This window comes from Arvicanthis niloticus, chromosome 22, assembly GCF_011762505.2.
Source record: "Arvicanthis niloticus isolate mArvNil1 chromosome 22, mArvNil1.pat.X, whole genome shotgun sequence".
NCBI classification, from domain to species: Eukaryota; Metazoa; Chordata; class Mammalia; order Rodentia; family Muridae; genus Arvicanthis; species Arvicanthis niloticus.
In genome coordinates this window covers 34,811,559-34,883,647 of record NC_133429.1, presented here as the reverse complement: position 1 = coordinate 34,883,647, position 72,089 = coordinate 34,811,559, and the positions used below count along the sequence as shown (strand labels likewise).

At 35.9% G+C, this 72,089-nt stretch overlaps 1 protein-coding gene and 1 long non-coding RNA gene across 2 annotated transcripts; one reads left to right on the top strand and one right to left on the bottom strand.

Moving 5' to 3' along the window:
* Positions 1-21,560: 21,560 nt before the first annotated feature.
* Positions 21,561-25,134, top strand: Atxn7l3b (ataxin 7 like 3B). The gene has a single exon (XM_076920239.1). The coding sequence runs from the start codon at positions 21,860-21,862 to the stop codon at positions 22,151-22,153; it is 294 nt and encodes a 97-aa protein (XP_076776354.1). The 5' UTR covers positions 21,561-21,859; the 3' UTR covers positions 22,154-25,134.
* A 17,323-nt stretch (positions 25,135-42,457) lies between these two features.
* LOC143436185 (uncharacterized) lies at positions 42,458-65,580 on the bottom strand. The gene is made up of 5 exons (XR_013106367.1): positions 65,150-65,580; positions 61,725-61,907; positions 60,800-60,969; positions 47,489-47,672; positions 42,458-44,009 (listed from the first exon to the last, which is right to left on the bottom strand). It is a non-coding gene; the product is annotated as an uncharacterized LOC143436185 (long non-coding RNA).
* Between the last annotated feature and the right edge of the window lie 6,509 nt (positions 65,581-72,089).

The window sequence follows — 72,089 nt, the reverse complement described above, 5'->3', positions numbered from 1 at the left end:
ATGTGAAAGTACAGTACTATTTTGATTAATATTCAATAGAATAGGATAAAATAGGATAAGAGAGATTTGTAAAATAAACCATATATGTATATCTTTAAAGATATAAAGATATATATCTTTTATAACTGTAATTTAGACAGTTGCCTTATAAATAGATAGGGATGCGTTTAACCCCCACATTTATTAAAGCTGTAGCTGACATTGAGTAAACTTCAATAATATAGGAAAATTTTAATTAATTTCTTAGATACTGTTTACCCTTCTCTTAGTTCTTTCTTATCAATTCAGATATTTCTTACTTATACTTCTTTGTCTTCCCCCCACTTGGGCCTTTCTTCCTGCTTCCAATATATTGTATAATTGCTCTCATAGCACAGATTTAGTGTGGAGTCACAGGCTAAAAGTACAAAGAGTATTTCTTCCAATTTCCACCAAGAGCTGTTGATCCATCAGTAGCTGGCAGCTTTTGCTGTTGGTAAATTCTCTTGATCCTCGTTCTGTTGTTGCAGTCACAAATGTTTTAGTGTGATGAAATATACCAGCGCCCAGAGAGTTTATTTCTGGGAGGTTTTGTCACCACTACAACCCACTTGGACATCATGCCTCTGCCAATGAAGTGACACTAGATCCTAAGGGAAATAACCTGGTTGATCTAGCAAAAACTGACCACAAACTTTAGGCAGGAAATAGTGAGCCAGGGAGGGGATGGGGAAGGTAGGGAGACTCAGAATAAAATACACTACTGATCAAATTTTAAAATACCAACAAACATCAATATAAAATAATCTGTGTCTGGAACACAGAGCAGAAAATGAGTGGCAGGCACAGTTTGCAGGAGAGGTTGATGGGAGACGGAGACTTCCTTGTTTCCAGGAAGGTGGGCTTCACCATGAGAACAGTGATGGGACCGGCAGGTCTCACTAACTGTGTTCATTTTTCTCTGCATTAACGGGACTTCTCATGGGAAAGGTCAGATTAGGAAAAATAATCAAATAATTAGAAGGTCAGGGAATATGAACAGATCCAATGAGCCCAGAGGGAAAATCTGTAATTTAGCTAACCAACAGGAACCTGTCATTTCCTGATAGAGAATTAAACTGCACCAAAGGAACCACCAATTTATGGAATTCCAATTTATGGAATGAAATTGTCATTCATAAAATGAGTATAGTAATGGACATTCAAGGAAATCATAAGGAAGTTGAGAATAAAACCATGTCTGATTCTGCACATAAACATGCACAAATGCAAGCTCTTGGCATCATTCTGAAGACCAATAGTAACTGAAAATAAATTGTAAAGTGACTTTTAAATTTCAAGAAACAAGATGGGTCTGTGTGACAATTCTTTGTGGACAAACTACAGAAGCCAAACAGTACAGCTAAAAGGTGAAACTGAAGTAAAACATGGGACACCTAACAACAGACATTCTGTCCAGCATCAAGCCTACATGCAACAGAGGCAAATATTTGAAATGAAAATACGGGTGAAATGTTACGTTTTCTAACATGTCAAAAGATATTTCAAACCAATGAGAAAAATGGAATGACTATGAGAAAAGTATACTAATAGAAAGTGCAGAGCGAAGTAAATGTATCTTAAATATATGGAGATAGTTTTGTATTTCTTTATAATAAAGCAGATGCAAACCGAGGGTGCATCAGTGAAACGATAATTAAAGTGCCAGAATTTAAAAGCTGAAATGTGTCTGTGAAATCCATAGTCAATGATTGGGGAAGCATGTATCTCTGTGGTTTATGTCTAGAGGCTGTCGCCTCCACTCTGCCATTGGCATTACACTAAAGGAAATACAGGTAGTAAACATTGCCCAATTTATATCAATTTATTGATTATCACTATCAAATACTGAATATTGTATTAATTTAAGTCAATATTCTAATTCATTCAAAACTTAATGTTAATATAATATATTGATACTAATATCCATTATAGTAGTTAATTTAAGTAGTTTATTGCCATGTCTTCTTTCTTCTCTCTATCTTGTAACTCTGCATAAAATTTTGTCTTGCAAATGTGCATGAAATGTAAAGATTCTAGTAAATTTACAAAGTTGTGTAACAATCAGAACAATCATTTTACAATACTATCTTAGTATTGCCTTTGCTTCTAGAAGTTAGCTTGAATTTATTTAAAGTCGTTCTTCATTACCTGCCCAACTTCCTGGAAATTGTGGTCTATTTGCTGTCCTTACCCTTGAATCTTCTTTAAATTATGTAGAAATGGAGTCATATACAGTGTTTTACATGGGATTGATTTTATAAACATGACACTTTTGACATTCCTCCAGGATACAATTCAAATAGTTTTGTTCCCTTTATTACATAATGATATGTCATTGTATGGCTATACACTATTTGTTACTAATTCTCTCATTGACACACATTAGTTTGTTTATAAATACTATCAGCATAGGAAATTATCTTTGAATATTCACTCCACTTCATGTTTGCTTGGAATAGATTCCTAGGTATAGAGTGAATGAATAGCATGAAAAACTTATTTCAAGTATTTTAAATCAAAACATATAACTTCTTTGTTCACTTGTTTGTTTGTATTACAACAAGGGTTTTTTGATGCAACCTAGCCTGGCTTTAGATTCTGATACACACCTGAAGGTGAGCCTCTTGATCCTCCTGCCTCCATGGCCCCAGTATTTGGATTCCATGTGTATGACAGCATGCCTGGGTGGTAAAGTACTTTAGAAAATAGAGCTACTACTAGACATAATGCCAACATTATATGAGTATTCTCATTTCTTTTGTTAGAAAACTGGGGGCAAGGGGGCACAGATATCCAATGTGCCATGATAAATGTGATGTAAATATTAAAAGAGAAAGAAAGCACATAGTTCATACAATTGTGTGAGAATAACGTATGAGAATTCCCAAATTCTCAAATTACTCAGAAAATGCAACAGATACAATATATTCTGTGATAAATTTAATCATGAATCATTTAAAACCAAAGACAGAGAAGAACATGAAGCCATCAAGAAAAAGAATGACTTATCAGAAGTAATGAAGGCCATATGGCATGGGATAATAAAGTCAGAAACTCTAGAGCAGAAAAAGATTGTGAACTGAAAGTTCTATATGCAAGAAAATACACAGTGCCCTAAGAATAAATGCTGGATTTTAATCATTACTGTATAAAGCATCTTCAGATAAATATTATATAATCATTTCCTTCATTGATTCTAACATGTTATTTTAATGGTCTTAACAAGTTGCAAATATTTGTGTGTGTCTGTGTGTGTGAATATGTGTTTATTTTATTATCACATACTTTTTGATATTTTATAGATTTCATAACATTTTTGCAAAAATATATAACATACTTTGTACTAGTCCTTCACACACACATACACTTTTTATAAAATATATAATATTCAATTATAAAAATAATATATATGAAGTCTGTAAAATCTTAACATCAATGGCAGTCACTGCATAATGGTGAGAAATTACTTTTATCATATGACCATGAACAAAAACCTTGTGGTTTCAAATTGCAGTAAAATCTGAAATGAACAAGCTTTGGGGCTGTAAATGTGATTCATAAGAATAGGATTCAATTCCTATCACCAAGAAGCTCCAGATGAATGACCCTTTAAACCAGCCCTCAGCTGGAATCCTTCTGATGAAATCATCCTGAGTAATTCCATTACCATACCGAAAGCTGTATGATTGTATGAGTATACTTGTTTCAACTATTATAAACTTACTAAAGTACAGTAAGTTATATTCTAAAACACATACAATACTGTACACTTATTCTTCATAAACCACAAGCCAACTATTATGGTAATAGTAAAAATTACTTGGTCATTCATGATGCCTATTGAATGAATTGAGGGAAAAATCAGTAATCAACATTTTTGTGAATATCTTATACTCTAAACGTGTATTTCAAGCTTGGGTAGACATGATGAATTTTTTAAAAGAACACACAAAAATAAATGGGTTACATGTTTTCAGAACAAAAAAAAAAAAAAAATGAGGCTGGATATGGTTGTCCATGCCTTTAATTCCAGCATTCAGAACACAGAGGCAGGTAGATCTCTGTGAATTCTAGGCCAGACTAGTCCATATAAAAATAAAAGATATCTCTTCAGTTTATACTTCAGTTCAAAAAAGTTAAACAATCATATAAAAATAAAATAATATTGTCAAAATGCCAGAAGAGAATGATGGTAGGCCAAACGCCATACAGCGGTCATTTATTTGTCAATCTAAAGTTTAAAGACTGATCAGAGCCATAATAAACTAAATAAAGCTAGACACAAATATGAAGAAAGAAAATATTTGCAACATATGTAGCCATATCAAAGAAAAGAACTGGAAATCTTTACATGCATTGTTTTCACATGCTGGCCATTGATTTAATTTAGAATTAAAATAAAACAGGAAAATAGGAATGAAGTTGTTTAAGATGAAATCAGCTTTCTGACACGCAACAAAATATAATTGGTTGCTAATATTTTAATAATGGTGACTAAAATTTGTTAGTGGAAAGGTCAATTAGTACAATCCTCTAAGCAGATATTTTCATAACAACTCAACATTCACAAAATTTTTCTATGATATTCCAAAAGTGAAGTGATGTCAGTATAACAGTAATGTAAGTTATAACATTCATGAACAGATTTATTAAAGGATGATGTAGTACCTTTTGATAGTGCCTATTCACTGTTTTGTTGGAAAGAAAAATCAGTAAGGTAAGTTTTTAGTAAATGATTCAATGAAATGTTTGCTTTTTTAAAAAAAAAATAATCACATACAGTTATAACGAAGTAGCTGAGACTATTCCCCCTGACTTCTGAGAACAAAGATGTAAACTTAAAATGTCCATCGTCTGTGATCTTCAAGGTGCTTGTTTGTGCACGCACACAAACATCAACTTACTATTTTGTATAAAACAGTAAGCTATGTATATAGCTTCATATTGAGCCATCTGTACCAAGATTCTGACTTGTTGGCTATTTACTAATCTTCAGTAGGCAGCTTGCATGCCAGCAGGGTTTTTGTTTCACTGAAGGGTGGAAATAAGCTTTCAGAAAACACCACCTCTGACCCTGTGTCTTGGTGATAATGAAAGCGTCTTTCTAATTTGGAAGTAAATTTCTGCAGGCTGGCCTTTTCCAGTTGCCTTTTTATAGCACGTATGTCTATTCTTCCTTTATGACAGTTGGATGAGAAATGCAGTCCCCTTGGAATTTTCAATGAGTCAAGTTTCAAACACTACTTTAGCTAGTTAGTAACTCCTGACTTTTGAAAAGTTTGTGTAAAGACATCATCACCTTTATAGGACATGTATCCTGAATCATGTGTCTATAAAGTAAACGTCTCTCACGTAAGATTCATGTACGAATTTTCCATCCTTCTTTTTGGTCCCAGGGTTCAAAGTATAGATCTTCCATAGACAAACAAAAAAAAAAAAAAAAAAAAAAAGAACTTCTATAGAAAGACATGCAAATCATACACAATGCATTTATTCATAAGAGAAGTTTGTCGGACTGATGCACAATTTATGAAATGCAGTCCTTTCATTTCTGTCTACAAGACCAGACTCAAAAAGGTGGAATCAAATGGCGAGCTAATAAAGATGATGGTCGCGTTAACTTGTTAGCCCCTAAACTAGGCAAAACTCCTTTCTCTTGCCTTCCTCTATGTAGGTAGAAAAAGGACTGAGAGTGGGGTCCCTGATGGAGGAGTTGGAGAAGGGACTGAAGGAGCTAAGGGAGTCTGCTGCCCCATGGGGGGGAGCAACAGCGTCAACCGGCCAAAACCCCCGGAGCTTCCAGGGACTGGACCACCAACTAAAGAGTACACATGGAGGTACCCATGGCTCCGGCTACATATGTGGCAGAGGATGGCCTTGTTGAACATAAGTGGGAGGAGTGGCCCTTGGGCCTGAGGAGGTTCGATGCCCCGGTGTAGGAGAAAGCCAGGGCAGGGAGGCAGGTGTGGATGGATGGATGGATGGATAAATGGATGGATGGATGGATGGATGGGGGAGCACCCTCATAGAAGCAGGGGGTGTGGATGGGAGTTTCCAGAGGGGAAACCAGAAAAGGGGATAACATTTGAAATGTAAATAACTAAAATATCCAATTAAAAATAAAGAAAAAGTAAGCAAAGAGACACTTCTAGTGGCAATCCATGTAAATGTAATACCTGTGTAATAGATGTCCGTAGTCCTGTAACTATCATGATATGAAGGTCAATGTCCACCTCACAGTTACACAGAAGACTTCATTGTTCTTTTGATTGTGTTCAAGTAATCCTCTCCTCACATTCTTATCAGACTCCAAGAAGTCATATTTTTATAAATTCACTTATTTCTGTAATTAGACTCTTCTGTTTTATATGAAATATTAATAGTCTTATTAATATAAGGTCATATAATAAGAAAATGGGTCATTTTACATTAAATTTAGAAAATCAGCACTGACACTATGTAATATCATAAATAGAAATCAATAGTTGATGTATCATGAATGGTTCTGTGAAACAACCTAGCAATATAAACAAAACAAAATAAGAGCCCAGTTCTTTTTAAAATCCTGATTAGCTTTTTTTCTTTAAGTTTCCCAATCTCTAGTCATGTAAATTTAAGAGAGAGATTGTCAATATTTTGTTCATCAGCCTGGCAACATTTCTACTGCTACAAAATTTTTTAGAACACTTAAAAGTAACAATAGCATTATTCTATGATCTACGATAAATTAGGTCAACTTACAGTGGTTACTGCTCGGAATTTTATCTCCTTTCTTTGTACTATATAATAATTTCTTTCTTAAAATTGACATTGGAATATTGTACATAGAAAAGGTTGTCTGCAGAAGACTTGTTTTTCTTTAAATGCGTGCATCAGGAAAGAAATCTATTCCTAAATCTAACATTTTAAAAATATTCACACAATAAAATTGAAACTGTGAAAGGCGGTGCCATGCCATGTGACTAGAGAACTCTATTGCACAGTGAAATCAGCAGGGCCTTTATGATTAGCAAATGCTTTCATTTCACCTCTTAATAACATAATGCTGTAAAAACTTTACTTTTTAAGATGTCTATTGTCCTTGCTACATTAACTAAATTATGGTTTTCCTTCTTCTACTACTAACAGGTTCTTAAGCACTATTTGCAGATACTAACATAGAAATGGACTTTGCAAGACACATTCATTTTTTCTCTCCGAGTCACACACTTTCATCTTTAAAGCAAATAATATACCAATTACTGTGTTTTCGCATGGTATACTAGGACTCACGGAGAATTTCCATGGCTCTAGAAGTGTATTTTATATTCATGAAAGCAGTGAATAATGCCCTGCCCCCCATAGACTATGGAGCCTAAGGAAGTGGTTGATTTAGTAGATATAATTTAATTTCATGAATATTGATTTATTTTTCTATATTTCTCCATAAAACCTTTGATAAGTGTTCCACCCTGCATTTAAAATACTGTCTTGGAATATGTGTACCAGTCCAAGAATGGTTAACAAATCCTAATTTATTCTATATAAATTCAAAATGATCTAAAAAGTTCAACCAAAAGTTTGCAGAATTTCACAAAATAATTACAACTATTTTCTCTTTGATATCAAGTATTACAAATTACAATAGTTGTTTGGGATTTTGAGCATAAATCATACACTATGAAGGAGAGTTTTAAAACATTTTATGATAGCTCAATAATGTTGCCAGAAGGGGTCATAAATGTGCCAAGATATATTGCTGGATATTAAAGTTTTAGGGAAAAAATAAGTAGCATCTAGGCTTTATTTTTAAGTGTTCAAACACATCTAGCATTAAAATAATGATAATTATCTCTTTATATGGCAATTCATTCTCCACCTATCAACAACTTGGACTTACCTCCTCTTTCCACTAGACATGAACATGAGTGTCATCAAAATATACGAGATTTTTTTTAATACCAGAACAAGAGTCATAATACAGTTTCAGTACTTGATAGGAAGCCCAGTGTCCTAAGTACTTCCCCTATCTTCCTTAGAGAAATAGACCAGAGGCAGTGCTGACATGATTAAGCAAAGCTAGGGCCTGTCTTATGGAAGTGGATTAAATAGTCCTGGATAAACTAATAGAAGAACCCCATCAAGTCTACCAGGGGTCACCTGGGCTTTACATAGAACAATAATATTAAAAAGGCAACTCCATTTTTCAAACTCAGTGCAAGTTCTATTTATAAGTAATCTTGCTTCCTTTTTACTGAAAGAAGTGCAGAGATGGATTAAAAAATCATTTAAATTTTTGTTATTCTGTAATTTATCTACATGGTATGGAACATAAAAGGTACTGACTAAAATAGCCTTGGCAATAACTTAATTTAGGTCTAATACAAAAGACAATATACATAAGGATTACTCTGGCTGGTGAGGTTCTTTCTAATGCTACTGGTGAAAAATTCTGAAAAGTTAATTTAAATTTATGTTTATTGTAAATTATAACTATTATTGAATATATTATTATAAATATAATATATGTCAAATATATTATATTTTATATTAATACATTATATAATAAATATATTATAATATAATAAATATTATTCAATAATTGAAATTATTATTCAATAATTCAAATTATTGAATAAATATACTTGAGAAAACAATGCATGGGTATTTTGCAAGCATATACTATATTACATGTAAATATATGATTATTATATCATATATAACATTTATTATACTATAGTTACATATTAATTATTTTATATAAAATATATTGTTAATTATATAATATGAAACAATATATAAAATATTTTGTTTTAATATGACTAATATACATTCTATAGTATACTATCTATAGTATATAATATGCATAATCATATAATTATATTTTGTTATAATAATAAAATTATAATACATAATATAATAAATAATTTAGTATAATATAATAAATAATTTAGTATAAGTAAAATTTGGTATAATGTTTTATATAAGAAACTAGACCACAGTACACGAGCACAATTGGATGGAAAGTGTTATTTCTAGGATTCGCCGGCAGTGTAGGATGACTTCAGTCTACTACATGCTTTATATATCTCAAAAAAGTGGAAGAGTTTGGAATTGCAAATAATAAATGTCTAAAGATACAGAAATACTGATTAATCTGATTTGACCATTGTATAAATCTACTGAGTTATCAGAACTGCCTAAGAAATGTGTGTGTTTTATATACCAGGAGATTCAGCATAGGATTAGCACTAAATATAGTAGCACTGTGTTACTAACTCAAGAAAGCAGAATTAAACAGCCATGGCAATATAAATTTGGATAAGAACCAGTTGATGTGCAGTGTCAGGAACAGAAAAAAAAATCTATAATCTTTACTTGAAAATTTTTTAAGGTTAAAAAGCAAATTAGTGGTTATAAACTCCAGAATAGCATTTTATAGTGTGTGTGAATGTGCTTGCGTTTAATAAATAACAGAAATTATTCCAAGTGAGCATCTCTGGGATTCATATTAGTTATTCTGGTAATGACTAATGAGCACTACTACCACAGTATTTATATTCCTTTTAAGACTTTTTCTTCCTTCTAAATGGCTTCGAATGTATCACATATTTCAAATGATAATTCCACAAAATTGTTTTATGAATGTAAGTTCATTTCTGCATTAAGGATCAATAGAAATGTGATTCTGGAGTATATCACTTTCATAACAGATTAATGTGAAAATGAATCAACAAAGGCTTGAAAGGTGACTCAGTACATAAAATAATTGCTGTGCCACCGTAAAGACCAGAGTTCTGGTCCTCAGAACCCATGCAAAATCTAAAAACTTGGTGGAACATATCTTTAACCCTAGCACTAGAGAGGCAGAGACAGGAGTAACCAGCAATTTGCTAGCCACATAGCCACATAGTCTAGCAGAAATGGAAAGCTGCAGGTTTAGTGAGACACCCTGCCTTGAAATAAGGAGAAGAAGTGATTCAGTAATACACCTAGTTTGTCGATCTCAGGCCTACACATAGGTATGCATGAACATATTACCTGTGCACATGTACACACTTGGACACACACACACACACGATATCCCAGAAACCTCTATATAAGGGAAAACTAATTTTTTTCTTATAAACACTTTACTTCCTCTCCTTACAATGTAAGGTGCTAATGCTTGACCTTAAATTAAGAGAAGACTTTAGATCTGTTGGTGTGTTGGAAAGGACATGACTCCATTCAAGCCAACAAGAGGTAATGTTTGCAATAGAAATAGATCAGATTCCAAGAGGTGAATACAGTGCCCCAGGATCACCAGAGAATAACGTTGTACACAGATGTTGCCAGCCATCTGAACAAAGCATTTGTCAGATTTTCTAATTTAACTTTAACATACAAATAGGATATAGCTGTCTGTATACCACAATGAATTAAGACTTTTCTCTTTAAAACCAATTTATAGGGTATGCATATAAGGAGATGGTTTATTGGGTAAGAATTCCCAAATAATCAATTTTTATTTAGAAAGCTGCTTTTATTTGTGTCACATTTTAAGGGCTGAGAAATAAAGGCATAAAAATACCAATGACAGATAAAACTGAGAAAATTACTTTGAACAAGCTCTTCTAGAACAGAGCTGTGCATATAAATTAGATAAACACTAAAACTAGATCAAAAAGAAGTTCTTTAACTTTCATTTAAATGCATGAACAGCTGTGGCAGATCTAATGTCACTGGATATACTACCCGACAATGTGGAATATGCAGGAAAGATTTGGGGTATTTTTAAGCTCATGCCAGGCACGGCTATGTCCCTTCAAAAAAAAAAAAAAAAAAAAAAAGAATGAAAATCCTGTTATCTACATGGTAGGTCAATGTCAAGGTTTATAGGACTTTGGGTACAGAAGTCTTTACTGTCTCTGTGAACAGAATAATTATAATGTAGAAATTAATTTGTCCCTTACAATCACTACACCAATGAAGACAAGTCAAGCTGCAGTTTTTAAAAATGCATACTGTGCATAATTCATTTGAATTGTCTTGAACTTTAATATCTTTAAATTTTAATGTCCCTAGCTTTGTTGGATGAGGTAACATGAGGTAACCTATATTTAACTAAATAGCTAAATCCTTTATGGAAAATCTTTTGTGTCTTTAAAGGCACTAATTATGCACACATAACATTCATAACAACTCATATAGGCCTTTATTGTTTCTTACCAAATACTTTATTTAAGTTCATTTTGCTGAAATGTTCTTTCATTGCTTTTAATGAAATTTCATCCATTTGACGTTACCCACCAAGATATTTCCCTCTCTCTCATGGTCAGTGATTTGTCCATGAGTTGATGGTCATCACCTAGACTCTAATTATGACTTTCCAGGATTCCCTTTCACCTTAAGCATCAACTCCCCATGATCCTCTCATATAAAATCTCTATGAGTGTGTCACCTTATGTCTTTCATTCTCACCTTCAGTGACTCTCAGCTTCTGGGGGCTTTTCATTCACCCCAGTGCTTTACGAACTTACTTCAGTGATAAAAGCGTTGGCATATTATTTTATATCTCTATTTTTTTAATACTGTTCTTCTTTCCACCAAAATGTCCCTCACTCTACTCATATTTGCTAAGCCGCAATACTCCTCTTTCAAATCTTAAAGTGTCCTGTTCTCAAGAAATATTTCCTCTTCTGATAAGATGGAACATATCATGTCGAACCTAGATAATGAATTCTTGAGATGCTTCTATAATACGTAATTACCTGAGTTTATCCTTTAACTCCATTGAAAAGCTACTTGGTTGAGACCTTTTAGCAGTAAATTCACAATCTGAGGCACAGAGATACAGAACTCTGATTGTAGAGTTAACGTTTGAAAAGGTGGATGAGAGAACTGTTTGCATTTGAGGATTAATTTTTTTCCCAGGGGAATTTTTAAAAATTTTTATTGATCTAGTATTTGAAAATTTCACAGAAGTATACTTTGGTCACATCTCTTCTCATTCCCACTGGGTCCAATTAGAGCTAACATTATGCACCCATGTGGGGAGGCAGTTACTGGAGTGCAGTAACCTACAAGAGACCACGCCCCTAAAGAAAACAGACTCTCTCCTGCCAGCAGCTTTCAGCTAATAATAGCTCTCAGCTAGGGTGGGGCCTCATGACTTCTTCCCCATTCACTTTACCATGTTGACCAGAATGCTTATTGAATAACGATGTCTAGACAAGTTATATCATAGTTTACATCAGGAGAGCTTTTATAAGGAACATATCATTTTAATATAATTTCCCAGATGTCATAGCTGTTTGAGCTATTAATAAAGTTTCTGGTGCCTTAAAAATGTTATGTATCAAAGATCTATCACAGGTCTATGAATATAAAGTCCACAGTATGCTTCTATAACAAAAGTAATGAAATGCAGAAAGTGAAGGGTGAATGAAATTACATGTCAGATGTAAGAATTTATTCTTTTGAGTTTCTAATGCAGGATACTATCTATCTGCATGGAATTGATTAAAGGGCACAGTGTGTGTGTGTGTGTGTGTGTGTGTGTGTGTGTGTGTGTGTGTGTGTGTGTTTAAGAGAGGTGATAATAAAGCCAATTTATGCGTGTATGCTTAAAATTTGGTGGCTTAAAATTTTCATGATCAACACCTATGGAATAAAAATAGAGATTCAAAACAAAAATACAGAAATATAGTAATTCTAAGAACTATGAAATGTAAGTATGAATTCTACCTTGCCTGTGTACACATCTTCTATACATTCTTTCCTTTCATTAACATTTAGTACTTAAATGTATCAAGAAAATCATGACTATCATTTGCCCTCTGAGTTTATACTTATAAAACAAATAGAATTTATATTTAATAATTTTTATTGACTGATTTACAGAGGTAGGAATAAATATGAGAAAGCAACCCCACCTTAGAAACTTGAAAGAAAGCATGAGTTTAATCATTAAAATCTTCTTATAACAAGTCAATTTGAAAAAAAAAACTGTAAATTAAATATATATTGTCACATTTCCCTTTACTAAAGTAATGCATTAGAGATCCTGTGCCATACAACATTACCTCATAAATTCTTATTAGTCAATCAATAAAATTGTGATGGCCCCACCCCATTGTCCTTAGAAAAATATTGTTTATTTATAGTTTGTGGAAATGTATGTGGGTATCTTCCTCGGGAAATTCATTGATGAGATTTTTATTTATATAATTCAATTTACCACTATCATTCAATTTATCTTACCTTAATCTTTTGGTCTTTTGATTCACCGATGATTCTAAAACTATTTATTTATATAATTCAATTTACCACTATCATTCAATTTATCTTACCTTAATCTTTTGGTCTTTTGATTCACATTTTTTCGTATGCCATAATTGAAATTTTTTTAAAAAATGTAAAATGTCAATTATATTAATTGGAAGTTAAAAGCAAACTATGCAAATGGTGTCTCTAAGCTTCTTTCACTTATTTTGTTTTTCAAAGATGGTACAATAACAAATCTTTCTAGATAACAGAACAGGCAAACTGTGGTAGTTTGAATATGCTTGGCCAGGGAGTGACTATTGTGTGACCTTGTTGGAGTAGGTATGGCCTTGTTATAGAAATTGTGTAATTATGTAGGTGGAATTTGAAGCTCCACCCAGTGCAGAAGAGTCAGTCTTCTCTGTCTGCCTTCAAAACATGATGTAGAGCTCTCAGCTCCTCTGGTACCATGTGTCTGGATGCTGTCATGTTTCCACCTTGATGATAATAAATTGAACCTCAGAACCTTTAAGCCAGCCTCAATGAAATGTTGTCCTTTTTAGGAGTTGCCTTGGTCATGGTGTTTCTTCACAGCAATGGAAACCCTAACTAAAACAGACTACTTCCATGTAGCTTCCAGTCAGCTAGAAGAGTCTCAAACCCTACCCTCTAAGTAACATACTTTCTACAAAACCACACCTACTCCAACTCCACCTTCTGGGGTGGTTTGAATATGCTTGTCCTGAAACTTGCTCTGTAGACTGACCTTGAACTCAGGATACCTGCTTGTCTCTATCTCCTGGGATTAAAGGCTTGCACTAACATGCCTTGACCTAAACTTAGGTGGGTGGGATCTGGCCCCAGTCACTACTTTCTTACTCTAGTTATCTCCTTGAATACCGGATTTAGCCCTTTTACACTCCTTGGTGCCCTTTTGCTCTTTGAAACATTTATTTTGTATTTTTTTCTTTTTTAGCTTGCTACTTTTCATTAAAATGTTCTTCATAAGAGTGAAGTGGAGAAGAGCTTCAGTATGTGGCCTAGCCTGGAGACTGTTTTTGTGTTTTGTTTTGGTTAGGTTTGGTTTGGTTTGGTTTGGTTTGGCTTGGTTTGGTTTGGTTTTTTGGTGAAGAGTGTTGCTGCTTTTTGCTATTGTCTGAAGAGTCTGCCCAAGGCTAAAGTGAAGAGATTTAGATTAATTTCATTGGCAAAAGAAGTTTCAGAACAGCCTAGTAAAAATTCTCTTGTTTGCTTTACAAACAAGATGTCGAACTCTCAGCTCCCTCAGAGCCATGCCTGACTGAACATTGCCATGCTTTCTGCCATGATGATAATGAACTCAACATTTGAACCTATAAGCAAGCCCTAATTAAATGTTGTCCTTTATAAGGGTTGCCTTGGTGTCTCTTCTTATCAATGGGAATCCTAAATAAGACACAAGCTCAGGTTAATAATTCTTTCACAGCTATTTTATCATTCCATTTATGGCATAAACAAATGTTTTCTTACAGAGGCAGGTAATAATTTATTTTTATGGAATGGAAATTTTCATTAACAGCTAATATACTTTGTTACTGAAGCAAAACATGTGTGAACAGTACAATTAAAAGTCCCTTAGTTTTCTAACAAATTTTTACATTAAATATTTTAATTATGAATTTGTATTAAATACATTGTTTAAATATCTCACAACACTCATACATGTGTTTGTAATTCTGGTTTTTTTTTCTGACAAATTTTATTTGTGTTTGGTAAATAATTCTTTTCCAAATGATTTCTCTTTGTTCTTTGGAACAATCTTCAGGGGGAACAAAGCTGTCAGAAGCATCAATTTTATGAAGTTGGGCTACTAAAAGATAAAGTACAAATCTAAAACTTGCTGAAATAGAACTCTTTTATACTATGGAGTATGAAGAATCTTCTGTGCACATACCATTGTGCTTAATACAAATGAAAATGTATACATTTAATGTGTATATACCAATAAAATAAATGCCTCAAAGTTCTGAAAATAAGAACCATATGAATCAAAAAATTATATATACATATATAGAGATAGATAGATTATATATAGATAATATATATATTTTTTGATTTATATATAATTTGTGTATAATTATATGTATAATATATAATATATAAATTATATATAATATTATATATTATATATATAAATTATATATAATATAATTATATATAATATATAAATTATATATATAATAGCTATGATATGTTTATTCACAGTTTACTAAAATAAAATTATAGTAACAATATGGAATGGCTAATAAATTAGTAGAAATGATAGATGACTACAAATATCAAGGGTCAATAAAATAGGGATAAAATAAATAAAAAGGGTAATTAAAGAAATAGAGAGAAAGTGATTAGAAAGAAATTAATGATCCCTATGAACATCATAGCAAAATTGTGGAACTTCTGTTAGAATTGAAAAGCAAAGACCAGATTCACCACAAGTGGAGGGAAAGCATAAACAATGCTGTAACATTTAATCTGAGAAATTAGAATAAATCACTTAGAAAATATTAGTAATTAACTCACAACCAGTTCTGAGCCACTCTCATGTTAGAACCCTAATTTCCTCTTAATCTTCCATTTACTATTTTTTTTTTCAAAAAAATCAATCTCTTATTGCCACTTGGTGGCATATGCCAGATGACTATCTGTGGAATATAAGAAATAAAAGCATACCACCCACCAGCTTAACAGCTTGACTTAAGAAAATAGTTCTTCATGGGTGAAATGAAACAAAAACAAACTCAATGAGCATTAGTCAAATTACAACACAACGTACGCTCAATTAATTACATCAAACTGTCTTCCTAACAGAGAAGCAACGCACTGTGGAAAAGGCCATAGAAATGTTTGATTTTATTTCAAACAATTAAATGGTTGAAAAGTTGTAAAAATGATGCCACATTTCAGGTGAGTATGGCTGGTGGTACACCACTGTAATCCTAATATTTAAGAGTATAAAGAAGAAGGATCTGAAGATTGAAGACAGCCTATATTACAGAGCAAGAATGTGTCAAAAAAAATGAAAGAAAGAAGAAAGAAAGAAAGAAAGAAAGAAAGAAAGAAAGAAAGAAAGGAAAGAAAGAAAGAAAGAAAGAAAGAAAGAAAGGAAGAAAGAAAGAAAGAAAGGAAGGAAGAAAAATTTAAATAGGTATGTGATGTATTTCTAAATAGGTGCATGATTCTCTTTTGGATTGAATCATTTGCTAGTTTGAATATTTTAATTTCTAATTTGAAATATTATAATCTTTTTCAGAGTAACAAAATTAATCTAACATTATACCAAGTTCATAAAACTACATAGTTTTCATTAATCAGTGCATTCTATATTGATAGTATGATTCATATATTATAAATTATTCTAGTTTTTAAAAATAATATTTAGCCATCACTAAACTTTCTGCTGCTAAGAAAACAGACATTAAGGAAAGAATTCTGTACCAGGAAAGGAATTAGATTTAGCAGTTGGTACTAATTTTGCCACACACAGATTGAACAATTCTCTTGACATCTCTAACTTTATTTTTCTTATTCAAAATGAAAGCATCATTTTTTTCTGTATTTTCTATTAAGTTAGATATGTGTAAATCTTATACCCTCAATCTTTTCCAGAGAGATTTCTGCTCAAATATCCCATTCCATTTTGTTTACTCTGAGAAGTACTATCAATTTGTAGACACGTTTTAATAATCTAGAATGGCCTGAAAAATGGTTTTGCTGTCATAATAATACTCTTCCCAAATCTCTAGGGTTATGTTTCCAAACTACCAGTGTGTTTAGAAAAAGTACAGTTAGCAAGATCAAGATCTATTAAAGGACATGGCTTATCAGAGAAGAAAAGGGAATCAATAAACTGTCAGTTAGACATTGATTTAATAGAGATTACAGAGAGTTTTTAGTATGTAAAGGGAACCCCGATTGTTACTAGCCTTGTAAAGCTTTTGAATTCACATTTTATCTTCGGAATTTCTGTGTTATCCAATTGTTCCAAAAATTGAAATAGCCATGATATAAGAGCACAGGATCCTGGGCCAACTACAAAAGTAACTACATAAAAGTCGTAGGACAACTGGCAACAGTCATATGTTATACAGCGATATCCCACTCCATCTGAATTTCTTAAAGTGATAGTGTGAAAGAATGTGTCTCAGTCAGGGTTTCTATTCCTACACAAACATCATGAACAAGAAGCAAGTTGAGGAGGAAAGGGTTTATTCAGTTTACACTTCCACATGGCTCTTCATCACCAAAGGAAGTCAGGACTGGAACTCAAGCAGGTCAGGAAGCAGGAGCTGATGCAGAGGCTATGGAGAGATGTTACTTACTGGCTTGCTTCCCTTGGTTTGCTCAGCCTGCTTTCTTATAGAACCCAGGACTACCAACCCTGGGATGGCACCACCCACAATACCACCTCTCATTCTTGATCACTAATTGAGAAAATGCCTTATAGTTGGATTTCAAAGAGGCATTTTCTCAAGGGAAGTTCCTTTCTCTGTGAAAACTCCAGGTTCTGTCAAGTTGCCACACAAAACCAGCCAGTACAGAGTGCGTTGCTCTTAAAGTACCTGAGCAATGAAAGACTTGGGAATGATAAGACCTGTTTGCAACTTACTGCCAGATTGTGCAGAACACAATAATTCAGGCTTGCTTCTGGAAAAGAAACCTTAAGGAAAAACAGATCAAAAATGCTATCATTGTCAACATATCGATTTGAGTAAAAGGTTAATGTGCAGAAACTATTTTTACTATTTCAATGCATGTATGCATTTGAAACTCTTAAGATACACTTTGTTAAGGTTTCTATTAACAGTTACCACATTCTGATTGCTAAAGCCTAAGTAATTTCTAGAATTTTCCAGAAAATTTCTAAGTTTCTATATTGTGTTTTTGGTGCTGATCCTTAAATCCAAAGAGAAATATAAACCTTCTGTGCTTCCTTGTATACTCCCCATGTTAAAGCCCGACACTTATTACTGATGTCATGTTGTGCTTGCAGACAGGAGCCTAGAATGGCTGTCCTCTGAGAGACTCTACCAGCAGCTGAGTGAGACAAAGGCAGATACTTACAGTCAAAGACAGATTAGGGACCCCTGATGAAGAGTTAGGGGGAGAACTGAAGGAGCTGAAGGGGATGGCAACCCCATAGGAAGACCAACAGTATCAACTAACCCTGTCCCCTGGGATATCCCAGGAACTAAGCCACTAACCAAAGAACATACATGGGCTGGCCCATGGCCACTTGGACCACATATGTAGCAAAGGACTACCTTGTCTGGTCTCAGTGAGAGGGTGAAGGGATTGGTGGGGTGAGTGGAGGAGTACCCTCTCAGAGGCAAAGTAGAGGGGGTATGGGGTGAAGAACTATTGAAGGGGGACTGATAAGGGGGCAATATTTATAATTTAAATAAATAAAACAATTAAAAATGGTATCAGTGGTTATTTGATTTTTATTTAATATAAAATCATGAATAAATACACAATCTTATTTAAAATAGTTTTAAATCATAAACCTGCACATACAAACATGTTCCCTGAAAAATAACTCTAGAACATGACTGACAACTGGGTTAGTTGACTTCCACGTCCATCTGGATGCATTTTGCTAACTCATTTGTCTCTATTTCCTGTGAACACAAAAATGACATACCTAAAATATATGTATTCTCTTATTTATTTTACAGAGGAGCACAGTTCCTACCTCCACTGATTATGAAGTTGGTTTCTCCCATTTGGGGAAGCCAAAGGTGCTAATTCATCCCAAGTACAATAATTAGCTCCCACCATAAAAATGTCTTCTTGATCATGTTATCTCCCCTGCCAGGTAAGTATCAAAGATATGGCCATGCCTATTAAAATACGTTCACATAAGATTTCAAATGTTTTCCATTTTGAAAGAGTGGTTCTTCCCATTGCACACATTGTTTGATGGGGGAAAATCAAAAATGATTGAAAAGTTAGTGTATTCCTTTGGTGCACTACATATTTAATGCATATGCTTTAAGGCCATTTGCTAAGAAGCACTCTATATTATTTGCATTACACTTAGAAAACAAACTAAATATTGATACAGTACATTCAATACTCCATTAAGATGACCAATAAAATCTCATTTATATTTTCTGATAGTGTTGATTTGAAATAAAATATCTAGTATATTTCAACTGGAATTAAGACAACCTAGCTTGTGATACAGATAGAAGGTAAGACAAAATTGGATTGAGACTACAAATTTTTAAAACAATAGTGTTTAGTCAGAGTAAATGGAATCAAATGCTGACAGAATATTTAAAATGATTCTAATCTCATTATTTGAATTTCAATTAACATAAAAGCACATATACTTTGAAATAATTTTCATTGAAGTGTACTAAATTTATTAGCTAAATAAAAGGACAGTTTCTAACTCCCACTGTATAAGGTTCAGAAAAACAATCTCATTTTGTTTTGTTTAATTAAGGGAACAAGACTCAATGATCACCTGGCATGAACAAATTATACATCAATGATGACAAAGGATGGTTGTCTGTTAATAAGAACTTTTGTTTGGCAATCAATGTGTTAGCACCATCATATGTCAAAGCATGCTAGAAATGAAGCTAGGTCCCAACCCAAGACCTTCAGAAAAAAAGTCTAAACTTCACAAATGTCTCCAAATGTGTACATGTACCTGGAAAGTAGTGTTCTACACTTAGTTTGAAGAGGAAAGAATAAAGCAAAGATGCTTAAAGCCGTAACTATATTTCTCACCTAACTAGGCTTGTAACAGTTGGTACCGCTACACATCATGGCAGGCATGTGTCTCACTACAAAGCTATGTGATGACATCTATTACTGAAACTTCAAGTAAACAGATCCAAATACAAGATTTACATAGGCATTTACTATTAGAGGCAGTCTGGTTCTGCAACATGTACTCTTAAACATCACATGGTTTATTGTATGGCTATTATGAAATCCCACATTGCATAAATATGTCAGTTTTTTGAATCTAGAACATATAGATTATGCAAAAGTCCAAATTTTAAAAGAAAAAGTTTTGTTTTAAATTTTAAAAAGGGAAAACTCTGGGCAGAAAAAAATAAAGTAGTATAAGCTAAACTGATCTGTATCTGCCAATCTGTGTTACCTAAAGTGATTAAATAGACAATTAGAAAATACAACTGTTTACAAATAATTTGCACTGTAATTCAATCATTGTAAGGTAATTCTGTACTGAGAAACATAGATATTAATGTTGAAATTAGAATGTTCTGATGAGTGTACACTTTTCTCTAATCTGGAAACCTTGAATAAGAAATCTAGAAATGAGCATTTGAATTTTTCTTTAGCCACAGTTCCTTTTTGATAAATTACAAAAGTAAAGTAGTTGCAGAGGAGGATCAAATAATGAACAAAAAGGAAAAAAAGAAAAAAAGAGAGACAAAATAGTACAGCGACTTCCTTATGTTTGCATTCACAACTAATCTGTTTAGGAATAGCCGGCATTTTCTGATCCATTGTGGTTTGTAATGTGTTTTATCAATGATCTTAGCCACAGAATGAGGACTTGCTTGAATCAAATGAGAAAAGTTGCTAGGAGCTGGGTGCAGGGAATTTGGTGGGCTGGTTCCAGTTCTCACAATGAAAGCAGTGCAACTTTAGGAAAATCCTCCTCTCCTCCCTGCCTCCCCGAAACTATGCACACATCATTTTTATCTTGTAGCCCATTTGGAGACGTATATAACCATTTCTTTGCAATCATGCTGACTTAATGGTTTTATAAGTGAGATAAATGCCTTAGGTTTATTTGATCAATATATTTGAATTATGCCTTTAGTGTCAAGATTCTACTTGTTTTCATTCAAAGAAAGACTCAAAGATAAACTATAGGGCAATTTGTTTCCTTGCACCATCTAGTGGATTTAAATGACAACTGCGGCAGTACTGTAAATAATTGCAAGTCAAGCCTGTATGTCAAATTTGCAGTCGTGTGTGGATAAATATGCCTAAAATCATTATTTGATTGATTACACAACAGGACAAGTAATTATCATTCCTCCTTTTACGTAGAAAAAATCATTTAAACGCAGGCGAACTCATTAGCGAGCGTTTGAATCCTTAAACACAATAACATAGGATCGTCGATAGCATTTTATAAACCGAGCGAGCGACGAGCTAGACAGTTGTCCCCACCGGCTCTCACAGACCAACAGAGCTCCAAGACAACGGTCTGCGCCTGAGCCGAAGCCCGGCCTCCTCGCGGAGCCAGTGCGCAGGCGCAGCATCCGGGCGGAAGTGGGGGGGCGGGCCCAGACCGTCAGCGAGAGGAAGAGGCCAGAACGGCAACGGCGAGGCGCTGAGACGGTTTAGCGGCGAGTCAGGCTCTCGGGTGCAGCTCAGAATCCCGAACGCGGGTGTCGTCGGAGCCGAGCGAGCGTTGGGACTGCGGAGCAGCGGTTGCTGTCGCCGCGGACGCCGCCGTTGCCGACCCGGAGGACGCGGCCCGGAGAGGCCTTGCAGGCCTAGCGCGGCCCGCGGAGCCCGACCAGTGTGCCGTGAGTAAACCCAGCGCCCTCTGCACAGTCGCTTACCAGTTAAGATGGAGGAGATTTCGTTGGCCAACCTGGATACTAACAAGCTGGAGGCCATCGCCCAGGAGATCTATGTAGACCTGATAGAGGATTCCTGCCTGGGATTCTGCTTTGAGGTGCACCGGGCAGTCAAGTGTGGCTACTTCTACCTGGAGTTTGCAGACACTGGTAGCGTGAAGGATTTTGGCATTCAGCCAGTGGAAGACAAAGGAGCATGCCGCCTCCCTCTCTGCTCCCTTCCTGGAGAACCCGAGAGTGGGCCCCAGACGGAGCTGCAGCGTTCACCTCCAGAATTCCAGTAGTCACGACATGAGGGAGGGCGACAGTGACCAGGACAATAATATAGACTGGTCCCGTGGCTTGGAGGAATAAGCTAAGTTGGAGAGAAAATAAATAATAAAAGAAAAAGCAAACAAAAGTCCCATTTCCCCTTAAAGATCTTAGCATTCAAATACAAAAACAAGAAGACAGAAACAACAACAACAAACCCCCCCAAAAAAGGAGAATTTAGGAATCCGGGTCCATTTGAAAGGGTATCCAGTGCCAGCCCTGAAATCCTGCACAGGAGAAGGTCCAGAGGTGGCATGCTGTATTTTGAGCTCTATAAATACACGTGGATGTACAAGATCCCTGAACTGCCCTTAGTACACAGGTGAGCAGCTGTGTACCCAGCCTATAAAATTCTTTTGTTTCTCAGAATTTGCATCTGCTTGATGTCAAGGGCCTCCTGGGAAGTTTGGATGCTGTTGATGGTCAGGCCTTGATAAGTCGTGATAAGTCGGCTTCAGTGGACTGCTCTGATTTCTAAGCCTCCAATTGGGCCTCTTTGATACAAATAGAAGTCAGGTATGAGACTTTAATACTAAAAATATTAATTCCCTTTTGAATTTGGTGGGAATCCCTTGTGCCCTTGTCTACAAGAAGTTCAGAATCACCTGTTATCCAAAGGTCCAGCATTTTGTGGGGACAAGGCCTCGCCTTTGACTCATCAAAAGACTTGTCTTTCCATTCCACTGAGTGGCAAAGATTTGGCAAAGGACAAGGTGGTTTACAAACAGCTGAAGATTTTGTTTTGATGCTATGAGGATGAAGTATACCTCCATGATTGCATATCATCTCCACCTGGAAGACTCCTGTCTTGAATTATATACTGTGGACATAAGTTTGGTGGGACAGTCTTTTCCTACTTTTGAGTTACTGGTGATGTAACCAGCCCATGGGTCTGACTTGATCATTATGACAGGTCACTGTTCTCCAGTGGTACCACTGAACTACAGAAGGACATCATGGCCAAGCAGGAAGCTGTTTGAAAATTGAGCCAGGAGGGAACTTTTTCCATCTTCCTTCAATAATGTGAATGAGTTTAGTGCTAAGATCCCTGAAACAGGCCTGTTTTACCTGGTATGGTTGCAGATTCCCTTCTTCAATTGGGCAGTCAGACCTCTGCTATGATGAATAAGACTGTCTCCACCTTCTCTGCCCTCACAAATGGCAGTTCTGTCACTTGGTCCTCAGGACCTCCTTACAGCAGGGGCTGTGTTTTTGTTGTTGTTGTTGTTGGAAGTTGAAAGGTTGGGAATTTCCTGACTTTGGAGGCAGGGTTAGACATAAACAGGAAGTGAGTGGCATATCAAAACTGTTCTGTATTAGTCCCTAAATGGGGGTTTATGGAGGGTGGGAGTCCTGAGGTGAGCAGAAAAGAAAGGTGCTGCTTTATTTGAAATGTTTTCTTACCTCATTCTGTGCCCCAGTAAAGGGTCCAACCTCATCTGTTTGGCTTGGCCCTGTTCCTGTCACTGCTCCACTGCCTATCTGGTGCAGCTCATGATCCCAGGTGCTGCTTGCCACTCTAGGTTTTATCTTGACCAGTTTCAGCTCATCTTCCAGTGCACCTGCTCTGAAGCCTACACAAGTTTTCTTTTTCCTTTTGTTTTGTTGTCATTTTCTAACTTTTTACGTTCTTATGTTAGTTTTGTTTTACCTGTTTTTAGGGAAGCCTTTGAGGAGAATCTCATGGCTCCCTCTGTTTGGATTGGAATAACGAAAAAAAAAATTCTTTTTTAAATTTACAAGGCAGTGTCATGTCTAAGTGTTTCTCTTATATAAGCCTGCCTTGCTGGTATATCTCCCTGCCTTGTCAAAAGTTTTCTTCCCATTGCTACTTGGATACTGCAGAACCATGAATGCTAGCATACACAGGAAGGAGATGGTTCTGCTCCACTTTTCTATCCTTATTGTGTATGTATCTTCCTTCTCCCAAGAGCTATTTGAACTGTGTGGACTAATTTGGATTACTTTACTCAAGAGTTAAGGAAACTATAGTTCTTGGGCCTTGAGACTATCTGTTATTGCCTTCTCAGAGTTTTACAGCTCAGGGTTGAGGCCTAGTTACAGTTTAGATCTTTAGTCCAAGAATTGTGAGAACTTGAATAACACCTTGGCAGAAGCTAAAAACACTTTTAGAAGATACCTTGCTACATGAGTTCTTTTAAAACCTTCAATGAATTCTGGGGGAAAAAAAAAAAAAAAGCAGTCTGAGATTCCTGCTTATGTAAAGTACTTGGGAAACATGAAAGGGAGAAAGGCCATGGCCCACTCACTCTTGCCTTCAAATAAGGAGCTCAAATGTGACTTCAGTTTTCTTGCCTTTTCTGGTTAGAACATAAAGATGTGGGTGGTAGTTTGGGATAATGGTTTGTTCATATTACTTCCCTTTTTTGTTGTTTTTGATTTCTGTCTCCAACATTTCCATTAGGGCCATAGCTCCCCACTCTGTGTACATTAAAAGGTGGGTTCAGTCCAGCAATTATTGCCCTGAGAGAACAAACTACTTTTTTGGGAGCAATTGTTCTCCACCATATAGTTGACAGTGGTTAGGAACTCTCCCCTTCCCCTACCTTTCCTGTATCAGCAGAATTCTATCCTTCCTCTTCTATTAATTGTATTGACCACCCTGTAATCCTAATATGTATCTGAGTGTATGTATATGGGGGAAGGGGGTTCTTTAAATTTTCTGTGGTTCGTGGTTTTTTCTTCGTAAATTAGTTCCCACCACCGCATGCCCAGGAGCCACTACCTGGCATTATCGCATGCTGGGATCATTGGGGGAGGGTAGTGTGAAATTCACCACTGTCCTTTGTTTTGGAGATTCTTATTTTTTAATAAGTAATCCGTCCTATACAAATAGCTAATTAACTCTTGTGTTCCCCCTGCCCATATGGCTGCTGGTGTAAATAAATTGCATTTTCCCATTGCTAAACAATAATAAAATTTAAAAAAAATACTTTGACTTATCTTTTTAATGATATATTTGCCAGGGGTGGGCATAGTAAAATAAATGTTTTACTGCTCTTGAATCTTGGTACTTGAATGGGATGTACATCAGAGTCCATAGAGGAACTCTGTTCAGCTTTTCTTTCTTAATCCTTCAAATTTAGCTGTCTACACTAAAAAAATACATAAAATTCTCTTTTTCATATGAACTATGAAGACGGTTAAAAGACACAGTCCAGGCCTACTAATAATGGTGCGTTGTGGTAGTTTAACTTGTACAGAACTTGTTTTAGTATATATATCAGCAGCAAACTAATTTGACAAATGATACATAGCAGAAAATGCTTCTACCTCTATCGCTTTGTCCCACTCCTTCAGGTTTTTTATTTGCTTTTGAATAGTATATCTTAATTGTAATCTACAGTTTGAGCATTTTCTAGAAATTCTACATAAAATTTAGTTCTGATCAAAGTCACTATGTTCTACCCAGCTTTCTAATTCATTAGAGTTGAAGGTGGGAAATAGACAAGTCAAAAAGTCATGGGAATGGGACCAGAGTAGGAAATTTTTGAATACTTCAAATAGCCTTCAGACATGTAATATGGTATCCAACCTTCTTCTCCATGATCATGAGTTATAATTAAATGCAATTGACCACTTAAGACCTGCAGTCATATTTGTTGACATATTGTTTTAAAAAAAAAAAAATGGGGGGAAAAGCTCTGTAAAAGGTCATGTGAAGAGTTTACTATGTAAAATCCAAAAAAAAAAAAAAAAAAAAAACCCTCAATTTTCCTTAGATTTTATTTAGGAATTGGCTATTAAGTTTGTATTTAAATTATCTGATGCAAACATCCTATTTTGTAGAATTAATATAGTTAGTCCTTCATTTTCTAAAATGATACAAAGTCCAAGTATGTTCTATAGGTAATATGAAAAGATATCAAATAGTTCATATCTCTGTATGCTGGATTTAGTCATCTCAAGTTACTTGAAGTAGTAAGGATTCAGGAAAACTTGCTCTGCAGGCATTAATGATAACTGCCCTCTGAACCTTACTTGTCAATATCTGTTTTGTTCATTTATTTAACAAATGAAGAGCTAGTATCTACTTAAACACAATGAAAGTGTTTTTCACATTAATGCTGAAAAGTTACATTAACAAAGTGTCAGCTCTCTGCTTGAGATAATCTTTAAAAGTTTACTGTGCTGGAGAAGGTATGTCATATTTTAACAGATGTTCTTGATAGTACTTGGGAGGAGAATGGTAATAGGATGTAACCATCGAAAATATATTGCACAAAAAACTGAAAGGCCTTGGAATTTAGTTTCTTTTCCCAATTTTAAAACATTTCTAGTCCTATTTGAGCCTCATTGGAAATATGTGTGCTAAAAATAAGAGTTGTTAAAATTGACTTTAGAATTGAAAATGGCATGTATCTTGCTGGCACCTGAAAGTTATTACCAGGACTAAACCCTGTGACAGAAACAAACTTAAGATGCAGATAGTGGGACTCTTAAGCCAGGACTCACTTGCTGAAATAAATTAGTAAAAAAGAATTAAGTTTTTAAAACTGTGTAGTGAAAAAATAAAAGAAAGCATGATTTTTAATAACTTTATGATAGTAGATTTGAGAATGAAAATAAATGTTTAAAATACAACTTGTCAAAGGTGATTTAAACCAGGCATGGTAGTCTTGGCTGTAACTCAGCTCCCTAAGGAGAAGTGAAGTTTGATTATCAGGAGTTCAAAGGTAGCCTTAACTGCATAATGATTTCAGTCACTCTAGGTTAAGATTTATGTGACAAGTGCTGTGAAAGAATAGGTAACTATGTAACAGGTTTTAATTCACATTTAACAAATATTTTACATATTATGACTTTATTTCAGAATTACATATTGTCATTCTGATAAGCTGATATAATTAGGGAATAGTATTAACCATAAGCGATAACAATCTCATTTATCTGCAGGTTAATAACTTAGTGTAAAAAGCTAACATTTTTTTAAATACAGTACAGCTTTATAAACGTGTATAGGGAGAAATATTTAAAGGTAACAAAATAAATATTATATCTAATCAAAACTTGTTCATGAAATCAGAAATAAGCAAACAACCAGTTTTGCTGTCTTAAAAGATAGGTGTTATGAAGAAAATAATTATAAATATTTATTATAGTTATGAAATTTACAAATGTCTAGAGTAAAGAACAACTCATAAGAAAATATCTAAGTGAACAGAAGGCTATGAAAAGCTCCTGTTAAGTTCAGAGGTAGGTAAGCTAGAATCAAACGGCACAGCAGTTCGCTACATTCAGTGTGGTAGACTGAAATGACAGTGACCACACTCAGCACATTCCCACTGGATGCCACATCGACAGACATGCTCACACAGTGTTCATTGCTACTCTTTCACAATAGGGAGGAAATGAAATCATACTAGATGCCCATCAACAGATAAATGGAGAATGAAAATATGCCGCAGAATGAAATTTATTGAGCTATGTATCGAGATAAATTTGTTAAAAGAGCTTATTGAAGAAAATTACGGAATTGGCATAGAAATGGGTGGAACTGGAAAGCATTCAATGGGGTAACCTAGAAAGTGTCTCATTGATGATAAAGGTTTTAGAGAAGGGCGAGAAAAGAGTAGAGGTTGGGGGCAGGGACTCAGCAAAAATGGATAAAAGGATAGTCAATTCTCCCAGTCAAATGGAATAGATTTAAACCACAGCGAGTGTACAGCAAAGGCCTTCCTGTCTTCGCCACAAAAAAAGGCAAGCACCTACCATCACGCTCAGCTTGTAATACCAAGTCCAAGAGAAGTAAAAACAGGGGGAAAAAAAAGAAATTTATGAAAAATGTAGACACCATTTTGAAAGTGCAGTAATAGGCCCTGTTGAAATAGCTATATCCATGTGGAAAGGATGGGCAGGCATGATGCAATGAAGTACCTAAGTAGGTTGTACCTCCCCGTCTTCAGAGAGAAGAGATGAGAAACCGAGAGACAATGACAGCCCAAGGTGAAATAAATCTGTCAACATCATGTTGTTTCTTTGCGTTTCCTTGTACTGAAAGTTAAGTATGGATTAACAGTTGTCCTTTGTGATACCTGACTCTGTCCTTCAATAGTTTAACAAAACTTGAACTCAGCAATAAACATTTCATTAGGAATTTCATCTGTACCCTCATATTTATACCTAATTATTTACTAGGATTGTTTTCTGTAGTTAACTTTTTTGCCTAATGATACTGAATTGGGACCACTTTCTTGTGAATATTATTGGGTACAGAATAAAACTTCTATAAATGAAACCTTTAAAAAATAACTGAATTTTAACACAAAGGACAAGAAAACACCAGGGAGATCATGCCCATTACTTCAGTTCTTTCTGGCCAGTGTGTGTACCTAAGCTCAGATCTCCAGTGACGACATAGAAAGTGAGGTACAGTGACACCTGTAATCTCAGACAATAAAGTGCAGAACAGTCAAGGAAAGACACCCAACATCAACCTCTACCTAGCATATCCCAGCATGCACAGGGCACATCCCTACACTAGCAGGAACATACACTGCACACAACACAAAACTGAATAAAAACTGAAAAGAGTGTACGAACATAGTATTGAATACCAAAGGAATAGCCCTTCTAGACATGAAATATAAACAAAAATAATGGGAAAATGGGAAAAGCAGTTAAATCAAACTGATAAGGGACAAATTAGAAAGAGACAGCTGTCACAGAACAGTAACTGGTCTTGCTGTCTTGTCTCCCAGTGATAATCCAACATACTATAGTAGCAGATAAGGAAGTGTGTAGAGGAAGGGAGGGATGGGGGAAGAGAGGAAAGTGAAAAGAGGAAGGAAAAGAAGAAACTGAAAATAAAGTTTGAAACAGGAAGAAAAGAGGGAGGGAGGGAGGGAGAGGAGGGACTGAACGAACAGTGGAAATGGAAATGGGTTAGATCAGGTGATGGCTGACCACAGCCATGGGGGCATGACTCACACTCTATAAAGTCTGTGGATAATCAGCGAGAGGAACTCAGTCAAAGAGAGAAATTGCCAATATAAAACAAGGAAGTTCATTTAAACGGGACAGATAGTATATCAAACAAGTAAAGCTGCAAGTCAACTTGATGACTAAATACAGATCACAGGTATTTCAAAATATTGATGTCCATAAGCATAAAAAGTTGAGTGGCAAGCACAACTTTCAGTGCTCCCAATGCCCTGGTTATTCAAGCCCAACATGAGTTTAAATACCATTATGAAGGAAATTTACAAATTAATTAAAATATCAAATCAATTGGCTTCAAATATGTGCAGTATTTGGGTGGGCTTGACCCAATCACTCATTTAAGCCGAGAACTGTCATATGGTAAGTGATGGCTGTTTTAAGTAACACATTAAGAGACTAATAATAATAATAATAATAATAATAATAATAATAATAAGCTCATCAGAATTGAAGGGCTGTGCCTCACCAAAGGAAGGGAAAGACCATCTGCTGTCATGTTATTGTGCACAAGAAGGCAGCAAACTAGGCATTGTACTTAAATACTGGTTTGACTATTTTTCTGATACTTCTAACACTGAAAATAAGAGGTTTTTGTTTTTACTCTTTGACCCATATTGTTGACATTTAATGAGATCCCCAATCTTTAAATTTATTGTTTGAAAATTATGCAGTTTCAGCTTCTATGGTTAGGTTTGGGGTTCCTTAAAATCTAAGGGTGTACATATTGATAGTGTTTCTTTCATTAAGCAACTCCAGAGATACTGTTACTTATCTTCTCTTTGAATAATTAAAATCCAGAGATTACTAGTTATGAAAAATAAGTTGATTTTCCACAGATAACTTGAAAACAGAACACAAAGGTATGGCTGTGTTCTTGAGGCAGTGTTTTTGGAAGTTTATAAAAGTTTTAGAAGAAAAGTGTCTGTAGCAAAGGGGGAGAGACAGAGAAACAGATTTGGTGAAATAAAAATGATTAAGCAATAACCGAGGAGAGGAGGTACTGGCTGAATTTACAGCAGTGACAAAAATTTTGGAATGAATTCCGTAAGTGGGACAACATCCAATATAAGGAAAAGAAAGTTCTCGAACAATATAATCAAAATATGTCTTCTAATGCTTGACCATCTATTGACTAGTGACTTGGGAAAGATCATTTTTAATGAATGTAGACTGTGTTTAGAATAAGGGAAGTAGCACTATGTTTTATTCTTAGAATGGGTGAATAAGTTTCAGCCTAAGGGAAGGTAACATCTGTAAGTAAAGAGTTTGCTAAGACACTTAGTTATGCTGAGAATTGGAGGAGTTGTTAGAATGGATTTGTCCGTGTAAATCAGTGGTCCACGACCCCTTTGGGGGTCATGTATCAGATATCCTACATATCATATATTTACATTATAATTCATAATACCAAAATTATATTTATGAAGCAGCAACAAAAAATAATTTTATGGTTGGGGATTACCACCACATGAAAAACTATATTAAAGTGTCTCAACATTAGGAAAGGTTGAGAACCAGTGAGTAGATGAAGAACTCAGTAAGGTTGTAAGAGGTAAGTAGAGTTAAGGGGGAGGTGTTTGAACTGGTGTGTGAGAAGAGCATGTGGGAAGGGAGGGAGAGAAGTAGGGAGAGAGGGAGGGGGAAACAGAGAGAGAGAGAGAGAGAGAGAGAGAGAGAGAGAGAGAGAGAGAGAGAGAGAGAGAGAGAGAGAGAGAGAGACTTTAAAGGTTAGGATCATTTCATTCACAGAAATGTGCTCACAACATAAAACCTGCATCTTCCCCCTGACCATCATTTTGTGTTTGCTCTTTCTTGGCATTGTCAGTAGATGATAAACTCTCTTACTGGCATAGACCCTTTACATTTGAAGTGAAGAAATGATAAAGAAATTATTCCAAGAAGGTGTGAGAAAGCAGTCTCTGACTAACATCACTTCTCTTATGTGCATGGTTAACGTTACATATGTCAGATGAAGTGTTTCTGGTCTCCCAGCTTACAGCCCCTCTGTCTCTCTTCATGCACTCACACGCACACACACACATACACACACGCACACATGCACATGCATGCACACACGCACACACAGGTTTAGGACAGCCCTGAGATAAGGAGTTCAGAGTAATTTAGTTCATACACTTTTTATCTTGATGCTGTGTAAATGATTATAGAACACGTCCTGCTTAGCAACCAGCTCCTTCTGCAGTTTCAAGCTACCCACGTCGGACTCTTGAGTATTCCCCTTACAGCTACATTTTCATTCTGTACTCAAATCGCTTTTGTGATTTCTTCTTGGTTTTGTATTCAATAAGTGAGTATTTATAATGTCACATGGAAATGGTCTTTATGATCCAGTGTGTTATTTCTTTCAAATTTCACATTTTCTACTTCAAGGAAAAGGCACAGTATGCTTTTCACTTTCAGTATAATGGTTCTTTAGAATCTTGTGTACATTTGGGCTGGAGAGATGGCTCAGTCATTAAAGGCTAGGCTCACAACCAAAAATATAAGAATCTTGCTTAAATTTAATAAACCTGTTGCCTTTTGAGTTTATATAAATCCTCTTTGAGTGTTTACTACCTTATGCATGGTTTGGTGTTACACAATATACCTCTATAAGTCTTGTGTCCCAGGAAGATAATAGAGATAGATGGCAGACAGACAGACAGACAGACAGACAGACAGACAGATGGGAGATACAATGGCTTACTAGCTTGTGGTCCAGATAGTCCAACAATGGATGTCTACAAAGGTAAAGGCCAAGAATGCAGTAGCTCTTCAGTCTAGGAAGCTGGATGTCACAGCTGGTCACCAGTATGTGCCAGAATCTTGAAGAAGTGGGCTTTCATGTCAGTTAAAGAACAGACTGCTGACAAAGTGACAGCAAGCAGGCAGAGTTTCTTTTTCTACCTCCTTTGTGTAGGCTTGCAGCTCATGGTGTGGCCCAAATTAAAGGTGTGTCTTCTCACCTCTGATGATCTGAATTAAGGGTTATCATCCCACCTCAAAGGTCCAGATTTGAAGTAGGTCTTCCCAGTTCAAATGACTGAGCTAAGCAAAACAATTTCTTTCACAGGTGTTTCCAGACATGTTTAGGTTTCAGTTAATTCCAGAAGTAGTCAAGTAGAAAACCAAGAATGGGTCTCATGGTGTTTCCTTTTTTTTTTTTTTTTTTTTTTTTTCTGTTTTGAGCAGGGTGATTGTGAGCATTGCTGGAAAAGGTATTTGTCGAGAATGATGTAGAATCCTTCATATAAATTATATATATATATATATATATATATATATATATATATATATATATATAAATATATATATGGCTGGGTCACTTGGAAGATTCAATTTCAGCTTTTTAACGGTTCTCTACACTGATTTCCAGAGTGTCTACACCACCTTGCATTCTGGTTCCTCTTTGTCCACAATCTTGCCAGCATTTACTGGAGATGTTTGGTTGATATGAGCCATTCTGACTGAAGTGGGATGAAAACTCAGCTACATTACGTTTGTATAATTATCATCTAGGTCACACTTTCAATAGTGACTTGGAAGCCAAAAGATCTGTCTGTCCATACAGTATGTCATAAAGATATTTAAGCCATGTTGTTAATATACTTGCTGGAGAAATTAAAGTTACAGTAGAAACTCAAATTAAAATATTTGCATCAGAGATCTATTGTTGTTCTCCAGGAAAATCTTTAAGAGGCAAAAGACAAATTGATATGTTACACAAAACTATTCTTGAAGGCACTAGGGGTGCAGCTTACTCAGAGAACACTTGCATAGCATGCATGAAGCCCTGGGTGCCATATGAGAACCTAAGCCCATGCTATGCTGACATGTATCACATCTTGGAAAGAACTTGAAACCATTATTTTGTGTTAAACAAGCCATGTACAAAACTCAGCACGCTGCAATTATTTCTGCATTCTATTGCCAGGGCTTTAGTCCGAACTTTCCAACTACATTATTTCATTCTTTTTCATGTTCTATGCTCTGTGTGATTAGTCATTAAATTCTGTTTCTTCCTCTAGTTTGTATTATATACATTTATTTCTTCTAATTTTCCAGTGTTATCCTTACCAGTTTGGTAGCAACACCCAAATTATCTACCTGTTTCCTCTTGTGGATCTAACTATTCCAGGCCCATGTTGCTCAAACGAGAAACCAACTTGCCCTCTCTAGTTCTTAAAGAATAAACTGGGTCTGCTCCAGTCTTACATTACAGACTCCTCACAAAGTGATTCTTTCCAGTCTACCTCAGTTTTACAGCTCTGACCTCCATCATATTTACCTTCTTCATTAAGCTATATACATATATAATATTATATATTACTATTTTACATATTATTTATATATTAGAATATATTATGTGTTTTATTATATATCATTATATATCACATATATATATTTGTTGGCTTCAAAGGCATTGCCCAATCTTCCTTAATTTTATCTCTGTCTGACTTATAAACAGACATTCCTTAGTCCTCAACTTGGGCAAATGAAATTGTAAGTTACTGAATTTATACCTCAGTTCTCCCACAAACTCAATTTTCTGACTCCTAGAAACTCCACCAGCTTCATACAAGACAACCCTGCCATGATTTCCATTAAAACTCCTTTGTGTTCATTACCCTACAAGTTATCATGTTTTTCTTTATGTCTACACAATTCTAACATAACTCTTACTAAGTTAATAGTCTCAACCTTCCTAGCATTGGATACAGGAATGTATTTTCTCTACTCCTGTAGATTAGGGATTATAAAATACAGTGGATCCAAAGTACAGTACAGAATGAATTTATTAAGCTGGGCATCAGAACAACACTAGGTGTATAAGTCAGACGTATGCAGCTTTTGAATGAAATCTGCAACTTACATGACAAACCAAGACATACATACACTAGGAAAGTAAATTACTTTCATCTTCACTCATATATCATGGTCCTGTGTTTTAGTTCAAATAATATATCAAATAATAAACAGAATTTTTTGTTTAGCTCTGTACCCCATTTTTAATAGGGTTATTTGGTTGTCTGGAGTCTAATTTCTTGAGTTCTTTGTATATATTGGATATTAGCACTCTATCTGATCTAGGATTGGTAATGATCTTTTCCCAATCTGTAGGTTGCTGTTTTGTCTTATTGACAGTGTCTTTTGCCTTACAGAAGCTTTGCAATTTTATGAGGTCCCATTTGTCAGTTCTTGATCTTAGAGCAAAGGCCAAAGATGGAATAGCAGACTCCACATGATTGGACTGTAAGCGATACAATGTGACATGTATTTTTAATGGTAAGTTATAAGGTGAGTTATAAAGTGAACAAATTTATAGGATGCATAATATTTTTTGAAACATCCATAGAACTTCTATTGTTTGCTATTCTTGTTTGCTAATTATTTTCATTTGTTTGGTTGATTGTTTTAGAGACAGTGTCTCATGCTGCAGGTGAGCTTAGCTCAAACTGGCTGTAATCCTTTTGGCCTCAGCCTTCTGAGTGTAGGGTTCCAGGAACATGCCAGTAAGCCCAGCTACAGAATCTTCCATTGGAAGAGAGTAGGAAACAAGTATTGTGCCAAAAATGAAGGCAAATTCCAGCCAGAGTGGAGCTACTGTCTCCTTCCCCAGCTCTTTTCTCCACCCGGAAAGGAGTAACCTGTATTGCCACAGAACACATGTGGCATGTAAGTAAATAGTTTGGTGATATCAATTTGAATAGAGTAAAATCAAGAAAACCGAACACGGAAACATAAACGAACATTTGCAGCCTTTTGCAACGGGTAAGTCGCTATATGAAGAACTTGAACTTGACTGTATACTTCTTTAATATGCTTTCAAATATACAGGAAGTTTGTGTGAAATAGAGGGCACTTTAAAGGGTCTAATAAAAAGTGAGTTTTGATGCTAGTAAAATAAAAAGATGATTCTGATGGCATGCTGTGCTGAATGTGAAAGATTTTATGGTTTTACAGTGATGAGTTCCTTGTGTCGTGGATTATTTACCATTTTATGGGTATGCTCATCCATGGAATAGTTGCTTTGTTTTTACCTTTTTTTTTTTTTCTTTAACCGATGGAAAAAATGAAATTTAATTACATTTGGGCACTTTCTTATTCTATAATAATTTCAAAGAACTACTTCTTAGAGGAATAAAAATGAGAAAAAAATACATTACACTGCATACTTACACAATAAAAAAAAAAAAAACATTTTCTCTTAGAAAAAAACATGGTTATAACTCCTAATCATGATTCCACATAAAACACTTGATATTTTTATAATATTTTTCAATGGCTATAGAAGTATACTTCTTTAGAGTTCTTGAGACATGAAAAACTGTACATTTAAATTTTTAACATGGCATATATTATACATCTGTGCACATACCAATTTAGAGTTCCATTCCTACTTCTAATATTATTGAAATAAATACAAATACCAGTGTTCTCATTCAGATTAAATAACAATTAGGATTAATTTAACTGACTTACTGGATATTTTTTATAACATTCCATTTCTAGGTTCTAATATATTCTATATGAAAAGTGGATACTTTGCTGTATTTGATGCTCTTTTATGGTTAAATTCTTGGGATAACGTAGTCTGTCTAAACTACAAGTTAATCTTACTTTTATTTTATACAAACACTACAATTGAAAGGCATCAAACATTTGAAGCAATTGTATATCATTTTGTAGTTAGTAATGAATGGTGTTAATATGTGACATGATCCCCAGTTTGCCAGACCTTTCATAATAGAAAAATCAAATACAACACATTAAATGCAATTAATTTGTTCATTAATGCTTAACTGTAAAGTCTGAACCATTTGTAACTATTTTCTGCATTAGTATCACAATTGTTCTGTGGTTGAAGGTGTGGGATATGAAGGAGAGACAGTGAACAGTGGACATTCAGCTTGGTTTGGCTCAGATGTCTCGAGTATGAAACAAGCACATTTTTCTCTGATTGAGTAGTCATGGTCTATCCTTGGTACTTCCTTTAGGTCCCTAGGAGAGTTTTAAAATGTAAAATTTATTAACAAAAATGGTTGAAATGTAATCATCTAGTTAAAATCATCTAGTTTCATAGTTTTTAAATATCTATTGATAAAACTACAGTTATTGACAAAACAATAATGCATTCTTAAAATAAATGATATCTCAAAAAAGAAACAAGACACAACAAAACCCCCTAAAATTAGAAAAATAAAACCATATCCAAAGAGAACAATAAAAGACCAAAGCACCACCAAACTGTAACCAAATAAACACACACACACACACACACACACACACACACACACACACACAAATCCACAAACAATGGAATCCAAATATAAGTTGATCAACAACTCCTGAACATATGACATGTCTTGGTGTGGTTGATATATGTTGCAGGATATTTGACCACTCTGTGAACCCCAAGATTGTGTTATTTACTGGGGGGAGGAGTTGTTTCTAGTTAAGGTGTGGCTAACTCTTAGTACACACTTTGAATCCCAAACAATGAAAATAAAGTTAATTTGTAGAAGGAAGCACCCGTGCTTGAAAGTGAATGAGTGGCAGACAAAGTGATGAATTAGCTAAAGATCTGACAGAATAGCATATATCCAACTCTCAACAGAAGAGAGAGGAAAGGGAAGCTAATTGAGGGGCAGTGCAGAGGGAGAGAGGAGGCAGCTTTACAAGGGGAGTTTCAGAGAGACAGGTTGAAGACAAAACAAGCTAGACATAAATGAAGACAGAATGAGTCAGAGAATGAGACAGACCCAGAAGATGAGAACAGGTTGTCAGAGTAACTATGAGGCCAAGCGGAGTAAGAAGTCCAGAGGCAGAGAGAGAAGCCAAATCCAATCAGGAAGCTTGGAGAGGAGTTTGAGCCAGGACGGCTGAGCTGAATCACCTAAACAGAGTTCAGAAAGAGCCAGAAAGGGTAAACATATTCAGCAGTTAATCTCAGAGGCTGAAAACACTCTAGGCCTAGATAAGATTTTGCAGAGGTTAGAAGCTTTCAAGGAGCTGAAAGGGTTGGTGGCCCCATGAGAAGAACAAAAGTACCAACCAACCAGAGCTCCCCAGGATCTAAACCACCAGCCTGGGAGCACATAGGGAGGGACCCATGACTCCAGCTGTATATGTAGGGGAGGATGGCCTTGTCAGGCATAGGTGAAAGAGGAGATCCATGAAGGCTGAACACCGAGTGGGGGAGGGGGAATTCGAGGGTGGGGAGGTGGGAGTGGGGAGTAGGTGGGGACACACCCTCATAGAAGCAGGAGGAGGGGGGATGGGATAAGGTGTTTCTGGGTGGTGTGGGGAATGGGGTAAGGGGATAAAATCTAAAATGTAAATATAATAGCCAATAAAAAGTGTCAAAAAAAAAGAAGAAGAAGAAGAAGAAGAAGAAGAAGGAGGAGGAGGAGGAGGAGGAGGAGGAGGAGGAGGAGGAGGAGGAGGAGGAGGAGGAGGAGGAGGAGGAGGAGAAGAAGAAGAAGAAGAAGAAGAAGAAGAAGAAGAAGAAGAAGAAGAAGAAGAAGAAGAAGAAGAAGAAGAAGAAGAAGAAGAGGAGGAGGAGGCAGAAGCAGCAGCAGCAGCAGCAGCTTTCAGGGATATACCTAGGTTAGCAGACAGAGGCAATAAGCTTCCAAGATGACAACTTTGGGTGAATAAAAGATACTTTTACAGATATACCCAGTATCATTCTATTGGTGAAAACCAATTTTTCCCTCTTCCACAAGATATATAACAATTCAGCTATTAACTTTCACTATAGTTACTAGGTTTTCATTAATTATTTAAAAATAAAATAGAATAAGATAAGACAAAATCTATTACAACACATTTGGCAAGACAATTAATTAATTAATTAATTAATTAATTAATTAAAAAGAAGAAAAGGCATAGGAATCAGAGACAAACTCATTCTCACACTCAGGAATCCCATAACACAAATTTGAATCCGCAGTATATTCACAGAGGACCCTGTGAAGAATCCCGCAGGTCTGGTGCATGCTGCATCAGTCTCTGTGAGTTCATATGAGCTTTACCCGTGTTGACTTAAAGGGCCTTGAATTCTTGGTGTCCACCAAGCTCTCTAGCCCTTCCACCTTTCCTGCCTTGTCGTCTTTGGGGTTTACTGGACTCTCGGGGGAGGCATTTGATTGTGATAAACCATGGAAGGCTGAGTGTTCCAAGGTCTCTCACGTTGTGCATAAAGTCTGGGCTGTGGGTCTTTTAATTTGTTCCAATCTACTTCAGGAGGAAGCTTCTCTGAGGATGGATGAACAAGGCACTGATCTGTGAGTATAACAGAATATCATTAAGAATAGTTGTAACACTACATTTTTTAGACCAGTATTATTATTATTTTTTTTTAATCCTAATTACCTGAACCGTCTCATCTCAGGTTCTAGGTCACCTGAGTGAGCAGGTGTCAGGTATGGATTCCATCTCGTGGAGAGGGCCTTAAATCAAATCAGTTATTGCTGATTTGCTCCCACAAGCTTTGTGCCACCACTGCCTCAGCACAGGACATCATTGCAGATAAGTTTTGTGACTGCCTTGGTGTTTACATTTCTCTTTTTGGGAGCGTGCAGAGGAAGAGTCTGTAAACAAAGATGCTGGAATGTAGGCTCTGTGCAAACATCTTCTCAACATCTCCATTTTTAATGAGTTGGACAGGTGAAGTCTTGGACCTCGGCTGTCAGTTTGTAGAGAGCAGCCTATGGTCTTGGCAATAGCCTGGGTTGTTTGGGAATTTCAATAAGGCTCCTTCAGCTAACAACTCAATTAGATCCTTTCACCAAAAGCTTCATTTGCTAACAAGAAATACCCAGCTGGGACTATGTCTATCTCATTATTTGACAGTTTCATTTAGATGATCTCCATGTATGTATTTAGTTTTGGAAGTTTCTACTGTATTAGGCTCCCATTGTGCATTTCAAATATACCCCAATTTTAGCTGTCACTCCCTACCTTTCTTCACACCACTCCCTCCTTTCCTGTGCCCCACTTGGGTCTCCCATTCTACACAGCCTCCATCTGCTCATGACTATGTGTTCTAGTTCCCTTTCTAACCGGATCTATCTATTCCTTTCAGCCCCCTACTCTATAACTACCTTCTGTGGGATCTATGGATTGTAGCCTGGTTGTCATTGCCTCCACAGCTAATATCCATACATAAGCAAATACACACCATGTTTGTCTGTCCGATTCTGGGATATCTCACTCAGGAATGTCTTTTCTAGTTCCATCTGTTTGCCTGCAAATTTCATGATGTCATATTTTCAATGGCTGAATAATATTCAATTGTGTAAATGCACCACACTGTCTTTATTCATTCTTCTGTGTGTTTTTAATTTGTTTTTTATTTTTTTAATTTGTTTTTTGCTTTGAAGGGCTAGACATACCTTAAACTTGTAAACATCCTCTGGTATCCTTCTGAATGCTGGTAACAAAGGCATATTTCACTACGTCTAGACTACAAATTTGTTCTTGACTAGGCCTGCTTTTTTGTTTATAATTTACTCAGTATCCTCATGCTGTTTATTTGGCTTCATTTGTGTTTTTCCAAACAAACATACTGTTCATGGGGGAAAAAAAAACAATTTATTTTTAAAAGAATGGGGAACTATGCCACTATTTGACAATTTCATTTCACCAAGCTGTTCATTTCCAAAGTTATTAGGGTTATTTGTTTCTGAATATATGCTACATTAATAGCAAAGTCAAAAACAAATCATTGCAAACTGGCTCTGTGCATGTTCCATTAATGCTCATGACTAACACTCATGTACTCTGTGGCCAGCCAAAGTGTTCCAAAATTAGTTAATAAAATCAACTTTCAATATAAAATAGAATATGCACAAATCTGCTTCTTGAATTCTTAAAACTAACAAATTTATTGAAAATTTATAAATAAAATGCTTGATATATCCACTTCCTCCCTTAGTTTTTACAAATTTACTATTATTATCATTATGAGTGTATATTTGTTTGTGTGTGTATACAGACACCACTCAATGTGTGTGTGTGTGTGTGTGTGTGTGTGTGTGTGTGTGTGTGTGTGTGTGTAGGTCAAGGGATATCTTTCAGAGTTAGTTCCCTCTTCCTACCATGGCCCTAGGAATCAAACTCAGGTTGGGAGCTTTGCGTAGCAAGTGCTTTCTGAGCTAAACCATCTCACTGGCATGTAACCTTGTCTCTGTGCCTTCACAATTGATCTGCTGCTATCCTTTAGCTTGTATCCATCCTATTGGTTTCCTATAGTATGCTAATAACCTCTGTTCTGCTTCTGGGCCTGTTGTTGGTATTAAAGTTTCTATTGTTTACACAAAATATGCTTAGTTTTGGGGAAAATGGTTTTATTTCCTTTAGTGTTAGTGGAAAATATGAACATTAACTATAATTCCATGACAACTTAGTAGAGCCTACAGACACCTGGTTGTACTAAGAGAATTCCCTCCCCTCAGAATTTGATCAGCAATCCAAAAAAATAAATAAATAAAATTGCTTTAACATAAGGCTGTATTAGTTTGCTAGAGCTCCAAACAAAATGAGTGGATTAAAGAAAAAGTTTATTTTCTGAACATCAGAGGTGCAAGATGAAAGTGTTGGTAAGGGTTCATGTTTTTTTGAGGTCTCTTCTCTGAGATAAGTGGACATTTTTCTTCTGTCTCTGTCATGCTGTCTGTATTTTAATATCTTTTTCTTAGAATGACACCAGTAAAATGGGTCAAAGCCCATCTATAAAGCCCCATTTAAACCCAATTCTTTTCTTTAAAGGCTCTATTTCCAAATGCAGCTATATCCCAGAATGCTGGGCATTAGGACTTTAGCATATGAGTGTGGAGATGGAATACATAATGAAAGCCATGATTCTACATTTTTCTAATGACAAATCTTGTAAAAGAACTTTTATGGCCATGATATTCTAACTATTTAGACACATCCAGTGTCGGAACAGATGACTGGTAACTTGTGGAAAAATAAAAGTTAGAGCTAACAGTGTCTATATAGAAAGTACATAACTGTGTTACATCAGAAGAGAAATATGTTTTAATGATTTGACTACATCATTGCAATTTATATATGTGGATTATCGATAAATGGAGTCCTTGTGCAGACCAAGAACATAGAGAAAATTAGAGGCAACAAGAGAGGAGACCAACACAAATTGTGTAGTTGTACCTTTTCTCTCTGTGTAGAAGTACATGCACAAAACTATCACCTTGCCATTGTACTAATTTGGATCAAGGTCTGATATAGTAGGCATGTTTGTAATCCTACAACAACAGAGAAACTAGGATCACTAAGATGTTAGAATCGTCAAGATACACCATGAAGAAAAATTGTTATCTACCTATGAATCTTGGTATTGGCCAACCTAAGATTCTCTACTTTGTATTTTGTACAGCAAATGAAGAAACAGACTGGAGAAATGTGAAAAAAAAGTCCCTGTGAAAATCATTTTTATGGGTGTTCTCATGCAATGTTGTGAGAATTTTGGAGACTCTAACCACCCTTCTTACACTTAGAATCTTTGGGGAAAAGAAATACACATGTATAAGTGCAATTGCTGTGTCTTTTATTTTTCTCATAGATTGTTAGACAATATCACCATGAAATCAGCAGACTTAATATGTAACTTCATTATTTGCCCGCACAGACAAAAACATGAAAAACTCATGGAGAAGTGATTTTTTGATAAATAAAAAAAATGTAATTTATGCATTTCAGCTGAGTAAAATGAAAGCTTAATATCAACATCAGATAACACCATTGAAAGTTAATATTAAATATCTGATATGAAGATTTAATATCTGATTATTAAATTACTAATATTAATTACTATTATTAATTATAATCATAAGTTACTAATACTAAATTACTAAATATTAAATTTTAATATCATGTAACATACTAAATTGAGAGTTATTCATTCATGAGCCCTCCACTACATTGCTCTGTTGAAAATTTTAGCAAGCTTTGAACACCTTCTTGCAACAGCCCTTGGACTTTGACAAGTCTGGTGTAAACAAGAATAATGCTCAATGATGTTTTCAAAATCCTGTCCTATTGGCAACCTTAATTAACTATAAATATCACTAAATAGGCTATGGGGAGAAGTATGATTTCCTTTCAAAGTTGAAAGAAACTTGAGTTTGAGATCATGTGTCAATTCTAACAAGACCTTTTTGTGGTAGAACTATTCAGACATTTTTGTGTCTCCTAATTTTTAGTCTGGGGGTTTAACTCAGTCCTCCAAATTTACTTTGAAACAGTCAAATAAATTCATTTGACCCCTCTTTGTGATTGCAGTTGAATTCTTTTCAGATCAAAGGCACATTTCATTAAGTAATTCTCAAGGCACTGCATTCCTTCTCTGTCTGAAATGCTCAGTAATTGGGTTGACCTCTTGCAAAACCACGTAATTAAAAGCCAAGAACAAAATCCTTGGGGGGAGACTGAGTGCCATTTAAAATGATAGCTGTAATGATCCATAAGCTAATTGTTATTTTCTTAATAAATAAACTGTCTTTGATCTCGTATCTAACGTGGTTTTTCTATTGTGTGAATTCTGATGAAAAGTGATTGTTAAAAATTTCTATCTCAACATGACATTGATCATTTGTATTAAATTATCTGCTACTCTAAAGAGACCTTGGAATTCGCTGCTATTGTCTCATCAACGAATGAAATTAATTAAAGTATAAATTTTTACTCGTTTTCCACGATGTCAAGAAAATATATGCTAGCTTTGATTTAAAAATGTCTGAGTGAATTAATTTCTCAGATACAACAGTGGAAACCAAAAGACAGTTGCAAGAGTTATACAGATATACTGAGAAATTAAGTCAGGAGATTTCTTTGTTTCTGTGGCCAAACTCAATTGCAGACCCCTGAGATTTATTCCATGGTTTTGCTGTGGCTTATTTTTTCGAATAAATGGGTTTTTTTTTTGTTTGTTTGTTTTGTTTTGTCTTTTGGTTTTGCTATAGTTAGCTACCAAATAGATCTTTTTGATCTTCGTAAAACTGAACTATAAATTTTTTTTTGTTTATATTTTCTTTTATTTTTATTGGATATTTTGTTTATTTACAATACAGATGCCATCCCCTTTCTCCATTTCCCCTCTCTAGAACCCCCTATCCCATCCCCCTTTCTCCTTTATGCTTGTGTACTCTTTGGTTGGTGGTTTAGTCCCTGGGAGCTCTGGGGGTTCTGGTTGGATGACATTATTGTTCTTTCCTTGGGGTTGCAAACCCTTCAGCTCCTTCAGTCCTTTAGCTCCATTAGGGACTCCACACTCAGTCCAATGGTTGACTGTGAGCATCCACCCCTATTTTCTTAATTGAGGTTCCCTCCTCTCAGATGATGCTAGCTGTGTCAAGTTGACATAAAACTAATCAGCAAACTCGGACTTAATTTTTTCATTCTTTCCTCTCTTTAGAAATGCCCATATTCTTAGTTCTCCATTTAGTGACACTTGGCATTCATTGACTGGCCCAATGTTAATTTTTTCATCTATGTTCCACCATCCCATTTATTTATTCAACACGTGATTATTGGAGGTTTCTCAAACATCAGTTACTCTTAAAGTGTTTCGGTGTTAAGGAATTTGTAATATGAAAATAATCACTAGGAGAGTGGAACTAAGTAAGCTGCCTTTCTTGCTTAAGATGAGTGAGCATACGCCAACCACGTTGTTCTTTTAGGGCATTAATGGTGCTTGATGTTTCTTCCTGGTGTGATTCCTCTGAACTCCTTTCTTCAGATTCTGTTTTCACGTCTCAAGTTTTTATCTCCATCCCCTAATTATTGTTAATACGCTAGTGAGTAAGGATGCCAAGGTTCAGCACTGTCCAAAGTTCCCTGTAGGAAAAAAAAATGATGCATTCCATATTCTGATCTTAAAGACTTGGGAATTAATTTAGCCTGAGGATTTAAATGGCTTTAAGAAATCGAATTGATCTCAGCTGAAGTAGTGACTCTGTAAGCTTCATTTTCTGGGACTATTAGGACTCAATTATGTTTCAACTCTCCTTCCACTATTATAGCAGTGACTGAAAACAGTATAATTCTACTGCTTAAGGATGTAAACTCTGGGCCAAACTATTGGGTTCAAGTAGCTAGATGATTATGCACAAGTTATTCAATGTCCCATTTTCTAAACCCATCTGTAGGTACAGAATGATCTCTCTGTGTGCTGTTAAGCTACAGAAATGTGTTGCTGATAAAACTAGATACTCATTTTGTGTTTCATTTTCTTTACCAGTATTTGTTCATTTAACTTCACTGTCAGCATTCTGCCTACAATGATTTTGCCCTAATGACTCTACACATTGATTTCTTCCCTGCAAACAGAAAGCATCTTACATATTTAGCCAAGATTTTACATAGTATAGAGACAGCTTAACTGTGTCTTTATCAGTCCAACCCTGGAAAACTGTGGTCAGGGAGGGAAATATACAAGACTCCTTTTAAAAGGATATTCTAGGCACTGAGGCCCCAGTGAACTCTTACAGTCCACTACACACCAATGACTATTGACACTCTTAGGTCAAAAGCACCAACTAAACTCCTACAACTAAGAGGCCACTTTGACAATGCTGGAGATATCCCTGAAAGGAAAAATGTGTCCAAAAACTAAAACATGAATAAATAGTAAATTAGACTGAAAGAATCTAAAATGAGATGCCTGCTCCCTGCACCACACCCAGAAAAAGTAAGTTATGTTTTCCCAGCTGGAAATGAAAAAGAGCCGCATTATCTACAGTCTATTGAATGGATCCCAGTCATTAATATTTTACTCATGTACATGTTTCATTTTGAGGCAATTTTCCTGTTTAACCAGCCAGAATCATTTTCAGGATATTTAACAAGAGCGATGAAAATGCTCGGCTGCATCTGTTCATCATTTGACTAACCAAATTTTTGCATAAATTTAGCCTGGGTTTAAGCCGCCATTGCTTCCCTCATCTTTGGTGTCACCCTTCCAATCTGCATGCAAACACTTGCTGTTATCCAGGTATCTGATCACATACTGTCTTAGCAATCAGATCACAATCAGCAAAGAGAAATTGAAAAGATGTTTTATAAAGCCATGAGCACAGACAGTACTCCCCAGGACAAGCTGTGTTGGTTGCAATGACAAACTGCTTTAATAATGAAAATAGACTCTTGATTTTTTACCTACACAGATACGGTTTAATTTTCTTCCTCCTTATTAAAATCCTCACAAGCTCTCCGCCTAAACCTTGCCCCTTGTTATAAAAATGAGTTGGCAAACACAACAGCTCTATTCATTCTGTTTAATATACAGTTTCATATGTATGTACACACACACACACACACACACACACACCACGGTGAAATGGCTTCTAAAAACATTGGCTGACAGTAAAGACAGTAGAATCTAATCCTCTCAGGTACCCACTTAATACTTATCTCTCTGCTGGAGAGTGTAATAAGGTCGTCAGGATTATTGAAGTTGATAGAGTACCAAGCTCAGATTAATTACATTACAGACTTCAGAAGAAATTATGGAAAGCAACAATATCACTCCTGGCAAGCACACATATTTTTACAATTCCCTAAGGACTCTAAGTATAACATAATAGAGTATCTGATGCAATTGATATGGAAGTTTCACAAGACAGATTCTGAAAGATTAATAATTTGTGGAAGAAGAAATATCCATTACACATCAAGGCATAAATATTCAGACTGAAACCTTAAACAAAGGAAGAATAATTGTAAGTAAGTAAAGGATACCAAGACATGTGAGTCCCTTATGTTCTGGAAGATTTTTATTTGTGGCATTCCTGAATTTTCAAAAACAGTACATTTGTAAGAAGGTTTATTATTTGTCTAGTTTGAGCAAAATTAACTCTTTGATGCCACAAGACAGGCAGTGAAAAATATAGCTCTGATTTTAAAGCAAGCCCACTAGTTCTTCCTAAGAAGTGGCTAGGCAGGGCTCTGTCAACACCCATGATATACTAAAGTTAGTGTTGCTAGTGAACCATGCTACTGTGTATTTCTCTATTTCTCTTTTTCCCTGTCCTTGGAGTCAGAAAGTCACACCCTTTTTCTATACTGAGTGAAGACTCCTAAGATTATAATTTACACAGCTTTCAGTTACATGTATTAGAAAAAAAACATAACCTTTAAAAACTTATGGGGACAGCTAAGTCTGTAATTCAGTGCTTGCTGTGCGCAAATGCAAGGCACTGAGTCCTATTTCCAGCATTGCAAAAGAGAGAGATGAAAAACCAAAGCAAATAAATTTGAGGAAAAAAAAGGAAAAATCTTTAGGAAAACATTTCTTGGAATTAGAAGAACAAAAGGTCAAGAATCTGACCTTCACAAGTTAAAAGCTTTCTGGCTGACCCAGAATAAAAGCTGAGAAGATGGGTATAAAGGCAGAGAATGGGGTACACTTATGTTTCTGCTCTTTTATGCAGGAGGAAATCTGTAAGTTTTGTGTTAACCCCACAGGAAGCCCTTCATGATGCAGAGCAGGAAGATTTGCAGCATAAGGAACCCTCAGCTCAGTGGGTCAGCACACAAGTTTATAAGGGTGGAGTCAGGGATTAATAGAAAACAAATCACACCACCAACCAAAGGGGATGATGTACTGTTCACAATGTACAAAGGAATTACTAATATGTCCAGCAGGTATATCAAGGACAGACAACGGCCAAAAACTAAGGGAGAACCACAGAGAAGAAACTGGTAAGAAAATAATGAAACAATGAGCTTTTGGAATAAAATCTGTGAAGTAGAGAAGATCGCACCCTGCATGCCCACTCCTTCCTCTCTGCTGGGACCAATAATACCCTTAGGCTTGAATTAGTGAGAAATAAAAGCTCAGATGGAATGCAAGATTAATGATTTCATTTAGATTGGATTGGAAATGTTCCTATTGGAAACTGACCCCCCAAAGACAGTACACTCTGAATTCACATCAAAGGGCAGAAAATGGATTTCAAGAGCGCATGGTAAAGGCACATAGGGAAGCAAATAGCAATGCTGTTTCTATAATTCGGTAATTATCAAAATTGTTTCCATATGCATGAACGAGACCTTTGACCTGTCATTTCACAAAGAAGCTGATCTGTGTTTGTGATATTTGTTGTGGTTTTAGAATGTGATTCATTATAGAACATTAGTCAGCATGGGGATGGCTGTTCCCAGCTCGGATGCTGGCAGCAGTGAACAATGGCAGCCGCCAGACAAAAAGCGGGGGAAAAAATAACAACAGTGTAAAAAGCATCTCTAAGAATGGTAACGACAGATCAACATTCATCATTCTACATTGGAGGAAACATTCCCTGCCTTTTACTCACGTCCATTCCATATGTGTATAGCCAACTGGTTTTTGAAGTCTAAATTCAGGCAGGTGAGATGGCTCAGAGGGTAGAGGCACCTGACCTCAGACCTGATGCTTGACCCTTAGGGACCACAGGGTGAAGTGGGGGAAGCATCTCTTGCAAGTCATCCTCTGATCTTCATATGTACGCTGTAGGCATGCTTATGTATGCAAACAAAATGAAAAGATGGGATTGGAATAAAAATATTAAGCGTCTGAATTTCCTAGGTTTACCTGAGCGCCTGGTAATCTCCATGCTAGTAATTGTCAAAACGCCTTTGTATGGATTAGAGAATCTTGAACAACAACCAAAACATAACTCTGCTGGAATCGTCCTGCCAGTGGTACTAGTGATGGCACCCTTGTGAACCAGTACATTTTATAGTCAGGCTTACGACGGGCAAAGTAAATTTTAAATGGTGTCACTCAGAATGAGTTTTAAGACGTCGCTGTTTATGATGAATATCTTCAGATTTTTAGATGATTCTTACGTGAAGTAAGTAGGCAAGGTTTTATCCAGTGAACTGTCATACATAAGTGCTGTTAGAATTTTCTCTAGGCTCTGCCCCACAGTTACCTGGCAACAGCCAGGTGTGCCTAGTTCACTATAAAAGGGGCTGTTGTCCCCTCCTCTCTCTTTTACCCTCTTGCTCTGTCCTCTCATCCTACTCCCCCCTCTCCCCTTTCCCCCCTCCTCTCTCTCCACATGCTCATGGCAGGCCTTTCCTCTTCCTTCTCCTCTTCCTCCTCCTTCCTCCTTCCTCCTCTTCCTCCTCTTCCTTCTCCTCTTTCTCCTTCTCCTCTTCCTCCTCCTCCTTCTTTTCCTCTCTCTCTCTCTCTCTCTCTCTCTCTCTCTCTCTCTCTCTCTCTTTCTCTCTCTCTCTACCTGTCTCTGTCTCTACTACCTACCCTCTCAGCTTCCTTCGCTATGCCCTGAATAAACTCTATTCTATATTATACAGTCGTCTTGGGCTAGTCCCTCAGAAGGGAAGGGATGCCTCAGCATGGGCCCTTAGAGGCACCCCCTTCCTCCATACCTGACTGCACATCCACCAAACATATTCCTTCTCTCTTTTATTTCTGTAAAGCACAACAAGTAGCATACCAAGACTCGGGCTACGAGAGGCATGGTGATTCAACAGAAAATCTAGGCATTCTCCGCTACCATACCTCCTTCAGGATCCTGAATTTAACTCCTGGAATTTTAAACTAAGAAATGAAGACAGTTCATAAATATTCACCAACACAGAGCACAGCACAGCACAGCATGAATTCAAAAGGCGAAGCCATTGCCCATCTTCTCCTGAGGGTGGAGAAACATTGAGGGAAACAATCTGCACATTTGGCTCCCAGCATGTGTCCCTGAAGGGAGGACAAGCTGAGGAAAATGCCTGGATTTATTTATGAGATGGTTAAAGGACACATTACACAGAAGATAAACTAGAGAAATTGTATGGCCATGTTTCCCCACGCACAATCAAATGTTCTGTACCACTGACATATTCCATAAAATCAAGAGACACCACATAGATTCTACAAAACAGCCGAATTAAGGCAGTCTGCTTGGACAGTGTCCAGGAGAGGGTGTGTGAAATAATTTATTGCACTGTTTAAACTCTGAAATCCCAGATATCCGGGGGGGGGGGGGGAAGACTAATTGGGAAGAAATATACCAAAGAAAACAATGAGAGAAAATCATGAAGAAAGATAAGGTGAACAAGAAGGGTTATTGTTTTGCTCTGTATGTCCCCTTGCTTCTCAGTATGTCCCCTTGCTTCTCAGTATGTCCCCGTGCTTCTCAGTATGTCCCCGTGCTTCTCACGGTGCCCAGGAACATGGCGGCAGGGATCTACAAAGTCTAATCACCGAAAAGATGACCTCAAGTTTATAATTGAAACTCGGTTGACTCAAATGTGTAGCCAGCATGATATTTGATAAATGTGTGTATGTTGAGGTAAGCCTTTAAGATTCTGTTATGCTCAAATCTCATATGATAGCATTTGTACCTCAATAAATTTCATGTATGAGTTTATAAATAAAATTTGTTTTTTTAGGCTATGTACTTTCACTTTCTAGTCTTTAGAGATATTTTCGTTTAGTTTTCTACTCACCTGTCAATTAAGTGACCTCATATTGACGGGCTCTATTTATCCTATCTGCCATTTCCTAGTGATTTTCACAATTAAGATGTCTTCAAGTTCTTTGTCTCTTTCATTACCATATATTTCTGTGGATAAATCCTCTCTGGTTTTCGTCTCTTTTTATATTATCCTTTCTGCAAATAAAGATTTGCTAGGTAATTAGTGTATTAGGCGTTGTTATAGATGAGGGGCAGTCAACAAAAGAGAAAACTCCAGCTCCTTTGGACCTCGTCAGCTATTAGGATAGGAAGATACACAGGTAAAATTGGGGGCTAAGGCACAAAACAGTAGGGGTTATCACAAATAAAATGGGAAAACATTCCACTCTGTTTCATCAGGCTACTGGTACGACCAGAAGAGGCTTCTCTGCAGTTGTCTACAGCTGAGGCACACTGTCAGGATTCAGGCTGCCTTGGACTTCAGCTTGGAGATAGGAGACTAAAGAAAAGCAAGACAGAAGGAGGAAGCTCAACACACTAGTGATGTATCTCCCAAGTCTACTTGGGAGCACATACTTGGGAGCACATATCTGCCAGAGACATCAGGCCGTGGCTTCTTGAGCATTGACAAGGAGTTTTTAATTTTATTCAGACAGAAAGTCAGTGTGCATGCTCTTTCTTGGTTTAGTGGTGATAATTTTATAATCAGCAATATCAGGTCTCTGCACAAATCCCTTTGATTGGTGCCCAGACATTCACACTCTTATTTTTGTGGGAGATGTCCCTAGCCATATACCCATAAAACTGATGCTTGAAATCGGACCACAGATTCAGAAATGGGAACTGGGAAGCTGATCATCACTCTTTAGAGTGTTTCTCCTGGAGAGATGAAGAGCCCTGAACATCCGTAACTTTGCTTTTTATTGAAGATTGCACTCAGCTTTGATTCTCTGCCTGTCATGCTGTGTGGTACTAATAATGTTTACAGAAAAGAATATCTTGCTGCGTGGAACCAAAACATGAGGACACCATAACTCAGTTTAAACTAAAAATTACATTATGTCCATCTCTTAATGTATCATCATATGTTTGCATTCCTATGCCATATTGAAGAAACACACAATTATTTGTAATTCTAGACATTTACTATTAAAGTTACATTATCAGCTATGGAGAGTGTCAGTGGTGCAGTCTTTGTCAAACGTGAATGAGGCCTGGTTCCAATGTCTAGCTTTGGAAAAAAAATCTACATTGCTTTTTATATAATACTTCTATATTCTCCCTTCATTGTCTATTCTAACACATGTGTTAAATAAACTTCTAAAACTCCAATATTATTTTATGTGTTTTAAAAATTAAAAGATAATGTCAATTCCTCTGATTTTTCTCAAGATAGTTCAAAAATAAAAATTTTGAAACTTTCTATTTTCTGACACATTTCTTTCTAAACATTTCATATATATATATATATATATATATATATATATATATATATATATGCTTCTTAACATTTATGAAGCTATCCAGAAGTAGTGTACATATTTCTAGTCAGTTCTGGAGCAATGCTATTCAGTAGTACTTTAAAGTGGAAATTCTTATAGACAAGCCAATATGAGGTCTTGATAAACACATACATGCTAAAACTTGAAATATGGTCACTACGACAGAAAAGTGAACCTTTACATGTTATTTGTTTTTCAGGAATATTAAAATAATCTCTGATTATTCTGCCATAGCGGAGAAGTTCTACCCTAAGAGTCACGAAGAATAGAAAAATTATCTCTTAGGAGTTTTCTTCTGCATATTCTGATAGGTTGTTTTCATTACTTCATTGTTAACACATCAGCCCCATTGCACAAATGGTTAAACACTACAAAGTCATCTCTTGCTTATCATGCATGTTTAACATGGGTTGATGATAACTTTGTTTCCCTCAGCCTTTAAGGTATCAGATTAATGGAAATTCCAACATCTTGTAGCATCACCCAGTGGATCTGAAATCTATTAAGGAAGATTTGTCATCACAGTCAATAGAAGAACATTCCACATGAGTGGAAAACAAATGGCATAGAGATAAAAACAGTTTCAAAAAGCAACTTGTGTTAGTATTGTTAAGGGTAAAAACTGGATAGATGCAGTAGATTAAAATGAGGATTGTAAATATATTTGAATACAACCACTGCTGAATTGTTTCAACTTTGGATGTCAAATCTTCAGGTTTTTTGTTTGTTTGTTTGTTTGTTTGTCTTGTGAAAGTGAATATGGTATTGGAAAGAAGCAGTTTTGTTTCTCTGAGAAACAATTTTTGAAAATAATATGCCTGAAAACTGGGAGGAAGGTTTGAGCTAGACAAGAAACACATGCATAAAGGTAAATACAATACTGTAGCTTGTTGGCTTTCACAATGTCCCAGAGACTGTTCCTGGCAACTCACATATACAGCTTCATTAAATCCTCCTAAAACATACAGGATCTATTCCAGTTTCTCCCCAATTTAGAGATGAGGAAACCACCTTATTATCAGAGCAATCAAGGAGTTTGTCAAAGGATAATATCTGCGGTCTGCTGTTCACAGTAGCAATGTATTGCCAGATTGCAAATAATTAATGTATAACCAAGCTTGTACAACTCTTGACTTTTTCTCAGCCATTGTTGATTTCATAGAGTAAAAGAAACAGTCTTGTAGCCTATGTCTCTTCAGTGTCTAGCAGTTTATTTGGCCTACAGGTGTGTCTACTGGGAAAATCAAAGGTTTTGATTGAATCTAGGAGGGACTGTGGATAAGTCTGAAAATGTCAGTTTCAGGAATAAAATCATTCAAAAACTTTTTTGGGTATTTGTAAGTGCCCTGCCCTTTCAAACTTTTTTTTTTTCTAGCAAAAAAGTCAGTAATTGGATGAAAATTTTTGACAAAGATCTCCTAAATTTAGCTCTAAGGTAAACTATTTCTGTATGTCTTAAATCTGATTGTTCTTTATAGAAATTTCAATGATCTTTGGCACGTTCCAAATTAGAAAATGCATTTTCAGTTCCATTTATGGGGTTCTGTTTCAATACATAGCTGTCTTGTGCAAGCCATGATGGCCAAATGAGAGTGTCATATCTATCACCTCAAGCATGTATGATTTTCTTTCTGATAAAAACATTCAAAGTCCTTGCTTTTAACTCTATAAAACACACACACATATGTGTGTGTGTGTGTATATATATATATATATATATATATATATATATCCTTGTTATCTACATTCACTTACTATCTAATAGAACAGAAGAACTCTTTTCTCTTTGCTAATTTTAACTTTCTACATAATGGCATGTTTATAATCCACAAGAAACTGAATCAGACATTAATTTTTACATGTATTTAATTATCTTAACCAGGTCAAATTGATGGTTATTTTCAATAACATCATAAAAATTTCATTTGATGAAACAAGAAATTGGTCTATTTAGATGGTGTTTTCTTTCTTATTTAGCAGTACATGATTTTAAGTAGTTTCTGGTTATCAATTCACTATTGTCATTGATAATAAAAGATAAGTATATTTCCCACAGGGCTGAAGGACATTTTCCCTTTGTAATACTGCTAATTTTAATCAGATCATATTTTTAAAAAAACTTGTGGGACAAATAAAATTGAGATACTGAGAAGATATAGACCATCAGACTCACACTGAGAAAAAAAAAATGTGTCATTTGGTCGTTCAAACTCAATGTTGCACTGATTATTTGAAAGCTGGCCCAAACTTTATGAGAACAGATGACAACTGTAAACAATCAAACAGCTTGAGAGTGCCAGGAGTCACCAACCACTTCCGAATGTCATATTCTCAGACTGGCTCATGCTCTCAGTTCTAGGATGTATAGGGTTACTTTGGAAAAGAGACCTAGACATGCAAGTTTCTTTTAAAATGTTACACTGCTTGAGTAATGTAGTCATTCCCTTCATCATAAGCACTTCTCTTCAGCCACGTAGTTGAGTCAAGAACTGAAGAAAAAAGTGTATGTGGAGATATATAGATGCTGCTCCCAAAGTGAGAGCTCCTTCCTGACTTTTGAAGTATTAACACTGTTCTTGCATCGGTCAAGTGTGTATGGAAAGACTATAATATGGACACGTTTTCCCAGGAGAGGAATTATATGGTTAGAGGCAGGGTTTTTTAATTCAGCTTAGATGAACTTTTGGCTTTCAATCGCAACTCTTGAAACATTTTTATTAGTTAAATTTGCTCTTTTTTCAAACATTAAGGTTAAGAAAACGTTCATATTTTATTGAATGTGACCGAGGAGGCAACTGTAAGAAACTAAGAAATGTGTGTGTACATACATACATACATACATACATACATGTATGTTATATAATTTATGAGGGTAAGGATGTCAGATTTATCTTATAAATAAATGAAGTATTTTAATGTCTTAATTTTTAAGATATAATGAAAATATAAAATATCATTCTTTGTAAAGGGTGTAATTTAATGATTTTAACATATGTGTGTAGTGTCTCAACCCAAATATGAGAGAGATTTCTAATACAAGAAAAGCTTTTTCAAGTACCTTATCTTCCCCACAAATACCATGGCAAAGGAGTTATTCCTTTGTTGGTAAATACTGTTCCATTGTATATTTTACACATTTCATTTACCTATTCACTTATATGACATGATTTGATAGTTTGAAATGGGAGTTATTGTGAGCAAAATGGCTGTGACTTCCTGTATTTGTGGACATTTGTTTTCAAGATTTGTGGGCCCATAAATATATTGAAGGTGAATTTCCAGCTCTACTTGTCTGCCTTTATTAGACACCGCTCCCCTTCTTTCCTAAAGCATCTTTACCATTTTGTATCCACAGTAGCAGCTGGTCCACACTTTCTTTGGTACTCTGTGTTGTTTGATGTCTGTTTGGGTATTTGTTCTGTTATGTTGTGTGCTTGCAGTTTTAGCTCAGTGCCCATTCATTAGCATTTCCATAGAAACAAATGCACTTAGAGTTTCTATCATTTACTGACAGTATAATATGTTTGCCCACTATTATCTGAGGTGCTTTAGCTGCACTGTTGTAAGAGTTATGACAAATCCCTTATGAGGAAACCTCATTTACAAATATTTCTCCTATGCTTCACTGAAACCCCTATCAAAGGAAGAGAGAAATAAAAAACCAAACAGGAGCTCAATATCCCAGGCTTGTTATAAACCTGCAATAACTAATAAAGTGTGACATATGTGTCCATATAGACATATTTTAGAATAAAGCAGATCATTTTGTTCTAAATAGATCATAAAAAAATCATAGACTGAAAAATACCCTCTGCCATATACAGTCAGATGATAAAATATGATGATTGAGTTCTTGCTTTAAAAAAAAAGAGGAATAAACAAAAAGAAATAGATTCTGCTTAACCTGTTTGCTCCAAGGATCCTGTGTCTTTCTATCTGTCCCCTTAACATCCTCTTACTCTCTATGATTTTTTCTTAATAATACTAAATTCACTTCCTGTCATTTGCTTACCTGCCCCACCTCTTGACCCATGATTGGCTTCATGTAATCATGTTTACACTATTCAAGAAGAAAGCTCTTGGTAAAAGGTGTGCTCTAAGGCTGAGATTCGTCACAACTAAAACCAGTTTTTGTTTTTCGTTTTGTTTGTTTTTTTCAGTAAATAACACCATTTTGCGGTTCATGGTGTAATCAAATATCCTGCAACATTAATCTCTGAATTTTGTATTTAAGTAGGAGGCTCTGCCTTGATATATCAGTCTAAGAGAAATCATGAAAGACCATTGAGTCAGTCTGTGAGCAACACACACACACACACACACACACACACACAGAGAGAGAGAGAGAGAGAGAGAAATGAGCACCTACATGCTCCTTTCACAATACTCCTTCTCATGTTTCACACACATTCGAACATACAAATACACATTCATTATCACCACACATACACATACATACATATACTTATCCAAATAATATGTAATAATAAAGCAATTCATAGAAGAGAAGGAGAACATCACTGTGAATTTTATGTAAGCCAAAACTTTTATTAAGAAAAACAAAATACACTATGATGATTTTTTTGGATTTGGCTTTAGTTTTTTGGTGTTTTTTTTTATTTTGTTTTTGTTTGGTTGGTTGGTTGGTTGGTTGGTTGGATTTTTTTGTTTTGGTTTGTTTTGGGGGAATTTTATGTTTTGGGGGTTTTTTGTTTGAGTTTTTGTTTTTGTTTGTTTTGTCACAAGGTCTCCCTGTGTGGTCTTGGCTGTCCTGTAGCTCACTGTTTAGATCAGGCTATCCTCAAGCTGACAAAGATCTTCTTACTTTGCCTCCCAAGTTCTGAGACTGAAGGTGTTAATAATGACACCAGACTGGTGTTTTTGTGTGTTTTTTTTTCTCATTTTAATTCTTTCACAGTATCATACAATGTACCATGACCATATTTAGCCCATATTCCCATGCCTCCCATACTTTTTGTGTCCATTTTTTAAACCCATCAAGTACAGTGTGTGCTCTCCATATATTATTGGATGTGTGGTCTTTACTGGAGGAGGTTAAGCCACCAGGGGACACACCCATAAAGAAAATGACTCTCCCTCTCCCAGCAGCTGTCAACTGCCAATTGATCCTGAACTGGGGATGGGATTGCCTGCCCACCTCCCCTCTCCACTTGCCATTTTGTCCTGCCTCAACTTGCACAGAACCTGTGCGTGCTGCCTCAATGGCTGTGAACTGTATGTGCAATTGTCCTATGTCCAGATGCACCATTTTCCTACATGGGTAGATATGGTCTAAATATATCATCGATATGTATGACATTCCCAAGAATTTGAGAAAGATGTGCTCTGCACAACCTCACACTGCATATACTCAACAACAGTTTGTAATGGCTATGACCGTTGTTGAAAGAAAGGGACCCTGTCACATTGAAGAGATTCGGGCTTAGATATTACAGATATTACAGTGAAGAACAGAGTGGTTGTCCTTTACCTCTACTTCTCACCTATTGAGATATGTAAGGAAGCATCTAAACATAGAGGAAAGAGCGATGTTGACTGTTGACTATGCTGATCAGATCGCTTTCTGTCTCTTCTGTATGTGATTATGTATTAGTGAAAAAAAAAGACACGATTTCTGTTCTAAAGACTTTTTCCATAGTATTTCAACACAAAATATGTAAAAAAAAAAATTAGATTTTATAATTTAAGTCAAGCACATGTATTTTTTTAATTACCTAAGTTAATTTTTGTGCAGATTATACTAAATAATTTATAACTGTTCAGATTTCAAGACAATCAAATGTCCCTGTACTTCAGTATTTCATAAGACAAATTATCTCAAATTTTATCCTTCTACTATTAAAACTTCCACATTTGTCACACTGTGGATCTCCTTAGGTCTTACCCGACAGGTGATATAGAATGTGATGTTAAGGTTCTACAAATTTCTCATTCCGAAGGGTCTTTTAAGATTATACTCTTTGCTAAAATAAAATTGAACAAAATATACTAGACAAGTAGATATTCTTGCCCTCTTTCTGGCACTCTCTGTGATCACAATGGTCAGAGAGGTCAAGGTAAATTATTAAAAACAAAGGTTTAATCCTATTGGTGATTTTTCCCTTCCCACAATTGCACGATTCCATCTAATGGTACCGGAAATGCTAAGATCTAAGGTACAGCTAGCTTTATTTAAGACCTTGGTTTTCAGGTCTCCCGAATTCTACAAAGACAGAAGTCATTTCTAGTGAACTCATTTTCATTCAAGCTTTGCCCTGGGACTCGAGAACAGTGTCTCAGTGCTTTCTAGTCTTAGTTTTTAAAGACCTACAATAGAGGCTCCAATGAGAATTGCCCTCACAGGCTTATGAGTTTACACACTTTGTTCCCTACTTAGTGGAACTATGTGGGGACAGTTAGGGGATGTGTCCTTGTTAGAGGAGTGGACTTTGAGGTTTCAGTATACTGGGGACATTCCCAGTGTGCTTTCTGCTTCCTGTTTGTGGGTCTGGAAGTGAGTTCACACCTGCTTCTCCAGCCTCTATTCTCCCAGCCATGATGGCCATAGACTCCTAACCCTCTGAAGTTGTAAGTCCCTCAAAAAACCCTTCCTTCTATCAATTGCCTTGATCCCAGTGTTCTTCCACAGGAGCTAATACACATACATTGAAAGGGAATCGAAATGTCAGAGGAAGAATTCTGTCATGATCTTAAGCCTGCCACACTGATGACTTGTATTAGTAACCTAATCCTTATAACTTTGGTGATTCCTATCAGTAATTACTTTATACAGGCAAACGCTGTCTTCATTTTTCATACTATATCTGGAAATTTGTTTCTATGTTAACAAATTTAATATCATCACTCCAACTACTACAATTTCAGTGCACCATAAACTTAGGAGATAGGATAGTGTTTGTAGAAACACTTCATGGTGTTTTGAGTGCATAGGGTTCCTAGAAAATGATGGTGTCTGAAGTAGTAACTGAAAGGCCAGATGGACCAACTATAGCCTGTCCTCACTCAGCAATTCCAGTCAGAGGCAAAGCAGCCAGGAAATAGAGATTGTAGAAAAAAATTCTACTGAAACAGCAGCATAAGACAGAAGGTGTTGTCTCAGGAATAAAAGTCTTCACTAACTAATAAAACTGTCTGTTGGTTTTCTGTGGATCGAGTGAACTAAGGCATGTTGAATAATTCATGACTCCGGCTTTATCAGCTCTTGCCTTGATCACCTCCTGTACTTGTTTAAACTGGGTAATGATCTCACTCATCTGTCCAGAATATGCATACTGAGTTCCAGGTAATATATTTAACATTTGGAATATTAAATATTTAAATGAATTACCTACTTGTCTACGTACTGTTTGTATAAACAGAAAAGTGTTATATTCTACTATGAAAATGGACAGAAAAGGAGAGTCAGGTGGCAAAGGTGAATGAATCATGTAATCTAGAGATACTAATCTTATACTATGTGTTCTTATGTGGACCCAAAGACTAGCTTTTCAAAATAGTATTATTTTTAATACTGTATATTAGGAGCCATTGATAAACTACTTTGGAAAACAAATTGGTGTGGACTTTAAGTTTTAAACATTGTGTTTAATTTGATAAAGATTTTCATAGTTAATGCTTAAAAACTATGTAAGTTAGTTCTTACATAGATGATTTTAAGTCACTATTTCAATTATTCAATACTAAATACCAGCTCAAGATTTTAAAAATTATAAGACTCATACATAAGAAATATAATTTCACAGTGAAAATAAATGAACAAAGTTATAAGCTATGTTTTATGAAATTAATTTTCTTTAAAAACATTTCTTATAAGTTAAATGTTTATAATATATGGTGTGATCATATCTTTAGATCATTAGATCCTTATTAGTTACCCAAATTATCTCATGGATCTATAAAGCATTTTTAAATGAATATTTGGACACTGTCTAAAAGTCATTCTTGCTGCCTAGATCAGTGTGGATTCGCATGAATTCCATCTGTGATCTAAATGAAGCAGGAAAAATGCTAAAAACATCAATTATTCTGGAAAATTAGTAATTTGCTAAGTCTGCAAAAACATCTTGCTATGCACAGTCTACATTAATCTGATTTTCAAATTCATATATTTTATAAAAATTTGAAGTGTAAAACATAAAAGAACCCAATTTGTGGGTTTTTTTAACTGATATATATATATATATATATATATATATATATATATATATATATTACATTACAATAAGTATTTTGGAATTAAACAATACTTACTGAATTAACTTAAAATTCTTACTCCATGGAACAACTTACTGTTTTTAAAGGAAACAAGGCTCACTGTCTTATCCTCACTTTTAAGATCTCCATGATTTGAATGTAGACTGTTCAAGGTCTTACCTTTAGCAAATATTCTGCTCTGCAAAACACTATCAGCCCCCAAATTCTCATATATTTTTGACATTGTCTTTTCAAAGCTATCAGTTTTGTTAATACCTAGTTATTAAAACCCTAGCCATTTTTAAAACAGAAGTGGACCAATGAAGGCTCCTTCCTCACACCTTGCTCAGCTTGCTTCTTTATATAATCAGGGACTGCTGGTCTAGAGATGGCACCACTCATATTGGGCTGGGCCTTCTCACATGAACAAGTGATTAGGAAAATACCTTGTGGACTTGTCTACATGCTAATGTGATGGATATGATTTCTCAACTGAGGTTCCCTCATCCTAGACCCTCATTTATGTAAAGTTGGCATAAAAACCAGCGAGCACAGTGATAGTTTAAGGTATCGTCCTACCATGCACACTCCCAGCTGAACTCAGACACCATCTTCCTCCCCTGTTCCCAGTGTACTAGATAATAAATGTGTATGCTACATTGTTTGTATAATAATGGTTATTTTGAACCATCACAACTTTTCCTTTGTTAATATTAATGTTGAAATATAGGAGCATATGTTCTCATTTCTGGTAATGATACAGCTGTGGTCCAGGTTCTGAAGCATCCTATTAAAAGACCTTATCTCTAGTGAGAATGATGCACAGATTATGATGGTGAGGAAACAAAGCTGTAAAAAGTGACTGTAGATAGAACTGGGAAGAGTTTTCCCCTCTCAAATACGGGAAATAAATGTTCATATCCTTAGTCAGTATATAATTCAAAATATCATCCCTGTATGTTCGGGCTTATTTATATTAGGATCCCTTTTTCTTCATAGACTTTTCGCTTAGGTTAATGGAACTTTTTCTCTTCTTTTTAAAAGGCAACACTTATACTTGTCTGGTCCATGAAAGAATGAGTGAAAGACATGCTATCACCATTTTGATTAAACTCTATTGTTTAAAGTGAGGAATATATAGGTTGCTGGTTAATGCCTTTGAGTCAGTAAAAGCCACAGTCTCACATTTTTGTGGGCATTGTATGAATACATGGGCTCACTCTATTCAGAGATTAGTGTTTTGTTACCTGTTCATTTAGTTAAATTTGAGAGAATGACAGAATTGTCCTCATTAAATCATTTCCTTCAAGATGGATGTCACGTTTAGGCAAGTGTGCACTAGAAAGTGCCGTGCCGTTAATGGTTTCTTTGCAGAATGAGTAATTATGTGTCACTATTTTGGTCGGAAAGATAATTTTGCTTTCCAATTCTGGGTAGAATGTGAAGATCCTGATTTATATCAGTTTATTAAACTCTACAGAAAGAAACGTACCTTGCATTTTCAAAGGAGGATGTTTTCTGTCTTCAAATGAGACTTCACGATTCCTTATGAAGTTAAATTTAAACTTGCAAGTTGCATGCAAGCTTATCAGGTATTTGACTTTAATTTTTTTCTTCTTATATTTTCTCTAGTATTTTCACATATACTTTCACTAAGATTTCCTGAAAGGTACAGAACAGTACACATTATCAGTCAGCTTACTTCTTCAGAATTAAAGTGCACTCCTTTAAACTAGACTCCTAAATACAGAAAAGTGGGGGAGGGGGAGAAGTGCAGGGATGGGTGTTTGCCTTTATGTCTTTAAAATTTTTGTAATTAATATTTTAGCATATAAAGTAGTAAGCTTCACTCTGACAGATTCATTCATTTACATCATTGTTTTTTGGCTCAATTATTTTTAAACTGATACTTGCTTAAAAGCAATGTTTTCAAATTACCACTCTGAGTAAAATACGAAGAAGAATTCTCCAGCATGATGTGAAGAATGAAAAATTATAAAAATCATTTTATAGAATATATACATATATAGATGCTTTTTAAGTTCTTTCAGGGACATGGAAACTTTTCTCTGAAACAAGCCAGACCAGTTCCAGGAACTGGCTGTGAAGAATAAAAGTCATTCAGGTGGTAAAAACACAATGACAGGGCTGAGGCTTTACAGCTAGAGCTAGTGAAAAATAGTTGATAAATAGTTGGTAAATGACAGAGTAGGGAAGTGACATGGTGAAACCACATTTTTGAGAAAATGATTGTACTGAGTAATTTCCATGGCCATTAACCTTTTAGGGTGGGCTTCTCTGGAATGTATCACTATTCTTATGTTATGTATCCTTGGCAACCCCTCACCCCATCCCCACTCCCCTGGTTTGTGGTTTTGCTCTTTAAAAGACCCCGTACCCATCACTCAGTGCCAAACCTTGCTTGCTCTTGTGAGAGAGAGCTTGTGGTTTAACCACCGGCCTATTTCCCTAATAAAGCCTCTGTCGTTTGCATCCAGGTACAGTGTCTTGCGAGAGTTCTTGGGTGGCCGCGATTTCCCTAGACTTGAGTAAGGGTCTCCCTAATTTGGGGGTCTTCAGATGCACTATGCTGGTCCTTCCTGCTGGGAAAGAGAAAGCAAGAACAATCCTGCAACTTCAAGGGCAGTCTGATCTACTTAGCAATTTCAAGGCCAAGCCTGGAATACCTGATCCCAAATCAAAACAAAACAAAAACTTTTTTTTTTTTAAAAGAGAGATACAGAGTTTTTTTTAAAAAAGAAAATCATTTTCCTCAAAATTTAAATGAAATTTTAAGCATCTTAAGTAAACAGCAGACAAGACAAACCTACATCAAATGTTTATAAATTTGTATCATTTGAAATTTGAACATGTTTTTAAGAAACAACTTCTTATTAAAACATTAAGAGTGAAACAAAGTATCAGTGAATCCAGTAAACAATAAACTGTCCCCTGATACCCAGGGATGATCAGCTTCCCCGTTGTGGATGCTTGGGATGGTCTAGTAGATCGCTGTGAGGCTATTCCCTTTTGTCATTTCTGACAAAGAATAAATTGGACAGACAGTACCATCAATATCACTACTAAAAACTTCCCCTATCAGCTACCGGATCTCGTTTCTCCCTCTGCCGCAGCCATTTACCTTGTATGCCTCGTTACTTTATTTGGAAAATGACATATGCCGTTTAACCTTTGGAGAAAAGGACTATGTCATTTTCAGTTATTTGATAGCTAGAAGGGGAAATGCTTGGCGTGTGATAAATAAACTTGGAACTTGAGAAAGATGATGACCAGGTTAGAATAAAGATGAATATTTGGCTGTAAGAAGAATCTCAATCCACTGAAAACAGATCTGTTTTCTGATAGGTTATTTCTCTGCTGTCGGTGAAAGGAGCCAATTGAAACCACTTCAGATTTTAATAAAGAGAAGTTTACTGGGAAGCTGCTCTTGCAGTGGGCGAATTCACTGGCCTCAAGGATCAAGGCCAGGGAAGTCGCCTTGGGGAAAGGAGGGGGAAGGTAGAGGAGAGAGAGAGAGAGAGAGAGAGAGAGAGAGAGAGAGAGAGAGAGAGAGAGAGAGAGAGAGAGAGAGAGAGAGAGGAAGGAGGAGGAGGAGGAGGAGGAGGAGGAGGAGGAGGAGGAGGAGGAGGAGGAGGAGGAGGAGGAGGAAGGAGAAGAAGAAAAGAAGAAGAAGAAGAAGAAGAAGAAGAGGAGGAGGAGGAGGAGGAGGAGGAGGAGGAGGAGGAGGAGGAGGAGGAGGAGGAGGAGAAGGAGAGAGACTCAGAGAGAGAAGAGAGTGAGGGAGAGACCAAAATGTCTGGATTTCTGGGGGGAAAGGGCAGCCCCGCCTCTGGGCTGGAAAGTTCAGGGTTGGGGGCAGGGTTTGCTAAACAGGGACTGAGGGATACAGAGATAACCTGGAGGACAGGTCCTCTTTGGAATTTAAAATATGCACTTTGGTTCCTTGTCGCGGTCTAAAACAAAACATTTACTTAACTCAGTTCAGATCTTAAGGCATCCTTTAAAAATGTAGACAAAAAAAAAAAAAAAAAAAAAAAAAAAAAAAAAAAAAAAAAAAAAAAAAAAAGGAAATTTAAATACAGCTCCAGAAAGGAAGGAGTAGCCTCCCATACACAACTTTGGTTGCTTGACTATTAGTAGATAACCCTAACGTGAAAAGGCACAAATCAAGCCTTGGTTTTGGGGGTTGTCATCTTAACTTTGTTGTTGCTCCATAGTTTTATACAAAGTATTAAACTTGTCTGGGCTGTTTGCTTATCTAAGAATCTGGACCCACAGCAGAACTTTGTCCTTGGGACAACCCTGAAGCAATAAACGTATCTGAGTCAGACAAGCAATGTAAGATTTTTGTTTTTTTGCAAAAAGGAATGTAAATCAGTTAGTGATGTCAAGTAATAATCCACAAATTAAGAAGTTAATTACTTTAAAAGGACTGCAACGGGGGACAGAGATTTCACTTAGCTCCTTAGAGTCAAAACATTTGAGGTGTGTGCAGGGCCTTTGGTCAAGAAGCTGAGATCCTCTGTGTTTGCTCATGAACCCGGGCTGAGTCAGGGTTCTCAGCCCCAGTGTTGAGATTAGAAGGTAGACATCATCTTGTCTTGATAATTTCCAAAGGATGGGTCCTAGGACAGAAATAAAGGCATTCCTGGCTATAAACCCCTTAAGAGACTGGGAGAGGATTTAGCAGCTCCAGGATGCAGAGAAAAATTTATGTCTTTTTAAAAATAAGTATTCCATACGTTCAATGCATGCGTTAAAGAAGAAACTTGTCCAAAGTCAGTCAAGCCGGAGGGCCAATGAAAGAAACCCCTCCTCCCCTTAGTTAACAGGACTAGCGATCCACAGCACTGCCCACTGCGGGGAGCCAAACTCAGGAAATTACTGCTGTTCTAGAAAAACTAGTCAGTACAAGGTTAAGAAAGGAAGTTCGCAGGTCTCAGGTCTCAGGTCTCAGGAACTTAAAGAACGTTTGGCATTTCCTGAGAGCCGGTTACAATGGGATGGTCTAGGGCCATAAGGATATGACAGTGGACTGGTCTTAGACAATGAGGACTCAATAGTGGGATAGCCCTAAGCAATGACCCTCGCCCAAACTTCCCGGTTTGCTGTGTCCTTATAACCTGTCCCCAAAATTAAAGTTTCAGAGCTTGATCAGAACCCCAGACTTGGTCTCATTCTTTGTGTCTCTTGTCCTTTCATTCTTTTGCCCCCTTCCCTAAGGTCTCCTCGAATCCCCCGCGGGCTGGGGAACAGCACCACGGCTACACAATGTGTACTTTCTAGGTTTTAATCGTTCAGTGATTGTGGTACCTTGCCACTTGAAGTCTAAGGAAATATTAATAAGGAATTCAACCTTAAAATGTAAAGAAGAACTTAACCCTTAGCTAATTGACCTTCATTAAGTCATGGATTCATGTTTGATAGAGTTGAATCCCATATGATTGAGAAGGGGAGTCTGGGATAGCACACCATTTCTATAATCATTAAAAAAAAGGGGGGGGGGTGTAGATTGGAGAAGGAAAAGTTTTCTCTTTTCGAGCCAGGAATGACATTATCTCTGTCCTAGGACCTATCTTTTTGGAATTAACAAGACACTCCCTTAATCTCTGTTAAGGGAAGAGAACCCTGACTCAGTCAGCATTCATGAACAAACAAGACCTCAGCACCATGACCCAAGTCCCTGATAAAACCTTCTAGAATGTTTGGACACAGAACACCAAGCAGAAAGGAAAGTTAGATTCAAGACCAATGGCCTTAGGTTTAAACCAAGACAGTTTCAAGAATACAAATTTTTTAAAAGAAATATGCCTGAACTTACAGTAGAGATAATTTATAATCCCTAAGCACGAGTTCATAAATTTCAGAGACTTGCATGGATAGAAAACCGGTAGATCAGAGAAATGATGGTCTTCTCAAATTCAGATGCTTCCAGGGGCCAGACCAGAAGCATAAACTATGAAATAATGAATATAAATCAATGAGGATAATGACCTGTGGAAAATGGAAAGTGTAAGGCTCTCCTAAATTCACTGAATAGTGGTTTTTAAAAACCCTTCAAGTCTCAATAGTGTATGTCTACTATATATTGCTATGTTGCTATGGCCCCACAAATCTGGTATTCATAAATTACTACTTATATTTCTTCAATACTTTCATCACTATCTGCCAACATATGTATATGCATAATGAAAATCTCAGTTTAAAATAAAAGCCTAAAAATTTTAGCTGATGTTTCTGTTTAAAAATTAGTAAATAAAACATACATTAAGTAGTAAAATGAATATAATTACGTATCCAAGAGTGTTCAACATATGAATAATTTAAAATATATTTTACAAAGGAACATGAGCTCAACCTCTCTTATCAAGCTTGAATGATGGATTAAACATAAATGGGATTTTCATATAAATAATTATGATGTCTTAAAATAATTTCTGAACGTATGATAGTGAGTACATAAATAAAAGATGGAGATTAACTGTGAGAAAAACAAAGTCTATAGGAGTTATGTTGATCATGAAATTAGCAAGACACAGGAATACTGAACCACTGTTACAAGTTCAAGGATGCTTTCTTAGACTACACTTACTAAATGATTTAAGAATCTAGCAAGTAATGTCGAGGCTGTCTTCCTGCTGGGCAAAATCCAAGTCCACATTCAATCACAGCAACCAGATAAGAGTACAGTTGCTAAGGGAGTGAAAAGATTAAAAACAAGTAAAAAGAAAAAAAAACCTGTGGCAAAATGTCAAAAATTGCACAATTCTTGAAAAGATGAAATATTAAATATTGATTGCCAAATATTTAAAATTTTCATGTAGAGCAAAGTTTTATTTTATCATTTTGTTTTATACAATATTTCCAAATATGTCTCTCTCTTCAAAGTCCTCCCTGTGTCCCCCTCCCTCAAATTTATGACATCTTATTCTTTAATAATTACTGTTATACATACATATGTATATATGTATGTATACACACATATGTACTTATTGTGTACATATCTATGTGATATATATATACATATATCTATATATCTATACAAACTGCTGGCTTCATTCAGTGTTATTCTTATGCATATGTTTTTAGGGCAGATCACTTTGAATGTGGAAAAGCAAAGAGCTTTGTTCTCAACTGAAAAACCTTCAGACCATCAAACAGTCTACAGAGATAAAATAGCTTCCCAACCTCGTGATATTCCTAGGTCAGATGGTCAGTTCAGCTTAAGGGCGTTTTGAAGGTTTAACAAACAGTTTGGGTCTCATAGCATTGTCTGCTTTGCATCTGAGATTTCTAGAATACTAAACTTTTGCACACCACACTTGATTGAATCAATAGATAAATTCAGCGTCTGAGTAAAAAGCAAGAGATAAATTCCTTTTACTAATATTTTTATATAATAGCCAGTTTTGCTTTGATTTGGATAATTATTCGTTTCTATAAACACAGTAAGCACCAAAATAAAAATCAACTTATTAATAACTCGTAAAGCAAGAACATTGGTATAGAGACAAGACTTCCATGTGACATTTACTCTGCTCCTTGTAGTAGTCTGCAAGTATAATTTAGCCTGATCCTTACAATGTAGCTTCATTAACTACTAGGTAGGAATGTAACATCATGTGATGTCACTTATGAATATTAATCAAGAGCCATTGGATAGGTTGCTCTGCTCTTACTATATTTTTGGCTTTCAATAAATTAAACAAATTTTGTAGATAAGTCGTGCATTCTTTTTCCTATATTAGGAAACTGAGGGTTAATGAGGCACTGGGAATTTCCAATGTAATAATTACAATATGAAGATTTGGATCTTACGTGTCATGGCCTTGGCTTCTGTGTCTGTATCTCTCTCATGAGCTTACACTTTCACTCACAATAAAGACTAAGTGAAATCATAGAAGTGATGTTTGAAATATATGAGACAGAATGTTACCAAAATGAATCAGCACATTGACATTTTTATTTGGCAGAAAATTAGTCGAAGGCAGCAGAAAACATTGCCCTAATGTGTAGAAGTATATTTATTTGCTTGAGGTAATTGTCACGTTGGGAGCTTGCTGCCTCTGTCTGCTAACCTAGGTATCGTGCTGGCAGCTTCTGGCCTCTATATGATCTTTACTAGGTGTAGAATGTTTATAGCCTTTGGGACTTGTTGCTGAATAAGCTCACCCTTTCCAGTTCTTTCTGAACTCTGGCTAGCTCGTCAACTCAGCTGTTCTGGCTCAAAACTCCTCTCTGTGCTGACTTTTCTGGCCTCCTTCACTTTCAACTGAATTGCTCTGCTTGGCTCCATACTAACTTTGGCAATATGTTCTAATCTTCTGGGTCTTTCTAATTCTCTTGTTTGTTTTGTCTTCACCTTGGACTAGCTTGATCTCTCTCTGCAGCCTGTCTCTGTACAACGGTCCCAATAAAACTGCCCTCTCTCCTCCTCTCTCTCTCTGCTCTGTTCTCCCTTAAGTAGTCTTTTTTTTCTTTCTGTTTTCATGAGCGTTTGGCATATTCTATCCTCTCATATCTTTCTCTGCTTCATTACTTTGTCTGCTTCTCAATTAGACATGACTTTCAGACATGGCTGTTTCCTTCTCCAAACTAACATTACCTTCATTGGTTGGGATTACATGTGTATATTAAGAGCATGTCTGTATTCCAGCCACAGTAGATATGTTGCTGGATTAAAATCCCTAGACACTAACAACACTCATCATACAACAAATATCTGTAATTCTTTCAATGTTTATATATATATATATTATATATATATACATGTATATGTATATATATTCTTTATGTGCACACTTTGTAATTATATTATGAAATTCAAATTTGAGTCAGCAATTTTCTTTTAATTCTTAGTTCCCTTGCCATTTCACTAATAAACAACAATCTTGAGTATCCATCTGCTTTCCAATGTAATCTTGTAATATCCAAAATATTACATTCTAGTCTACCAATAAATTTTAATGCCACTATGCTATTCCTTGAAGAAGAAACAAGATTGAATGTAATTTAGTCTTTACTCCCATTATACATTCAATAATGAGTAAGAAATGTACAACTATTCAATAAATAAATAGATGGATGAATAGAATGGTGGTTAGACAATAGGTAATAGATTAGATAAATAGATGCTAAATAGAAGACATATGATAAATAGATATTAAATATAGATATATAAATATATACTAGATAATATCATTAATTGATAGAGGGATAATAGATGATAACATTGATAGATGATATATCAATAGATAGATAGATAGATAGATAGATAGATAGAGATGATAGGCAGATTTGATAGATTATAGAATCCAAAAAATAATTTCAATTATAATGTATAGAAGGAATAAGCACAACATGTTGACTATAGTTAATAATAATGAGTTTAATTTTCACTGTAAATAAAAATGAAGAATCCATCTCCAGCAAGAAGACAGGGCATCAAGTGAGGGAGGGGGTTGCTATCCCACAGTCAGGACTTTGACCCATATTTGTTCCTGTTTGAAAGAACTGCAGGGATGGAAATGGAGAGGACCCTGAGGAAAAGAAGGTCCAGTTATAGGCCCAAAGTGGGATCCAGCCTAAAGAAACGCCCCAAGGCCTGACACTATTACTGAGGCTATGGAGAGCTCACAAAAATGGACCTATCATGAATGCACTCTGGAAGACTCAATAATTAGCATAAAGAGTCAGATGCAGATATTTGCACCCAACCAATGGACAGAAGCTGTTGACCCCTGTGGTTGAATTAGGGAAAGGCTGGAAGAAGCTGAAGAAGAGAGTGACCCTGTAGAAGGATCAGCAGTCTCAATTAATCTGGACCCCTGAGATCTCTGAAATACTGGACCACCAACCAGACAGCATACACCAGCTGATATGAGGTCCCCTACATGTATACAGCAGAGGACCGTTGGGTATGGGTTCAGTCAGAGAAGATGCACCTAACCTTCAAGAGACTAGGGGCTCCAGGGAGTTTAGAGGTCAGGTTGGGTGGGGGCTGGGGGTGGGAACATCCTCATGAAGACAGTAGTATGAGGAGGAGGTATGAGTTGTGGAACAGTCAGAGAGTGAACAGGGTGGGGGGTGGGTGGAATAAAATCTGAAGTGTAAATAAATAAATAAAAGACAAAAAATGAAAAAAGAACGGAAAAAAGACCTTGGGGATAATTATTCTACAAATGTTTTGTGTTTATTTTTTTTTTTAAAAATTATACACAAAGTAAATATTTGTTAGTAACATTAATTGTTATTATTTCAAAAGACAAAATGGGGAAAAAGTATCTGGGCTTACCTTAGAATGGAGCATAAATTATGTTCGAAATTGTCCAAGTAGAATTCTAATATAGGACATCATCTTAATGATGTCCTTAAAAAAATCTTACATCATCTAAGTATTTGATATTGTCATTACACGAGGTGAAGTCAAGTATTATACAAGAGATTACAAAAAAATTTAGCATGAATTTTAGAAAAAGAAAATTGTAGATACAAACAGTGGCTAAGGTATTCAGGAATATTGAGGACTGGAGAAAAGTGTGAAATTTCTTCTGTCATTGCCTTCCTGCAGTACAGAAATAATACATGCTATACAGGTAGTTGAGTGGTTAATGGGAGGGTGTTTATGATGTACCATGCCTTGCATGAAGAAATCTCTGCTTCATTTTCTTGGCTCACACTTTTTAATAGTTCAATAGCTGTCATTCAGAAGGGATATACTGAGTTCAACGTCACAGCAGGACTAGTTGTAAAAATATAAACAACACATATAAGTAAATTTTATTTTAATAAGATTTTTTGTTAAAAATCGAAGAATCCTTTCAACACATTATATTCAATGAGTTAATATTGTTATTTAGCAGAAAAATTATGTCAAAATACCTATTGTTATTTTTTCCTGTATTTATAAAGGTTTATATTGTTTCAATGACTATATCCAAAAAAGAATTATAAACATGAACCAATTTTTAGAAATGATGTATCTGTGAGACTGTTTTATGACTAGTTACAGATATACCTCCCTTCTAAGGATTAAATGGAAATTTGATAGAAGTCATCCATATATATATTAATGTGTATGGAAGTTTGCATTCATGAGTTATGAGTTATGTAGGAGCCCTTAGAGGTCACAAGAGTATGCTTGATCCCCTGAAACTTGTTACAGGTGGTTGGACCCAAAGTTTGGGTACTGGATTGAGCTCCCCATTCTTCATACAATCAGTAAGCACTCTTAAGAGTTGATCCATCTCTCCAGCCCTGAAATTTTTAATTTTTAATGTTATAGAAAGTTTTACAAATTCAAAATATTTCTTAAAGAAAAACATAAAATGTAGATGTGTCCACCCCTACCACATCTAAGTCAAGCTATTGTTTCCCGAAGTCACACTTCAGTGGCATTTAAAGGACAGAAGCTCGCTTATCTGACAAAAGAAATTAAAGGCAAATAGAATAGAGATATGCTATAAGCCCTAAGATTTGGTGAGTGGCAGAGTCTGTAATCACCTAAATGACCGGACAAAGAGAAGCTATAGATAAACGAAAGCCTGGTTTACAGCTTGTGCCTTGCGCTTCCTCCACATCTGACAATAAAAGAAGACTACTGCTTTTGTACGCATTAATTATTTATCACTAGCTCTCTGAACCTCTGAACACTGTGTTGAAGGAGCCACACTGCACACAGAGCAATTTATCAAGCACAGATGTTGGCATGTTCCCTTTAAGGTTGTAAACAAGAATGCCAGCTGTCCAAGGAAAATCAGCAGGGTTCTGATTTATTAAAAACAATGAAGTTCTCCCTGTGTTGGAAAGAACAAAAATACCAGATTCTGGAAAATTAATAGCCAGGAAACATGTTTATCATCACCTCCAGAGAAAGTTTTAATGGTATTATAAGTAAGGTAGACAATATAAAAACCATGTCACCTTATTAAAACTAAATAAGATCAGGAAAGCAGAAAATATATTCTTCTGCTCACGTTACAGTTTCACCCACGCTGTCATCCCTCAGACTTATTTCATTTCAGCACTTTGCAAAAAGAATAAAAAAAATTTTTAAAAATCTTTTATACTCAGGAGTTAAAAGAACAATTTTAAAATAAATATCAATTTCTTATTTAATTAATGAAAGACGCTAATGCTGTTAATGTTATCAGCATATCTGCCTTATGCTTCAGAGGGCTAGTAGTCATAACTTCTATTTCATCTTGCCTGACAGAAATTTAAATAGTGCTCCCAGGTGAGTTTTGCCCAGGGATTTGTTTTGCTCCTAAAACTACTCTTTAAAGTGGCGAGTTTCCAATTTAGTGTGTATACAAAAACCAGGAAAGCTTGTTAAAATACAGTTCCTTGGAGTCCACTCTACCCTAACAGAACTGTGCATGCCCTAGTCTCACAGTGCAGGGATATGAATGCAGAATAACACTGAGCATTTAAAGCAATGTTCCAAGTAAAATTAACTTCAGCTTCTCCCAATCTATTTTCTTGTAAATTGTCTAGTGTAATCTACTTTTCATTCTTAAAAAATTATGTGCTTTAAAAATCATAAAATTGAATGTAAATTCTTTTCACTCAGTGTTTCCTACTCTCATAATTTAAATGTGACCTAAGTTAGTGTTTGCATAAGTACACTTGTTTATATGTTATTTTAATGTACATATATGAATATTATACTTTTATCAATTTATACTGCAAATGCTAGAATCTCTGGGTAATAGACTGGGGAAACTGTAAAATAGAGTAGGAAGAAGTGGACAACAGACAAA

Bases quoted from the DNA above. Each gene is read 5' to 3' on its own strand.
- Atxn7l3b (XM_076920239.1), top strand. From the start codon at position 21,860: ATGGAGGAGATTTCGTTGGCCAACCTGGATACTAACAAGCTGGAGGCC.